The 72,089-nt window shown below is 38.0% G+C and overlaps 1 protein-coding gene across 7 annotated transcripts; it reads left to right on the forward strand.

Moving 5' to 3' along the window:
• The first annotated feature begins 5,030 nt into the window (after positions 1 to 5,030).
• LOC147510541 (separase-like) lies at positions 5,031 to 27,974 on the forward strand. 7 transcript variants are annotated; one of them, XM_086602482.1, is made up of 27 exons: positions 5,032 to 5,862; positions 5,942 to 6,119; positions 6,277 to 6,384; positions 7,180 to 7,314; positions 7,469 to 7,562; positions 7,647 to 7,902; positions 8,047 to 8,155; positions 9,543 to 9,677; positions 10,155 to 10,424; positions 10,514 to 10,651; positions 10,768 to 10,983; positions 11,103 to 11,228; positions 11,359 to 11,493; positions 11,595 to 11,975; positions 12,077 to 12,163; positions 14,544 to 14,777; positions 14,890 to 15,013; positions 15,140 to 15,736; positions 15,891 to 16,116; positions 16,438 to 16,540; positions 16,691 to 16,885; positions 22,109 to 22,164; positions 22,253 to 22,711; positions 23,280 to 23,679; positions 24,216 to 24,455; positions 27,087 to 27,171; positions 27,339 to 27,974. In XM_086602482.1, the coding sequence occupies exons 1-27, from the start codon at positions 5,210 to 5,212 to the stop codon at positions 27,845 to 27,847; spliced, it is 6,249 nt and encodes a 2,082-aa protein (XP_086458608.1). In that variant the 5' UTR covers positions 5,032 to 5,209; the 3' UTR covers positions 27,848 to 27,974. The 7 variants fall into 7 exon arrangements, with proteins under 7 accessions (XP_086458605.1, XP_086458608.1, XP_086458609.1 ...); XM_086602483.1 differs by having other exon boundaries at positions 7,650 to 7,902; XM_086602479.1 differs by having other exon boundaries at positions 5,031 to 5,862; positions 7,469 to 7,902; positions 16,691 to 16,877; positions 22,107 to 22,164.
• The last annotated feature ends 44,115 nt before the right edge of the window (positions 27,975 to 72,089 follow it).

Genomic DNA, 72,089 nt, shown 5'->3' on the forward strand with positions numbered 1-72,089 from the left:
TAAGATATCGAATGCCTGTTGATTAAGTCAAGTTACTGACAACTACATTAATCAACTTCTTATTTTCTTGAGTAGTACTACTCAACCTTATTGTCATGTCGGATTAAATCCACCTGCAGGGTTTACATGATAATCCTTATGAGCTCCTCAAGAGGACATCATCAACCCGACTTCCTGCGGGTCACAGATTCTTTCTATAATCAATAGCACACTTTACATACAATGTCATTACCCAATCCATCGAGTTTGTTGATTCACAAATGAATCTCACTCATTGATGAAGCAATGTACAATGCACATAAGTGCCCGTTATAATATCCAGATTAAGAGGACAAACATCCATAATAACAGAGGTGTTTGTTCTCTTATATAGTCAGTATAAAGAGAAATGACCTCACTTGGTCATGTTCAATACACACAAAGTGTACTAGTGTAATCCTGTAGTCAAGATAGACTAATACCAGATTATACTACAACCGTACCAATGGTTTGTCCAAATCCATCTAGGTTGTGAGCATTTATTTATACTTTATAAGGTACTGATTATATGATTTTATATGTGTCACCACACACCATATCATCTACAACATAAAGTATTAGACGCATGCATATAACTAATAATATATATAATATGCATAACATTTGCCCATATGATTCTCATTCAAAATATAAAGAATTAGAGTTAATACAAAAGTAATGCTTTTAGTATATAACCCTATCACATTGATTGTTCATAGTACGTACAGTATGGACTATGAACATTCATTGTTCATAGCTATCGAACTATGAACAATCACTGTTCATAGCTACTTTCCGGTATGTTTTCATTCACACTCCCTTTCTCCCCACGCATTACAATCAAGAATTCGTTTCTTAATCTCATTACTATCATTAGTACTAATCAGGCAGGTCCTCATCCTACGAGGAGGAACCAGCAGGTATATTCACAATAATTTTAGATTTTTCGAACCCCTAGGATTATCATAAGTGCTAGACTTACTGGTAGATATGACAATGTATATGTCATACTCGAATGTTATGTCACTTTTTATAATATATACGTTTGGTAGTATATCATAAGTGCTAGAATCATAGATAGATGTGACACTATATTTGTCATACTAGAATGTTATGTTACTGTTTATGACATATTCCTCTGTTCGGCACTGTAAGAACGAACAGATCCATTTGTGAACATATCAATGTCACACTAACTGACATATGTCTGCTGATGGTCTTGTCTCATTGTGAGGGACAACCCCAACATCCTAACAATAAGAAACAACAGAATATACAATACTTGTCAATATAGCGTATAGAATATTGTTCTATTTCATTGATTAAACCAAAGAAAATAAGAAAATAACACCATAGATACCGCTACAAAATAATTTAGAAGCCAATCTTGAAATCTTCACCATTGTGTGACAAATAGCACATGCTCCACTTGAACTAACTATTACAAAAATGCTTACAAAAATCTTATTAGAAGATTAGCAACAACTGCTCTAAAGCTTAATAGCATTGTACTCCTCTTTCCTAACATCAACTATCCGTAATACGGAAAAAGACTCTCCCATCGTCACTATAAAACTTTCCAACATTGAATTTCTCCGAAACCTTGCTCCCAACCTCATCCACGGGAAATGCTATAAGTTCAACAGGAGAAAAATAGCCACTCTAATGGTACAATCTAAGTTTAGTTTACTCCCTACTAGAAAAATTATGTCGGTAATAATTGTGTCATACCTTCCAAATCTGGACACCTACACTTTGTGTGCTCCGTATATTGACACTTGTTACATTGCTTGGTCTTTTGAGATATTCCTGCTTCATTACCAACTTCCACTATGCCCACCAAACAAACAACATTACTTTGAACCCCATGAAAATAACAAACAAGATAAATTTTCTTGCATTTATAAAAGGAAAATAACGCGCAAAATTATCACTTACATCCAGGTTCTCTGTTTAACCCGTCATCATCCTCACTTACATCGGAAACTCCTGCAGCACACTTGACATAGTTGCGCTTAGCCCTTGGACCTGTAAAATAGTTCACCACAAGAAAGATATTAACGAATACAAATTAGAATCAACAAACTTTCATAACTATTTATTGTTAACAGACAAGTGAAAATATAGCAACGGTATAAGAAACTTACCCCCATCCTTTGGATGCAAAAGTGTATATGTGGGCCTTGTGTGCCCGACGATACCACAGTGGCCACACTTATTTTTTCTTGTCTCATTCTGACTTTTCAATCTATTAGGTTTATGCAGCCTACCTTTCGATTTTACGTGTGGTGGATCATTAACAAATGGACGATGGGTGGTTTTAGGTGGGGTGAAAGGCATCTCTACCTCGGCGGTGGTGCCTTTAGAAGACAAAATGCCATCCATTGTACCACTTTCTGGTGGAATATAAGGCATTTCAAAGGGAACTTGTGGACTGCCTTCAGAAGCTCTAGAAAAAAATGATAACATGGATTTAAAAGCTTCACTGTTTTTGGCTATTTAAAAGGCCCACAAACATATCTTCTTGAATTTCCCTATAAGCTCATTGTGACGAATAATGGAAGAAGCCTGCGAAGAAAAACTTAGATCATTATTTGGAACGACAGATTTCGCAACTCGTGTCCATCTCCTTAAAAAACAGCTCTGGGTATTTCACGAAGGTCCTTGTGTTTGTAAACTAAAATGATATGTCTACATGGGAATCCAAACGATTGAAATAGCCCACATGAACATCTAGCATCTTGCTATAAAAGGTTGTATTCCACACTCGTCTTTTTTTGCCTGTTTAAATGACGACTGATGGTGTATACACGAATATTGTCACCCACATCACATTTATCTTTTGCAGTGTACATCACTTTCTCCTATAACTGCTTCATAAAAGCAAGAAAAGCAGCTCGAGTATAGATGGATTCTGTCTACTTTGCATATTTAATCAAGTGGCTACCAATGAAAGGCTTCGTCGTTAGAGTCTTTACCTCTTCTTCGTGCTCTTGGTGACGGATATTTGCAACTGCCAATTCCATTTTCCCAAATAGCTCAAACAGCCGCATCCCGGGCTTAACATGATGTCGTATAACAGAGTTAATAGACTCGCAACGTTGGTTGCTTCTGCAACCGCCAAAGAACTCACCATGAAGATACGATTCTGCCTACCTAGCCCGTTTCTTCTGTACCTTCATTACTCATGTGTTATGACTAACTTCATATTTTCCCACTAGCTGTCTCCACCTTTCTTCGAACTCTCCTTGAGAACGTTTCATAAACATAATATAGTTGAACTCTGTTGCAAATCCAGGGATTTTGACATTGGTGATGCAATTTTTCAATATGTGCCAAGAGCACAGCTAGTGTTTTGAATATGGAAGAATATATTTCAAAGCTTTACGAATAGCTATGTCACTATTAGTAATGACTGATTTAGGGTGTTCACCACACATTGCAATATTGCATCAATAAATGATTTCAATGTCCACTTATAAGCGTCGTTGCACTCACTTATGATCAAAGCAAAACCAAAAACTATAATCTGTATTGATTCCAGCAAACACAATGATCGGCATCTAGTACTGATTGCTCCTGTACGTTGAATCAAACAACAACACATCACCAAAGCTACAGTAATCCAGGCGGGAGGTGGAATCCGCCCAAAATAGCTCAGCCAACTGCTCACTCGCATTTAACTCATAGTTGTAATAAAATAAAGGATCTAACTTCACCTTGTCCTCCAAGTTGGCAAGCAGTGTGTTGGCGTCGCCATCAATACATCAACTTTTCATCTCTTTTTCCATTTTGTTATACAAGTTTTTTTTCGTAAAACCAACATTGAGGAAACCTCCAGCTATATGTGCAAAGTGACCCATCACTTGGCATTTACGAACACCGACATCATTTAGGCACGTAACAAATTCCAACACTTCTCGACTCACATTTCTATGTGACCGAAAAAACATTGAACTTGGATGCGGTACAAGTGAATGTGTGTGTTCTCCAATAAATTCTTTCACAGTCCACAACTTTGCTTCAGAATAAAAAACAACAACAATGCGGGCTTTACAATTGAACCTAGTGACCTGTTTGAGTGTTATTTTGAGTGTCATCGATTGGAGTTTATCTGCATGTCGTTCATCTTCGGCTGAACACACAAATCTCTGCTTAATAGCAACTCTATTTTAATAAATTCTATAAACATCCTTACAAACACCGAAGCCGACTGATTTGGCATACTCATTATAAATAGTGTAGGCCTCGTCCGAGGTCTTGAACTGCATTGATAAAAATGTTATTTTGTCTTCTATATAAGCCCTATATGTATCTGACTCTTCAGCATCGCTATCACTACTGTCAATATTTTCATTCTCTATCAGGGAAACAGTTGATTCCACATCCACAGAATTACTTTCATCGCACGCAAAATTTTCGAAACATAGACTTATAAGAAACTCTTCGTCATCATCGATCCTTATTTGATTTGTCATAGGAGCGTCTATCTAAATAAAGAAAACTTTTTTTTTTAGTACAATCGACCTAAATATGAAAAATTCTAATGTACCTTAAAGAGAAGAGGAAAGATTAAATTGACTTCAGTGATTGGATGATAAACTAACCTCAATATTCGAACGTATTCAAGACGTGTAGTATTGTTAGTTGTTGTCACTCTTTTTTGTTCTACTTTCTTGCTATAAACTTTAGAGAGTGAAAGAAGTAAATGATTGACCATGAATTTAAGAAAATGTGAAAGGGGTGAAGATTTGGGCGCGCAATCTAATCTAATTGAGAAGAATAGAAAATACGAGAAATTGGGGACGAATTAAAATATGTGAAATGCCAACGCTACCCCTAGGTGGACACTTTGCCTACTGGTTACGGGTTGGAAAATATGTGGTGAGGAGTCGTGGGTAGCGCACTGAAGAAACCCTCAATTCAAAATTGCATTATGCATGACATAACTTTAGGTGACTTTAAAATAATTTAAGTGACCAACATTATTAGGCATTTAGGCATTAGGCATTAGGCATGGGTAAAATTGTGGAAATGATTTAGATTCAGCGATTCTGACAGAAAACAAACGACCCAATAGGGATGGGAACGGACAATTCCGTTTTTGGCACTGCTGGTTCAAAGTTGAAACATTCGGGGGCGGCAGTATTTAGTTTCCTCGGCTACCAATAGGTCACCCCCGTATATTATTATGGCCTCTGTTAGTGAAGCTTCTATAATTTCAAGGTTAGACAAGTCCGATTACAGAAACCTCCGTCAAGATTTCTTACAATACCTAAAACCCTTGTCAAATTTGGTTACTTTCAATTACGACCACGATTCCACTAATAATAATAATAATGTGAAGAACCAGAAAACTATCCGTCAACTTGCAAACAAGTTTTTGCAATTTTTAAATCGTGCCCTAAAATATTTACCGATTCGACTTAATGAATTGCAAAAATCAGATAGAGAGACTGCATTAGATTTGTTTTGCATGTACAAGGTTTGTTTAGCGTGTTCAAAGTTTTTATCTCCTTATTTGGAAAACAAACCGTTCCAAGTTCATGTCCAGTCTTTGTATTTGGTTCTTTCTTATGAGGCGTGGGGAATGTATGTAGACGCTGAAGTGGAATCATTTCGGATTCTTGAGAGTCTTAGATCGGTTTATTATTCACCTAAGATTGAACAAGACACGTCTTGTTTATTACCGGATGTGAACTTGCATGAGGATCCTGGACTTGCATCGTTGATTGTCAAAGTTGTTCAGACGATTGTTAGTTGTGCGTTCAAGAGCTTGAGAAAGGAAGATGCAGTGTATAAGAGAGTGCTGTCTTTGGTTCATCAGGCTAGGCCGTGGTTCAGGTTCTAATTTTTTTAATATATTTTTTTATTTGGAAGGGCAAAACAAGTTACTAACGCTATTCTTATAACAAATATTTAGGCTTCTTGATTCCAAGACGTTTGATATATTGCACTACTCGCTTGTTACGAATCTTTACAGTTGCACTGTGCGCATATTAGAGGAGGATGCGTGTTTAGACGGAGATTTAGTAGACCTGTTTTGTATGACAACCATTACAGAACATCTCAAGTCATCTGCCAATAATCATTTACTCGTGGTACCACGGATATATATATATATATATATATATATATATATATATATATATATATATATATTTTTTTTTTTTTTTTTTTTTTTTTTTTTTTTTTTTCACTCTCATATTACTCCATGCTTTTTGAGGACCTTGTAACTTTGGAATTTGCTATGTGCAGAGAGCCAGCAACATATGTTTGACAATTATATCTCAACAGAGAAGTAGATCTTCACTTATTGTCCATATTTTAACGTGCGTGTTGGACTTCATCGCATGTGACTGCAAGGTAATATAAATTTTATTGAGCTGTTTAAACTCTCGAAACCAATCAATCTAAAGTTTTAAAGTTGTCCCTATCCAAATGTGCGTGGGGTTTTTTTTTTCCAAGAACAGATTAATTCTTGGACATTGCGATTGATAAATAATTTTTTGTTGAATTTCGTAGTTTTTTTATCGTGCAACATGACTTAGAACACTACTAGTTTGAATAGTGAAGGTTGAAAGAGCCAATGTTTAAACAAATGGTTGAACTACAAAAGCAAAGTATATAAAAACAAACAAGTTTATTTGGTCTAGGGTCCACAGATCGTGCTGACAGTGAGGCTATAGCAGTAGGCCTGAATAGGCTTAAACCTCTTGTACTACCTGTGAGGTTATAGCCTTAAATTGAAATTGGTTGCGAGGCTCTTAAGTGCGCCTCAAGGCCTAAGCGTCATTTATATTCTTAAGCATTGGACAGAGCAAGGAAAAGGAGCCCAATGTACTCTGAGAAGTTCAGTACTAGATTAAAATGGGATAGTATGAGATAGTGATGGTGAAAAATATGCACTTAGTTGATATTAGCATTTGTTATGACTAAACTATTTGATACGCCTATGTCTGCAAAAGGCGATTGATGGCTTGAAGACCTAAATAAGTTGGAAATATTAAAGTTCTTAACTTTTCACAGTTTATAGAGATGCTAGATACTTCCTTTGAATTCTATTAGTAAAGCTTGCAACTTCAGATTCTCTTTCCTTTCTAATTATGGCTTACTAAGAACTTGAAGTGTAACATGTTTTTTTTTTTTTTTTTTGGACAGGTTGGCGTGAAATTCACTGTAAATGAATGTCTTGATGTTGTGCATAATATTGTAAAAAAATGTCGATGTGCTAGCACAGATTCTTGTAGATATGTTGGTCAGAATCTTGTAGAAATAGCAAGTAATTTTCGTGAGGTAAATGATCTTCGTATCACCATTTATTTCCTTTCTTTATGTTTTTTTGAATGTGCGGGAATGAAAACTTTGGACTTAGGATAGGAGCATATTTGCATTTGTGGATGTAATAGCCATGCTGCTTAGTGAATCTAACTGACAAACTTATTAGCAGGTTTCACCTCCTTTCAGTTCAATTCTAGAGCTTTATGCAGCTGGGCTCTGCTATACTGAAAACAGTCTTCAGCCTAGCTGCATTGGATCCGAAGGTTTATTATCTGAGTCATTGATTACGCTTCCTATTCGTGGTGGGGATGATCTTCTATACTTGAACGATGTGCTTCGTTCTTTAGCAGATTATTTTCATGGTGGATCCAATAGCTGTGTATCATGTGAGTGTTCTGTAAGTTGCAAGCATGAGCACGGAAGGGTTTCTTTTCTTTCATACTTAAAGGCTTTGGCATTCTTCTGTCATCCATTTGCGGAATTAGTCACTAGCGCAAGCAATACTCTTCTCCCTGAGAAGAAATTTCCTACATTTTCTCCCAACCTGACTATTATTCTGGATGCATTCCAACAGTATTCTGATGCTTGCCATTCTCATTTCAGGTATCTCCTTGGTCACTTTTCAGTACACTTATTCTTGTTCACAACGCTCATGATATTTTTCTTAATAGCCTTATGTTAACTAATGGTCTCCATGCAAATTTAGTGGCATGAATGCAAATCATCATCTTCTCTCTATGACTGCAGCTGTAGATCTGAAAGGGAGATGGGGAACTTTGATTATACTCAAGGCAAATTGCATCTTGTCGTGATAGCAGCTTTGATTGTATCTCTTTGGACGAATAAAAATGTCAAGGTTGTTCTCATCTCCTGCGATTGGAATGATTCAGTTCATTGTTATATGATTATAGTGATAGTTTTTAGGATATTGTTCTGAACTTCCACTAAAAATGCAAAATCCAATACTTCATCCAAAATGAAAAGCTGCTGTACAACTTTAGACACACAACCCACCTTTTGTCGACCTTCGTTGACTTATCCTCAAAACACCTGGGACCATAACTTGATTGCACTTGTACTTTGAGAGTAAAAACTTATGTGCTAGTAATACACCGTTCATTTCAAGTGTGAAAATAAAATAGCTGATCTTACAGCTGTCATAACACCAAACCACATTACTTGATCCTTTGCAGCCCCCAGCAACTAATTAATTAGTGGAGAAAAATAAGATTAATTGAAGGGTAGCTGTAAGATACTGTAATTAGAAAAGGTGATTTGAAATCTTTGTTTGCAAAACTTGAGAAAATTAGTGTGCACTGACCGAGAAAACTAAAATCTTGCAAGTATTTCTTGAAACAAGTTCCTTCACCTCAGGTCCTCTCTTCTCTTTGTACGAGTTTTGGTTCTTTGGCATAAATGCATTGGTTTTTATAAAAGTTCCTACAAAATTTTGTGTTTTAAATTCTCATGCATCTAGAGAATGCACCTTTTATTGTACACATTATCATTGTTCTGTGACCAAAATTCCATTAAATTTATAAGATTTTACTTATCAGACTCATTTGTAGTATCTAAAATAGTGTTTTCTTAGATGCTTTTCTCCCTTCGATGATCCGATTTTGCTTTGTCAAGCAAACGAAAAAGGACCGATTCTTGGTTTAGATTGTCTGATGTTGGATTCTTATGTCACCATTCCATTCTTTTTAGTTTTCCCTTTCAGGGTTTAGTCTAAGTTCTGGACAAATGTTAAACTACGAAATGTATGTTGCTGTTTTGCAATATTGAGATTCAATTTTTCCTTGAACTAACTAATTAGACCTTAACATTGTGTTACTATTGCGTGAATATCTCGTCCCCGATTTTTCTTCTCTTTTAGGCTTACCATTGGCCAGGTCCAGGGTCTTGGGATCGAATCCCACTTTTACATGGTAAAGGGGGTTTGAAGAGTTAGGGTAAAGGTGGTTTGAAGAGTTTAGGGGAATAAAATTTTAACTTAGAAAAAGAAGATGGTGCCCTTTTTTTTGGCCTTGATGCCAAGGTATTTTAGATTCTGCAAAGTTTTAGTGTTATGTGTTATCCCTCCCCCCCAAACTGTTTTGCATTGGGGTGTATTCATATCTACGAATTTAAAATTTTCATGGGGTCATTTCAACTAATAACTAGTTTAGAGAGAGTATGATGTTAACTGATTTTTTTTCTTTTTTTCTCCTCCCCCCTCCCCACACCACTGCCACCCCAAAAAGAAAATACAGAAAAGTATGGACCACATTGAACTTGTAATGTCAAGCTGGTGGATTCAGTTGAATGATGCGATATATATTAGTGTATTCCTCAGTAATATTGGAGCAGAATTCTACAATCGTAAACAAATGAAAGAGGTACGTTATGATCCTTATATAATTGATCAGCTCTATTGGTGTAGGACTTAATGACAATGAGATTGCATTGGCTCTGCGACGCATATTTATTTCTTCAGCTAGGCAATGCCTGCGTTAAATATCTGCAACAATTGCTGTCAATTTCAAGTGGAGCTTACTACGACATAATGAATATGCTCAAAATGTATCATGATGTACTGTAAACCTAAGATTCCAGATACAACTATGAATGCAGACTTTGGTGATTCCAATTAGGTGCATTTGGCTAGGCTATGAATATGTAGACATTTATTTAACCCATTATGTTCAATTAGATTGGTTCCAGCTTAATACTTCTTGCCTTGATGTGCTTTTAATTAACCCTTTCATATACGAACAACACTAGATGGATGTGAGTTTACTTTTCATATCAAGCACTTAGATGCTCAGAAGTTTGTTTGATCAGGCGGTCTGCTTTTTGATCTTTTTCTTTGGCAGGCTTCAGATATGTTGAATATATGTTGTAGATCTGCATGGACATGTATCAACAATTTGGAGGCAAGAAGTGAAGCTCTGTCTGAAGAAGCAATTAGTCATTATGTTACTAAGACTTGTTCAAGAAGTGGGACTCTTCTCCTTGCTCTCCATGAATGCGGAAGCACAGATTTGATTGAAGTTGTAATTACTACTCTTTCAAACTGTTCAACTGTGGCAAATTTGTTTGAAAATTTGGACGGCCCTACAAACTTGATGAGGCAATGGGTTAAGGTATCTAACCCTTCCTAGCTTGTTTGTTACTCTTTTATTTGTTTCTTTGGGCTTATTACTATTTTGTTTTTTTCCCGTATGAACTGCAGTTCGTGTGTAAAGATTATAAGGATGCTGACACTTGTGATAATGCACCACTTGTTTATCCTCGGTTAAGCAAATATTTGAAAGAAAAGAATTTTTCTACAACAATAACAATGAGAACAACGAGGATCATCTTGGAGCAGGTTTTTTTTTTTTTTTTTATGATGCTTATGTGATGTAATGATTATTAGTTTTGTTGCTTCATCTCTATTGTCAACACCTTTTTCTTTCTATAAAATGCCACTTGAGTGTTGTGCAGGAGCTTCTAGCATATGAACAAATGGAAGAAAATTACATTAATCTATGTCAGACAATGCAACTGAAAATTACAGAAATTCTTTTGGGAGAGGTATACGTCAGAAATGATTTACAAAGATCAAAGGTTCTAATTAAGAAAGGGAGATTGCTTAGGGCTTGTGGAATTGGAGACTTGGAGTGCTGTATTGGTTGTTTGTCGGAGGCTATATCTATACTTGTAAGCTATCTCTTCTTGATCTATATAAAATTTAAACGTATATGGGCTGTTGTGATATTTACCTATTCTACTGTATCCTTTGTTTTATTTGAGTTGACTGTATGGTCCACATGGTGCAGTCAGTGAACCAGCTTGATGTGTCTGTTGAATCGACCTCCAATTGTTCTCAAGTTTCCGATCTATTAGCGGTTGCATATTGCTTGCGTGCACTTTGTACCCAGGAGGTGCCTCAACCAAACTCGAAGGTCATAAACACCCATATAGATATAATCTTATATTACTGGAGGTTTTTACTCTGTTGATCTGTTTCTTTTAAGATGAGATTATAAGTACCCTTTATATCTGAAATACATGAGTGGAATGTGTGCCAAACAGGTAATATTGGAGGATATTCAGTCTGCAGTAGAGCTTTGGATGAGTATTGATAGGTATGAGAACTTTAATCGTGAGTTGGCTACGGACTATAAAATACCACTGCTATGTTGTGTAGCTGATCTTTTGTCAGTGAAGGTTAGCTGTTTTATCAATTAAAGGAGTGTTAGTTTTCGCGTTAGTTGCTCTTTGAATGACAATCTTACGTGATAATGGATCAATTACATGTACAACTGTAGGGTCACTTTCAGTTACAGTCTGACATATACACCTTGATCATCGTATTACTGAAAAGGAAAGGTGTTCCAGTACAGAAGTGCTTTGCCATGCTTTGGACTGATAGACGGCTTAGCCATGCCCTTTGCACTAAATCAATCGATGAAGATGCCATCTTATGTCTTGCAAAACATTTTGGCACTTGTTTTGATCCCAATTCTATTGGTACTTGGGTAACATGCCTAAAGGATTCCCAGCCGCTACTGCTAGTTGGGTTTCGTCAGAAGTTTTCTCTTTATGATTCCATTTTAACCCAACATGGTCATTTTCCTCCTGGAAGTTGTCTGGGTTCTAATGTTACTGTTGGTGAAGTCAAAGAGGTTGCATCAACTCTTAATTCAAATGTATGTATCTTAAGATTAGACTTTATGATTGCTGTGCATTTGAGCTGGACTAGGTAGAGGTTATGGATGTGCTGTCTAACTATGGTGCTCCCTTGTGGTAGGTTCACAAAACAACTTCCAACTTCCTTCTTGGATATCTTTACCATGACTTGTGTGAAAGACTCATATCAAGTGGGCAGCTAGTCGAGGTAACTGATATTATGTTCTTTGTTGTCCTATATTTCATATCAAGCTTTGGTAGGCTAACGCATTATTTCGTTTTATGATGAAAGTCTACCGGTAGCTGTTTGTATGCTCCTGTTTTAGGAGGAGAGACATGCACATTTTACAAGCTCAATCTATCATGTCATCTGGCTGATGTTAGGCATTTCCTTGTTATGACTTATATCCATCTCATTTTCACCGTGGCTATGCATCTCCCTCAAAATTTGATGTAGGTATAGAGAGTTTATGTATTTAGTAATATTGTAATAACCTCTAAGGGCAATTCTGTAATTCAGGTATTTAGATTTATATTAAAGGGAATTATCTCATTAGATAATTCCCCAAGATTCTCACTATTCTACTTGGTATCGGAGCAGAAATAAGAAAGAAAGAGAAAAAAAAAAAAACCGACAACTTGCTTCTACCACCATCTCTTACCACCACCAAAGAATCAAACCATCAACATCTTCCCCCTTTGGGGTTTCTTTATTTCTACAAGGATCAATGTTTGTAACTACATAAAGGTTATGCCTTTATGAAATCAAGTAGCTAATTTCTGTAAAGGTACTACCTTTACACTTTGACTCTGATCATTTATTTGAAATGGATACATTGGGGGAGAGTCATGTTTCAGTACAAGGTCCTCAAGCTACTACCACACCTCAGTCTATAACCTCAGAGAGGCTGAATGGGATCAACTTTAAGACATGGTCTAGATCTGTTGTCCATTATCTAACTAGTAAGGGTGTGGAGGGATTAGTCGATGGGACTTACGCTCGCCCTGCTGTTACAGACGAGAAGAAATACACTCAATGGAAGAAACATAATAGTATGGTTATTGGCTGGTTGTTTAACTCCATGGATACACCAATTGTTCAGATGTTTCTATATCATGATTTTGTTTATGACCTATGGTCCTCTTTGAAAGAGACATACTCCAGTAAGAGTAATGGCTCTCGTGTGTTTCAGCTCTACCGTGAGGTCCATTCCACCTCACAAGGTGATCGATCAGCAGCTGAATATTTTGCACAGTTGCAAACTCGTTGGGAGGAGATTGACCATCATGAGGTCATTGTTGAGTTGACTGGAGAAGCCGCGATGCTTGTTGCGAAGCGTGCCGACAAACAGAAAGTGTTTGCTTTTCTAATGGGTTTGCGTCCTGAGTTTGAGACCCTTGGTGGACAAATCGTTAACACACGACCATTGATTGGTATTATTTGGAATATGCATTAGCCAACGATGGGAGTATCTCATACTCTCCTCTCGACGACCGTTTTGCTTTGGCTATTCGCCCCCAAAATGTTCCATTTCTAGAAGACCTTGCAAGACTTGTTTGTTGACCTTGCAAGTCTTGTTGATTCTTGCGGACTTAGGTTTATCAATTCTTTTACCTTGTCCTATATTATCAACTCCTTGGAGCATTCTTCTCCCAAAGGTTGTTCTATTGCATTCCTGAAGCTTTTTCTTCAACTAACTCGGCTTCAAAGAAAGTATAAATTTTGAATTTGCTGTTGTTGTCCACATGTATCCATCAACTGGACAAGTGTGGTGTAATATCCATCCACGTTGTGTTAAAATATGAAGGGTGCAGGATCGCCAATGTATGTCTTCTTCGTAGATGCGGCAATATCATTTGATTTTAGGAGAAAAGAACTGCCCCAAGGGCTTCTCTAAATGTTTTTTAATAACCGTTCCGTAGAAGTTAAAAGTCTACAGTCTGGAATCCAATATGGCTTTCTTGTGAAACTCAATCTAGTTCCTAAAATATTTCTCTTACGTTCCCTAACTAGATTTACACTGCCTTTTGGCACTAGGCACGCCTGTTTTCGACACTCTTTGAAAGTTGGCGTGCCTATGGCACATGGATGTTATTGGCACTCAACTGCTCTTTTGCTTTTCAAGCTTCATATTGTTTTTTCTCTATCATTTGAAAGATCTCAAATAATCGTTTCCACGGATGAAGTTTATTAAAAAATGATATGTAGATAAACAGCTAGGACTTACATAAATCAACTCTTAAAGCAAGCATTTTTGAGATAAAAGCACAATACCGCCTTATCTGAACTATCTCCTTGAGTCACGTCTCTTGTTTTGCTGTCTAGTTACAGATTTGTTTTTCATGTGGATGCTTTTCATATGCATTACATGTATATATAAACTTGAGTTGGGGATGTTGAAAACTATTGTTATGCTTGTAGCTAGTGTGATGATTACTAGATTAATTGAGTACTATTGCAAGCTTTTTTTATATTCTATTTCTGCCTAAGGATTGGACATTCTTGACTTCTTATGTGTATTTTTGTGTGCATATGTGCATGTGTTGTTGTTGTAACATCCTAAAGCATTAGCCTTGCTTTCCTTCAGGCTCTTTTGTTTGCCAAAAAGGCCCTCCACTTGCGTTCTCTTTTATTAAGAGACAAATTTGTCTGTAGATTTTGGACAGCGCCTCTGAAGACCATTGACTATAATCATGCAGAAGTTGAGGTTCTTGGATCAGTAGCTACTGAAGTTTGGCCAAACGGGCGCTTGTGGAACATAGAACAGTGTAATCTTAGTCAGTGGAGTGTTCTTCGATGCTATCTTGAAAGCATTTTACAGGTCTTTGTTTATCCTTCTTTCAATAACTAACGAATATCTCAAGAAAGTGAATATGGACTTATTTTGTTTGTTTGAATCAAATTTCTTATGTAATCGCTCGTATAATAAATAGGTCGGAGTCATCCACGAAGCACTTGGAAATGCATCTCTAGCTGAATTCCTATTCTTACGTGGGAAAAAAATATCTTTTGAGGAAGAACTACCAATTTTTAGAGTTGCCTTTGCATCTGCCTTAGGTACTGGAATTAAATTTGTGTGCTATGGTTGTTAGCATAATTATTTTTTCAATACCACCCCCCCTCCCCGCCCTGTCGGATAAATATGGATTTCACACCACAAGTTGTTTCCCTCTTTGTTTCTAGGGGATATTTATTGCAAGAAGCAGCTTTGGGATTTGGCCAAAACTGAGCTCACCAGGGGAAGGGAAATCCTGGTGAATAGCAGCACATCTTTAATAAGTTGCAAGCTGTGCAAGTTGACGTTGGGAGTTACCATCGATCATCGATTTGGAGATTTAGCTAGGAAGCATTCGGATGGTACTGGGACTTCACTACTTAACAAAACTTCTAATGCTCTAGGACTTTACAAAAAAGCGCTGAAGAAATTAAAACTTTTTGCATGGAACCTAGAATCTGAACCAAATGTAAGGATGACTCGTTCCAGAAGTCGAACCTCATATAATAGAAACATGAAATTTCCGAATGAGGTGGAATCTAAATGTCTTAAAGTTTCAAGTGAGAATAGTATTTTTGGTTGCCCTAGTTCTCATTGCTGGATGGAGCCAAATATGCCTTCCCGAACTGAAGTTGGATCCACGGAGATGACTGTCTGTAACAGAAAGAACTGTTGGAAATGCCTTCTTCAGAAAGTGATGGAAACTGAAAACACGAAGGATTTTATTAGCATGAAATGTGAATTTCACCGCAGGCGCCTCTGTTTGAGGTTACTCACTGCAATAGGTAATTATATCTGTCTAGTTCATTCATCCTATATGTAGTCAACTGAATATCTGAGATAAACTTTTTAGTATGTTTTTTCTTCTTATTTATTTCATCTAATGTGAAATAACTCAAATAAGGGAGTGAATTTGACTCTTTATCTTTTTGTGGCCAGGGATATGCGTTGGGGAATCTGGCAAAGTTTATGAAATGCATGAAATATTTTGGCAATGCATTATGATGCTGTTTGACCAGAGAACATTCTGTGAAACTTTTTCTGGTTCACATTCTCTCTTCCTGGAAGTCATTGGGAATAAGTGGCAATGCGATCTTTTTGCGACTGAACGTGCAGCTATATTATACAACCTTTCTTGGTTTTCTCTGAAGAACATTCATTCCGGGTATCTTGATATGGACATGCTCTTGATTTGCATGTTTCTGTAGTCCACATGAATTCAGAATGGAATGTATTTTCGTCTAGCTGATTTCCTCATCATATAGGCCATGCCAAAAGGATTCAGACTGTCTGCTGTATTTAACGCGGAGACCAGTTTTGGTGGTGTTAAATATATCAGGACGAGTTATTATTCTTACGAAATAATCCTATTTTGCAATAGCCTGAAGTTGAATAGATTTGTTGCGGCAATAGCCTTAAGTTGAATAAAATCGCTGAGATTATTATTTTCTTCTAATATACATATATTTTTTTTGGGTTTACCCAGGAATACCTGCTGTGACTTATCTCGTATTCAATTACCATCAATCATATCTTGGCTGTTACAGGCCTTTATACTCAGTCGCGAGATCCCCTTATATTTTCAGAAGGTATACTACTTTGTTTGCCTTTTGTCTTGTGCATATGCTGTGACATTGTTTCTGATAATTGTAACAATTTCTATATTGTTAACATCTATCCTGAATATTTGTAGAATGTTCTTGAAATCCATGTGTTTAATTTAGTTTCTAATGCTGCAGGTGTCAAAGTTGCTTGCTACAGTTTTCTTACTATCTACCTCAACTGAGCGTTTTCATTTGCCTCTTTATCCTGGGAATACTCTCTGTGGATGTCATTGGGCTGCATTTTTCCACCAGGCTTCACTTGGCACTTACTTCAATCAGCAATTGTGTGATCCAAATGTATTGAAGTTAGTCAAACCTGTGGATTTTGAGGTGTGTCTACATCTTATTTTCCAAATGTCACTCATTTACTTTTTTAGACGTGCTTGACATGTTTTGATTGGAAAAGGCTTCCTTGTACTGAACTACGAAAGTTATATTATAGTCCATAAGAATTCAAAATTTGTAACTACATACAGAAATCAAAAGTCATGCTCATATCATAAGCCGCAACATGGTACTTGATATGAACCTTCCTTTTATAAGACTAAATTAAACATAGTTGAAGTTAATAAATAAACTTACCCTTTTGAAACACATGATTTGATGTGTTTCGAGAAGTTTGCCTGCCTCCACATAATAATACATCTCTAGTAAGATCTTAATCACAAAGTATTAGCCCTTAATTCAACTTATAAAAGGGTGTTGACCACACCATTAGACACGTGATTCTATCTCTATGCTTTCAAATTTATGCCACAGGATGTTACAAGAGTACCCCATGCCACAATTAGACTGAAGGATATGTAGAAAAGCGTCCATAATCTTCAATCTGGTGTTAAGCGTTAGATTTATCTAGCATTTGGAAGGGGTGCTAGATAAATCTTGCATGCTAGTTTGATATGGTGTTAAACATTTTCTGAAAGAATGCATTAATTGAGTGAATCAATCTAGCCTTATAGCTTGTATAGATTGCGCTCGTAGAAGCACACTTTCTGATCAAGGTCCATCTTGTCATTTGAAGCCACTATTTCGATATATATAGAGAAGAGATCTAAATCTTGGTCCCTTTTCCCTTTTAACCTGCACTAGTTGAGAGAGATGAACCAACACCAAAATATATAACCTTCGAACCAAAATTTCTAAATATACGTACTAGTGGGCATGCACGTGATATTCACGATTATTTATTTATTTTTCCTGAAAAAGTGCTGCATATTTTTTTGGTACAAAACGGAATTAATGTAAATTATCAAGAAGATGACTCCTGTAATCAAATATTGATGCTGTAATTTTGAGATGATCATTATTTTAAATTAGGAAAACAAGTACATAAATTTAAAAATAATAGAATAACAATAAATAGGAAGCCAAAAATCTGGAATCTAAGAAATTAAGAATGTTTAAGAAAATAGTCGAATAGAATAAAGAAAAGCTAAGTCACATTGACACAGATACGCCATAGCTATATAAGTAGGACAAGGGACATAGCTAACTAAAAAGAAAAGGATTTTTTAGTATTACCCCCCTACTAGATGAGCCAATTAGGATTTCCCCCAACTAGATGGGGAAATTAGGGTCTCCCCCCTGAGTACACACAAAAAAAAACACGGTCAACCTCCACCGTGTTTTTTTTTGTGTGTACTCAGGGGGGAGACCCTAATTTCCCCATCTAGTTGGGGGAAATCCTAATTGGCTCATCTAGTAGGGGGGTAATACTAGTTAACCTAAAAGAAAACTATTACTACCTATAGTTACACCACTAATTTTTGGGCTCAAGACCTTACAATGTGCGTCCTTACAAATAATTAACTATGAAAGTGGCATATCATGGAGTTCGAACCATGTTAAAAGATTATATTCTTATTCTTTTAAGGTATATAAAAATAACCCTAGTTTAAAATCGTACACACAACATCCGTCTGTGTCCGACATGTATTATTTTAAGAATATAAAGTGTGCATGTTATTTTTCTAATTAAAAAGAAGCCTATTACTATTCTTATAGTTACACCACTAATTCTTGGGCTCAAAACCTTGCAAAGTGCCTCCTTACAAATAATTAACTATTGAAAGTGGCATATCGTGGAGTTGGAACCTTGTTACTAGAATTAGGTCTAATTAGTATTTTGAGGTTATTTAGTATAAGGGTATTTTTGGGTTATTATTAATTTTAAATTTAGGGTGTTTTATTTGTTTTAGGAGTTATTTTCCTATATAAGGAGTTGTAGGCCTTTGGCCATAGTTAGTTTTTGAGATTGAATTGAATTGGCTTTATTGAGGATTCGTGGAATTCATTTAATTGCAATTGCGATTGTATCAAATTGGTACCAAGAGCTAAAGTTCAAAACTTCTATTACCTTTGAAGGTTTTGGTTAATTGTTCTTATCATTGAAGAAGATAATAGAATTAGTGGAGAAAAAAATTGCTTCCGCAATTCTATCAAAGGTATATCAATTGGTTTATTGTTTCTTTTGAAAAAAAGATTTGATTTTTTTTAGGCCAAAGGTTGATATTCCAGAGTTTACAGGTATCTTAGAGCCTGAGGTTTGCCTTGAGTGGATTGCCACAATAGAGATTGTGTTTGCTTATCAAAATATGTCAGAAGATTGCAAGGTTTCTTGGGTTGCTACTAGGCTTCGCGGTTTTGCTTTGATTTGGTGGATAGAGTTTCTCTAACAACGCCTATGCCAGAATTTGGGTCAAGTCACTACATGGGAGTGCATGAAAGAAGCTTTGGTTACTAAGTTTGTGCCTATGAATTATGCGCAACAATTGTACTGGAAGTTACAAGATTTGAAACAAGATTCTACAACTGTGCAAAAGTATACTGAGTCATTTTATCGTCTACAGTCACGTTGCAACCTGCCAGAGAGTGAAGAAATCTTAGGAGAGATATTCGGTATGATTTAGTCCATGTACAAATTTCCACCTTGGAGGAAGTTTATGCTGTTGCTTGTGAGTCTAAGAAGAAAATGAGTTATATGTCCTTTATGTCATCTTACAAATTCCCAAATCAAAGTTACTTGCTTATAAGAGCAAGGTGCATAGCTGGCTTGTTAAAGCATGGAAAGGTATCCAGAAAGCACAGTAACAACTATGAGATAGGCGCCCTCTCACCTAATACCCGCTACTAATCCCATAGGTCCGAAGAGAATTGTTAAGTGCTACAGTTGTGGTCAAGAAGGTCATGTTCAAGTCAAGTGTCCTAAGAAGCCGGTTTTGACTATTGATATGGAGTCACCTCAACTTGAGACGAATGATGAAGCATACAGAGACACATCTGAGGGAATTCTTACTCCAGCAGATACAGGTTCTCTATGCTTCTGTCACATGTTTCGCCAGTACACGAGTCTGCACGTGGAAATGTTTTCCGACAGAGTGCTACTTTATATAATCCACTGGCTTCTAAGACTTGTCCTGTTCATATGGTTTTGGATGATGGTAGTAGTATTTCTTTGATTTCTTGTCGTATGGTTGTTACACTTGGTTTGATTACTATGGTACATTGTCGACCTAGGAAGGTGCATTCTTTCAGAGTTGGAGATTTTGAGGAACTAGTAGAGACAGTTCAAGTTGGTGTTCGCATGGGAGATTTTAGTGACTATGTTCTTTGTCATGTGAGTAGTCTTGATGCATGTGACTTGGTCTTAGGCACCGCTTGGCAGTATAGTGTCCGAGTTGTTTATTGTGCTTGGGAGTAGACTTATCGTCTTTCCCAGGGTCGACGTGTCTTTACACTGCGTAATCAACCATTGCATAAGATGCCGTCTCATCAGATCATGCCACCTCATTGTCGTAGTGATTGGAGATCTAAGAAGACTTTTAACTCGTCGGAGTCGAGTTCTTCAAGTGGAGTATGATGTGAATTAGGGTTTCACATTGATAATTGAGTCTTATATTAGTTTCTATGTCATTAGGGAGTACTAGAATTGGGTCTAATTAGTATTTTGAGGTTATTTAGTATAAGGGTATTTTAGGGTTATTATTAATTCCGAATTAGAGTGTTTTATTTGTTTTAGATGTTCTTTTCCTATATAAGGAGTTGTAGGCCTTTGGCCATGGTTAGTTTTTGAGATTGAATTGATTTGGTTTTATTGAGGATTCGTGGAATTCGTTTAATTGCAATTGCGATTGCATAATTCCTAGTCTTTGAAGGTATAGAAAAACCCTAGTTTGAAATCGTACGCACAACGTGCGTCTGTGTTTGACACGCATTATTTCAAGAATATAAAGTGTCCATGTTATTTAGACAAAGGAAGAAAAGTGAGGAGAGGAAAGAAATGCCTATAGGCCTATGCAGTTTAAGCGTTGCAGCTATTTGGTCTAGGAGCACATAGTGATTAGTTTTACTAATCCGAATTAATAGGGAACTAATCGAGTGATAATCTCGAATAAGAAAATTTCCCTCCCCTAGGTAACACATACGGCATACCACATATAACACCATAAATCAAAAGAAAGTCAGAGTTTCACCATTTATGAGCTTCTTTTCTTGGTTAAAGACAAACAAAAGTATTGAATGTAGTTTTCGAATGATGAGCAAAGGTTGGGTTCTATTGTGGTCTTTTTGGGTATGCAACTTTATACATGTATTATGTATATCGTGTTTTATCCCAAAAAGAAAAAAAAATGAGTGAGAATAAGAAAAAAAATTAGAAAACACCAGCTGCCAATTAAGCACCGCTTTTTAAGAAATGATTAATTGGAAAGCGCTCCATTAATCGGTATATGTCGTCTAGATTTTTTGCTCAGACTTGGGTACTTTTAACTAATCGGATTGGTCAAGTAACGGAAAACTATTACTTGTCTATTAATTGCCAATTAATAGGCGCTTAAACTGCATAGCTATAGGCGGGTCCCCCTTTATGAACCAAATTGCCAAATGTAGGCCCCTTAAAAAGAAAGGACAATTTTTATTTTTATTTTTATTTATTTTATTTTATTTAAGAGAAATCAATTAATGCATCCCACTCATTCCAAAACTTGAAGCCATTATGGAAGTCAACTAAAGAGCCAGTCCAAGTGACTCATTATCTAGCCAGGAAGCCATTTTCTTGGAAATATTTGTTATAATCCTGAGATACCCCTTATCTGATGTGAGTATGGTGGCTGACTTATCATCTAGCCAGGGAGCCATTTTCTTGGAAATATATGTTAATAATATCTGAGATACCCCTTATCAGATGTGAGCATGGTGGGCTCCGTAAGGTCAATAACTGGAAAAAGAAGTGTAAAACTTGAACATGTGAAGCTGGACTGTTGGAAAACCAATCCCTTAGTAGTTAGTTTTTTCGGTTGACGGGCTGCACTGGGTATTATGTATATTTCGGCAAATAGTTTGACTAGGAAAGTTCGGTGATGGAGGCTTTGACGAACAAATAGTATTACTTGTATAGCCTTATTGTACTTTGTCGTGGGGTTTATTATGTGTTTTGTTTCGCTTTACTTATAAGTCCTGGTATCTTATGATGTATTATGACTATGGAATGAAAAATGGGCTGCTGAAAGCATATATGAAGAATTCACTAATAGGTAATTGAGTTTGCATTTTCAGGGTACACACTGTACTGCCCCCTCTGAGACCTCTACTGAAGTGTTCAACATGCTCAGGTGCTAATTTTCACCCTAGTAGTACAAAAACTTGTGCTCAATCTAGAAGGAAACTTGCTAATGAGATTTAACCCCCATGCTGCTGCAGGTGTGCCCCTGGAAGGATTGATGATCTTGAGAAATTTGTAATCGACTTTTTTCGACTTCTTCCAAGCACTACAGTTATCTGTATAAGTTTACTTGGAGCTGACTATGCTGGTCTGTTCATGGATGTTTTGCCTGGCCATTTCTCTTCTTCTGCATGGATTCTATTGTCACGATTAAATTCTGATAATGAACCTCTCACCATGCTTCTTCCTTCTGATGTGATTCCTGAATATGGCAATCATGATAAAAATTGTAGCACACTGTATGAGGGCACTGACTCAAAGAACATGTGGTTCTGCCCATGGGGTGGCACTACGGTGGATGATATAGCTCCAGGGTTTAAACGGATACTGCAGGAGAGTTACCTGTCATCTTCTTTCTTAGCCCATACACAACATGAAAAGTCACTGTGGTGGACATGGAGAAGGAAACTCAATGATCGACTTGATAACTTTTTGAGGTTTGTACTTGCTTCCAGTCTATGCTAGGTTGTTAGGAGTGAGGCGCAAGGCATTAGGCTGTGCCGCTGCTTTAGGAACGCTTTTGACAACATGCTTTATGCATGAAGGTGCATGTGCATGTGTGCGGGTGCTTGTGATGTGGCGCTTGCACTGCAAAGTTCCTATTGTCGGAGGAAACACGATGATCTTGTTTGTGAGATTGACCGTTGTACTGCTTCCCAGTCTGTGAGCAAGTAGTCTGACTATAAATGTGTTTATGGCTTACATACTGAAGAAAGTTGTTAGTGTAGGACATAACACATAATCATCTTGTTTGTGATATTTAGTTTTGGACTGCTTGTCCGTCTGTACGTGCATGGCAGTGGTCATGATGTGGGTAGTGGTACTCATAAAGGAAAGTCGTAAATGTGACATCTCATAGTCGACAAATATGCCATCACATTTGTGGTTCCATGGTAATTAAGTGCATTGAGCTGGTGTGGTGTGCAATATGGCTTTGTTTGGATCCTCATGCTTTGTTAGTTTATAAAATTGAGTTTTTAGATACATTATGTTTCTTTGGTGCAGATCTCTCGAACAGTCATGGCTGGGTCCCTGGAAATGTTTGCTTCTCGGTGAACTGCTACACTCCACATGTTTGGATACAGCGCTTATAAAGATGACCACTTTCCTGAAGTGTAATTTTGAGTTGAATGCAAATCAAAATCTTCTGAGAGTTATCCTTGGAGGTTCGAGCTGTATATCTGAAATCGAGGAATGCATTTGTCAGATGCTTGTACCCAAGTGCTGCATTACTCGTTCGGAATCTTGTCCAAATAAGAAATTGAACATCTCATCTTTTACTTGTGCCCAAGCTAAAAGCCTTTCTGGATTTCTCCATCAACTGATATCAGAAGCAACTTATAAACTTGAAGCTGAATGCATTGAAAGACGGCCAGTAATAATGGTTCTAGATTCTGATGTGCAGGTAATTTGTTGAATTATCATTTTGACTTTCTTTGCGGTGTTAGGACTAGTATTGTTCAGTTTGCGATATTTATAAGCTTGTGAATATAGTAGCAAGTGTTTAACGGAGAAGGAGATTTCCATTTCATTTAGTGGCCGTGTCTAGAATAGCTAAACGGAGAAGGAGATTTCCATTTCATGCATTACTTTTTTGTAGTAAGGTGTATTGGATGTGGATCTTTTATGTGCTAAGCACTTTACTGGGGCAATATTAGCTGATACCTAGAGTGGTTTAGTAGGAATGACATAGCCACTAAACAATAAAACAGAACGTAAAATTATGCTTGTAATTCGCAAAGTTCCAGAGGTAACTTTGTTCTTGTTCTTTCGTCTATACGGACTTCTGAAGGTTTAAAACCTAGTTGATCATCTGTTTGGATGGCCCAAACTTTACTATCATGCCCTTACGGAGAACAGTGAAATAATTCTTGTCTTCAGTTACACTTTTGTTCTATTGTCCTACTGATTTGTTCTCTTTTGTTGAAATTACTAAAACAGATGCTACCATGGGAGAATCTACCGGTGTTGAGAAAAGAAGAAGTATATCGGATGCCTTCAGTTGGTAGCATCTCTGCATTAATAAATTTAACCTTCTATTATCAAGGACAGTTTGGGGGACATGATGCAACTTTCCCATCAATAGATCCATTAGATGCATTCTATCTACTGCATCCAACTGACAACTCTAACTGCAGAAAGGGCGAGTTTGAGGACTGGCTTAGAGATAAGAAACTCAAGGTATTTCCATTTATAGTTCTCTTCTTAATTTTTAAGAACATATATGAGATGTATATAGGATAAAGACCTTTAAACTAGGATGTAGGCCTGTGCATACGCACTGGCTCTTTTGAAAACTTGCTTAATGATCATAATTATACGTGTAGAAAATTTATAATAAATTGTTTTAATTGGGGGAAAGGATTTCCATTTAGTTGCTAACTTGTTTTAATTTCCGAACAAATTATTTTAATTAAGTTTTAAAAACCCATTTTTTAAGTGGGGGGATATTCCGTTTTAATAGTCGACTTAATTTAGACGTGTGATTCCCGTTTTAATAGGAGAAGTAATTCCGTTTTTATTAAAAGTGCTAGATTTTTCCTTTTCAACAGGGGAGGAATTCTTGTTATTATAGGTTAAAGATTCCAGTTTTAATTAGAAGTGTTAGAATTTCCTTTTTCAATATGAAAGAAATTCTTGTTTTAATAGGAGATGACGTGGAATTTTAAGAGAGTTAAAAAAATACCCCTTGTAGGAGCTTTAATATTAATATACTATAAAGTAAATCCATGCATACGCATCATGATTCTTGTTTTCGTCGCTAACCCCCTTTAATTTATTAACAAATTGTTTTAATTAAGTGTTAAAAACCCGTTTTAATATCTCAGCAAATTGTTTAAATTAAGTTTTAAGGAGAGAGATTTCATTTTAATTTACCATTTTTAATAGGAAAAACATTCCTGTTTTAATTGGAAGTGCTAGATCTTTCTTTTTCAATAGAGGAGAAATTCCCATTGTAATAGGAGAATGATTTCCGTTTTAATTAGAAGTGCTAGAATTTTTTTTTCAATAGGAGAGAAATTCTCATTTTAATAGGAGTTGATGACGTGGAATTTTAAGAGAGCTAGAAAAATACCCTTATCGGAGCTTTAATATTAATATATTGATATCAAACTTCGTCAGTTGTACTAGTATATTTTTTTATCAGTAAAATTCACTTTGTATATATGTAATAATGATGATATATATTACAGTGTTTTCGGTCCAAATAGCAAGGAGCTACTCGACCAATTTCACACACTCCCAATACCTTTTACAAAAGTGCGTTCATCTCACTATCCCATCCCAAATTGCACATGAAAGCAACAAATCTTACACCCTTAAACAATGATGTAGCACAAACCCAATAAAAAAGAAGCTTTTTGATCTCCACTGCTTACCATTCTCTTTTTGTTCAAATATTCTCATGTTTCTTTCTTTCCATAGTGTCCATACAATGGCATTTGGAAGGTGATCCGCTAACCATTTGCCTTTGTTAGAGAGTGGACCGGTAATGATACTATTCCCCAGTGCCTCCTTAATATTAGATGATGGCACCCAAGTAACATTGAAAGATGCAAATAATAAAGCCCAAATTCCAAAAGTGATTGGGCAATTAAGAAGAAGGTGGTCCACATCTTCCTTGACTACTTTGCAATACATGTGTATTTTAATGCCGTGAACTGTTCCCTGTCATAATGATTGCCCTAACAAAACTACAAAAGATCATCTCAACCTAACATTTTAATCCAATGGCCATAGTTAGGACATTAAACTATTAGTGGGTGTTTGGATCTCATTTTTTCAAAAAATCATTTTTTCTTAAATTTTTTTTTTGAATAAACATGTTTGGTTGGGATTTTTCTTAGAAACTTTTTTTATAAAACAGGCAGATTTCACGATATTTCTTTTGATATTTCTTGAAATATCGAGGCATTGTGTACTACGCACCTGGGCAGTCCATTTGCCTTGAGCGACAACCCACAATGACAACCAAAACGTGAAAAAACAGGTTTTTTGTCTTGAAAAACACCTTTTAGGTGTTTATTAAAAAGCAATTTTTTCGGACCAATAAACATTTTTTGGTGTAAAAAACTACTTTCTTGAAAAATGGAGACAAAACATGTTTATTTTTTCAAAAAACGATTTTTCTCTAATAAAGTTAAGATTATTTTTAAGAACAATATGAAGAAGTAGTTGCTAAACAATCCAAAAGAAAGATTCAAATGTGACTGGGAGGTTGGAGGTCCCAACTATGTTGTCTCCCTTGAAGTCAACCTAACATTAGCTGCGCCCGACTTACAATTAAGAGAAAACCTCTGGTGGTGTATATTTAATAGATAGCAGGCCTATCATGTCACCATAAGGCTTTGTCCTTAGAAGGCAAAGTCCCTGCTTTCACACATAGATTCACTCTAAAATTTGCTTCTTGCCTGGTATTGTAAATGTTGTTCCATGTGTAGTTGTTCTTGACCCTCCAAAATTGGATATATCTGTGTATGATCTTATTGAGAGATTGGGCCTGCAGCAATTGAGTCGTCTGGTGTTTGTTTTCTTTCCATCCTTCTCAATAATTTATGCACTGATGGAGCATGCACTGATTTAGTGACGACCTTAGCAACCATCTCAATGGCCCGTGCTAAATGACTTATAGGTTGTTTGTATGTGGGTATCATTTCACCACAATTGATTAGCTATATGAAGATAGTTGTCAGTTGAAGCTCGCCCGTTTGTTGAATTAGTAATAATAGCTATTGTTGTCTAGATTTTATCTTCAAATCAAACAAGTTGGATTTCTTTGACTGATGAGAATACTATTGGCTTATGGCACAGGGGAAAGCTGAAACTTCTTCAGTGGAAGAGTTGGTTTTAGCCTTAAAAAGCCATGATCTCTTCCTGTACTTTGGACATGGAAATGGTATATGAATTTTAAATTTCATTGTATCCACTCTATTCATGGTTATTATAGTAAATGAACTGGCGGGGCATTTATGCTGCTTGCAATGTCTTTAAAGACTCTTCTAAGCTCCCTATTTTTTTGTTCTGGTACTAATAAGATTTATTTACCTTTTTATGGGGTTTCAGGGACACAATTTTTACCCAAAGATGAGATTGAGAAAATTAGTAGTTGTGCTGCTACTCTTCTGATGGGCTGCAGCAGTGGGTCTCTTCCTTTTGTAGGCTGTTACAATCCTCATGGCATTGTTTTGTCCTATTTGCTAGCCGGTTCTCCTGCCATCATTGCGAATTTATGGGAAGTTACTGACAAGGACATTGAGAGATTTGGTAAGACTGTTCTTAGTGCTTGTTTGAAAGAAAGATCTACTTTGTCACATGAATGTAGAACATTGGTGGATGAATTAGAATCAGTGAGCATTGGAAGCAGTGAGGTGAGTGCCACTAGGATAGCGTCAAAAGGAACTAAGCTTAGGAATGATAATATTAACAGCAGATGCAAGGAGACTACTGGCCGTAGATCAAGTATTGCGTCTTTCATGAGTCAAGCTCGAGAGGCTTGTGTATTCCCCTTCTTAATCGGGGCATCTCCAGTCTGTTATGGTGTTCCCACGGGCATTAGGAAAAAGGATTTATAATAGCAGATATTTATTGTATAGAGATTCATCGAGTACTATGCAGCTGATACATATTTGTAGTTCAAAAACACAATATGTACCAGGACATTAGATTCAGAAGTATAAAACTGTGCTGCTTCTCTTCTAATGGGCTGAGCGGTGTCCATACATTGTAGGGGTTTATAGGGGAGTGATACTCTCCTTCAGGAATATCAAGCACGTGCTCAGCATGGTGGAAATACCACACCGATCTATGACTTATTTTTCCGACCTATGTCACTAGATCGCATCCACAAGCCAAGAGATCGCTAACAGTTCGTATCATTACACAGATCGTTCGATATCATGACTCAGCTTACCTTCTAGACCACTGCCGCCAGCTACTGACCACTGCCGCAAGCTACCAACCCATGTTACTAATCCCCATCATTACAGCAGACCTACTATCACAGTTCTCATACAATTCAGCAATCTCTACCCTATATTTGTACTGATCTTTACACATGTTGGGTGAAGATTCACTTTCACCATCTATAAATATCTCCCATATGAACTATGCCAGACTTGATTCTTCTCTCCCCTCAGAATCGAGAGCAAGATACGTAGGCAGTTCGCTCATCAACGAACTCGGTCTTTCCCAAATTCAATTCTATTCTCCTTCCTCCCTTGTATGTAAAGGAAGACTAAAATGCACCTTTACATTGGCGCCATCTGTGGTCTCGATTTCTTGAGAAACCACTTAAACAATCTTAAAACCAAAAAGCAAAGTTCTCAAGCCCACGAAACATGGCAAGCCTCGAATCTCAAATCCAAGGTTTAGCTGATCAGTTAGGAATGATGAATGAGAAAATTATCCTGCTCAGGCAGGAGAATGTTACGCTACGCGCTTAAGTGGACACGCAAAATCCACCAGGTACCTTACCAGAATATGGCATCAACGAAGTTAATCAACAGATTAACGAACTGTCACAACGGATCGACCAAAGCGTAGTCAAGAAGGACGCCGCCCAGATCGTCCAAAAAATGTTGAAGACATACCGCTCGTCCCCGTTCACTTCTGAGGTACTTAGCAGAGCATCTCCTCCAGATTTCGTACAATTATGTTTTCCAATGTATGATGGCAACACGTGTCCTGGTCAGCACGTAGCTCGTTACATCCAAAGTCTCGCCCTCTATAGTGCACCAGAGTTTGATCATCTTCATTGTCGTTTGTTTCCTGCCAGCCTCAAAGATGGCGCACTCGATTGGTTCTTTTCACTCGAGCCAGACTCGATAAAGACCTTCGAGCAACTCACCGATCTGTTTGCTAGTCAGTACGTCCATAACAGACGTAAAAAAATTGATCTTGATTCACTATTCCAGCTATCATTTGGTGAAGATGAAACCATTCGCCAGTTTTTAGGACGGTTCAAAGCAGAACTGTTATACATCGAAAGTGGTCTTAAAGAATCTTTTCCCACACTAGCATTCTCCAACGCTTGTCGAGTCGCATACCACCTCCTCTCGTGTCACGATGAAGGAACGCCCGAACGCGTTATCCGAGCTATATCATTTCGAGTGGACAAGTCTGATGAAGTTCACGGGAAAAGCCTGAAACTTCACGGCTTAACAGAGGAATAGGAAGTAACAGCGATCTCCGACGATGCCCCACCTACCAAAAAGCGGTCCAGATCGCAGGAGCAAAAGCCGGGGAACAGGACAAACAACGACCGAGAGTTCGCTGTCCTCACACGGTCTCCTAGCTACATACTGGATAAGATCAAGCGAGTTGCGTATTACCGACCTGACGTGCGGCAACTGGTAGATCGACCTGACAAGCCTTACTGCGCTTTCCACCGAGCAAAATGTCACGAAACTGACGCATGCTGGGGACTAAAGCATTACCTCCAGGACCTTATTGAAGCAGGCCATATCAAGCAATACACCAACATTGCTGATGGCGATCTGCGCCACAAACTTATGGCTCGAAGGGTGCGCAGTAGATCTCCACCTCGCAATGATCGTCACAATGTCCAGGCTCGCCCCTATAGCAGAGGGCATCCCAGAGATCGTTCCCAGAGATCGTTCAATCGCGATAATGAAATAACTATTCATATGATCACTTTCCCAGATTACTCAGTTAGTTCGTCTAGAAAGAAAAGAAGGCGCGTGGGTGCCCTACAAGAGGTCTACCACTTTTCTTCACACGTGGCACCTGCCCCGCGAAGTTTAGGTCGCAACACAGGGGATATCACTTTCACAGAGGCCGACCTCAACAAGGTTTGCCTCCCGCATAATGACGCGCTCGTAGTACACGTCAAAATCAGCGACTGGACAGTCAAGCGTGTTCTGATTGACCCTGGTAGTTCATGCGACATTTTGTTCTACCATACAATCCAGGAGATGAACTTGCCCAAGTCAGTCTTCATAGATCCGATTGCTCCTCTTTATGGGTTCAATGGCTCCAGAGCCGATCCAATTGGTGATATCATACTCCCAGTTTCTGTGGGATCGTGAGAAGATAAAGTCAGCTTCAATACGCGTTTCAGCGTTCTTGACGTCAAGTCGTCCTACAATGCCATCTTAGGACGACGTTGGATTCATCAAATGCAGGCTATACCGTCAACACTTCATCAAGTTCTCCGCTTTCCAGGCCCTAGGGGCATGATGAAGCTTCGAAACAACCAGCTTGAGGCCTATCATTGTAACCAAATCCTCTCAACGAATAAGACCACTGACTCACTTGTCCGCTGACACCTTAACGAGCCCGATAGCTACTAATAATGGCCAAAGACTTGGTCATCGTCGGTCAGTGCCAACGCCGCAAACCAACAGAGCTAAGGGCTCCAAAGAAGAAGGTCTATTCACCTATCCAGATCCCAAAGGTCGCTAAAGCAGTTGTTGACCCACCAGTCAGGAATCCAGAAGTCGCTCCAACAGTCGCAGATCCACATATCAAAACCCCAAAGATCGCCCCACCATGTCTCACACAACCAATACAGCTTTAGAAGATCACTTCAACTGATGTTGTCACGACCACAAAAGTCTTACCAGACCCTGTTGTCATAACCACAGAAGACACTCCAGTTCCTGCGGCCACTCCCATTAGTCATCCGATCGACAAAGAAACTACAGAACGCAGTCCCCCAGAGGATGCTCAACCACCACAAGCCACAATACAAACTGAAGAAAGGCAGAAAGTGAATTTAGGAACAGAAGACGATCCTAAATTCGTCTATGTAGGGGCTAACCTTGATCCTACACTCAAAGCCCAACTTGTAAACTTTCTAGGGTTAACTAGTATTACCCCACCCACTAGATGAGCCAATTAGATTCTTTCACACCCCTTAGATGGGAAATTAGGGTCTCCCCCCTAAATACACACAAAAAAATTTCGGTCAACCCACTTTGACTTTTTTTTTTTTGTGTATTTAGGGGGGAGACCCTAATTTCCCATCTAGTGGGGGGGAAATCATAATTGGCTCATCTAGTGGGGTAATACTAGTTAACCCAACTTTCTATCCATGAATAAAGATGTTTTCACTTGGTCGTATATTGATGTACCGGGTATAGATCCTAAAGTTGTGTGTCATAGGTTAAATGTCAACCCTAACGCTCGACCAGTTCGACAGCGACCTAGGAGACTATCATTGCGTTTTCAAAAAGCAATCAATGACGAGGTCGACAAACTCAAACAAGTAGGTTTCATCCGAAAGGTCGATTACCCTGAATGGATCGCTAACATAGTCGCAGTTCCAAAGAAGAATGACACAGTTCGCCTTTGCGTTGACTTCACCAATATCAACCAAGAAATACCTAAGGACAACTTTCCTTTACCTAGAATCGACCGACTTGTGGACCAGACTTGCGGCCACGAACTCCTATCCTTTATGGATGCATACAGTGGATACAACCAAATCACACTCGCTGAAGAAGACCAAGAGAAAACGTCATTCAAAACCGAACAAGAAATTTACTACTACAACGTTCTCCCGTTCGGCCTCAAGAACGCGGGAGCGACTTATCAACGACTGGTAACTGACATGTTCCAGGACATGTTAGGAGATACTATGGAAGTCTATATAGATGACATGGTCGTCAAAAGCAAGAAAGCAGGTGACCACCTCACTCACCTTGAGCAAGCCTTCTCCAGATTACGCCGAACTCGAATGAAGCTGAATCCAGAAAAGTGCCTTTTTGGAGCGTCCTTAGGGAAGTTTCTGGGGTACCAGGTTTCACAGCGTGGGATCGAAGCTAACTCAGACCAAATCCGAGCGTTCTTGGACATGCCCGACCCACAGACAAAGAAGAATCTGATACGTATCGCCGGGAATGGTTCTTTTGACTCAACCGATTCATATCCGCAGTTCTCATGGAACGATCAATGTCACCAAGCATTCTCCACCCTCAAAGAGTATCTCACAACACCTCCCGTTCTAGCCAAACCAACAGACAGAGAAACGCTGGGGCATTATCTAGCAATATCAGACTTTGCTATTAGTTCGGTTCTCTTCAAAAAGGATAACAACTTAGAGAAACCAATCTACTTCACAAGTAAGATGCTAACTCCAGTTGAAAAGAACTACCCTCTTGAGGTGTATAAGCCCAGAACAAGGTCAGTTAATTTTTGCAGAAATTCATGAAGGAGAGTGTGGAAACTATGCCGGAGGTCGCTCTTTGGCCCACAAAGCGATCTCCCAAGGATACTTTTGGCCTCGAATGCAGATCGATGCTAAAGCATATGTATTGAAGTGCATCAAATGCCAGACCTTTGGCCACAACATCATCCAACCAGCTCGCGAGTTGATCAACATTGTGAGCCCTTGGCCATTTCACATGTGGGGAATGGACATCATGGGACCTTTCATCCCACAAAAAAGTACCGGTTTTCACTTTGTCTTGGCTGGAACTGATTACTTCACTAAGTGGGTCGAAACAATTCCTTTAGCTCATGTTAAGGAATTACACGTCATAAACTTTATCTGGACCCACATCATTACCAGATTCGGTTTACCACACACATTGGTGATGGACAATGGTTCCCAATTTAAGGAAAAAACGGTCAAGGAGTTTCTGGCCAAATGGAAGATCATCCATGCATTCTCCACTCCTTAGTACGCTCAAAGCAATGGCCAAGCTGAGGCTAGCAACAAAGCAATCTTAGAAAATTTGAAGAAAAAGATCGAAAAGAATAGGAGTCAATGGCCAAATCAGTTAGAGAACATTCTGTACAGCTCGCTCCAGCACTGGCGAGTCACCATTCTCCCTGTGCTATGGCACAGAAGCTGTCATTCCCACCGAGTTGACAGTCACTACGACTCGATTAGAACTCGTCGAATCTGGACACAATGACTCCGTCCTAGCTCGTGAGATCGACTTGCTGGAAGAACGGCGCGACTTAACCGCCATCAGAATGGCATCTTACCATCAAACTCTGAAGAAGTCCTACAACAAGCAAGTACATCCTCGCTCTTTTCAACCTGGTGATCTAGTTCTGAAAAAGACTCAAGATGACTCCAAGCTAGCACCAACATGGGAAGGACCATACATAGTAGAGCGAGTCGTTGGCAACGGAGCGTACTGAATCAAGACCCAAGAAGGGAAACCATTGCCACGCCCTTGGAATACTTATTTGTTAAAGAAATTTTATCAATAAAAATACATATGTTGTACATTCCATGGTTTTTATTTTTCAGGTTTAGGTTACTTGTGTTTGTACTCCAACCTACTCCGTCCACTCTCATCAACAAAACACCGACCATTGCACTAAAAGCATCACTAGTTACGCACATTCCTAACACTCTTGAGAGCTTCAACGCTCTCAATGAGCAATATGCGTTCAGAAGTTTGCACGCTCTCCGTGAGCATAACGCTTTGTTGAGCTAACAGGCTCCATAGCCTCTCCAAATCTCACTAGTTGAGGACCTATACTTCTAGGATCAACTCAGTGAGAACGCTCTCAGTGAGCAATACACTTTTAGGAGCTTGCACGCTCCATAGCCTCTCCAAGTCTCACTAGTTGAGGACCTATATTTCTAGAATCAACTCAGTGAGAACGCTCTCAGTGAGCAATACGCTTTCAGAAGCTTGCACGCTCCATAGCCTCTCCAAGTCTCACTAGTTGAGGACCTATATTTCTAGGATCAACTCAATGAGCAATACATTTTCAAAAGCTTGCACGCTCTCCGTAAGCAGAACGCTTTCTTGAGCTAACAGACTCCATAGCCTCTCCAAGTCTCACTAGTTGAGGACCTATATTTCTAGGATCAACTCAGTGAGAACGCTCTCAGTGAGCAATACGCTTTCAGAAGCTTGCACGCTCCATAGCCTCTCCAAGTCTCACTAGTTGAGGACCTATATTTCTAGGATCAACTCAGTGAGCAATACGCTTTCAGAAGCTTGCACGCTCTCCGTAAGCAGAACGCTTTCTTGAGCTAACAGACTTCATAGCCTCTCCAAGTCTCACTAGTTGATGACCTATATTTCTAGGATTTTAACTTCGGTGAGAACGCCTCCGATGAAAAGCTTTCGTAAGCTTGCACGCTCTTGAGCAAATAGGCTCCATAGCCTCTCCAATTCTCACTAGTTGAGGACCTATACTCCTAGGATCAACTAAATGATAACGCTCTCAGTGAGCAATACGCTTTCATAAGCTTGCACGCTCTCAGTGAGCAATACGCTTTCATAAGCCCGCACACTCTCCGCGAAGCAGAACGCTCTCTTGAGCAATACTTAACGAGCAAAACTCTTTCTTAAGCTAAATCTCAGGCTCCCTAGCCACTATACACCACAAGCATCATAAATGAAACACTAGCTACAAGCAATCAGGCATAAGAAAAAACATGCATTCCATAGACATTCATCAATAAAATTGCCTGCCTAAGGCCAGGAAACCATTTCGCGAATGTACTGATTTGCTGGGTCTACCCAGGAAATCCAGATTGGTATTTCTTTCAAGTGTTGCAAAATATCGAACTGCCACTTTCATGGAAACCAGCTTGTTGGGTAACTGTATCAAAAGGCGAACTGCTCATGCAAACCTGAGAAACCAGTTCTATTGTTTAACTCTCTTATAAAGAGGATAACTAACAGAATAGCCAAAAATTCCTCTTCACTTACAAGAAAACAAATCCAACATCACAGTCAAGCATCACCAATAACATGTTTATCAGTAGGAGCGGCGATGGTAGAAGGGATATTACTTACATCGCGCGCAACGACAAGTGCATCAGTTTCTTCAAATTTCATGATCTTGTTTTCCAGCGGTTCCATCGCATGATTCAGCCGGCCGCGGCATAATCTTCACAAGTTCGATCATATTCTTTCTGCGCTTTACGTGCCACCACTTGACATCGCCATGCTTTCGATCCGCGGGACGCCACCGGTTGTTCCAGCAGTCCATCATTGACTTAACCAAGATGCCTTTCTTTTCCATCGTGTCCTGATGTTTTTTCCTCAGGGCCTTCATCTTTTTCTTATCAGCTTCCTAGGCAGTACGTATCCTAACCAGCTCAGCCACGCCACCATCGCCGCTACCAGGACGCTGCATAGCTCGCTTCAATCTATCATACCCCGCTAAAAACTGCAAGGAGAACGCTACTGTTAATAGTCCTCATTCATATCCCAACAAATCGGTACAAGTAGAAAGCTCACCAAACAACAAGCCGCGTCTGTGGTCTTCAGGGTCGTTTCCAAACTTTCATTCTCCAGCTCGCCTTTATCACCATCTAGCACTATTCCTTCCAGGAGGCAGCTTGCTATAGAGGCCAAATGGAAGATGCAATCAGAACGCTTCACCATGCGCTTCTTCCCCGTCTTCCCAATGTAAAAGAAGTCGCTCCCCACATCACCAGAACGCTGGGACGAATTGCTAGCCGCCGCATTGTGACTTCGCTCCAGGTTGCCATGTTCTTCCTGGTTCAGGTTGCTTCCCCCTCCACGACTGGGAGACCTGAACACGACACCTCCAAGTCGCCTACGTCCCTCCACCTTCGCACACTTGCCTTTCCTAGAACCAGAATCATCAGTTTTGCGCTTACAATGGTTCCCATGAGGATGGGGTTTAAATTCCATCTCCTCCATCACAAGGGGAGATGTTTCCCTCGTCCCCTCATCACCGCCACCAGCATCTCCACGTCGCCTGGCCATACTCGAGTCTACAAACAAAGCTAAAAGATCAGTGAACTACTACAAGAACAAAGCATTCTTCTCCAATGACAAAATAAGTCAAGAAGAGCATGTACCTCAACAGATCAATAAAGGTGAGAGAGCAAGAAATTTGGAGCAGAACAGCTTCGAGAGGAAGCAGCGCAAATACCTTTGAACTTCCCCTAACAGCTCTACTTATGCCCAAGTAACGTACCTTCCCAAGGCACGTCATAATGGTATCGAGACGCCAAACGGCAGGCCATGTGGCAGCCATCATTTCATATCTCTCGACCGGTCATATTCCTACACGTGCCATGCATGTACTGTAGCCCAGGTGACTCCAAAGTATAGAATGCTTCATGCGTCCTAAAGATATGTGCAACCTACAATGCTAAAACCGAATAACAAGCATGACGTGTCAACAAGCTCACAAGTCGTTTAACCTGCCTCACTCTTACCACGGGTCGCAACAACAGTCACACATTTACAAAGCACAGTCAGACACATTGTACGCAAAGCATCGAGTATTTGAACAAGATAAAGTGACATGCATTCCATACAAGCAAAAGAGCGAACTGATGACCACAATTAAGCCGCAGTTCGCAGGCTAATCGAGCTGCTGAGTTTACTCAGGAAATCCAGCTCAGTTAGCCACTAGTTATCACTACTTGAACTCCCCAACACATTCGAGGAGGCCAAGTCGTTCATCATTGTCACAAACAAAAAGAAAGACGAACTGCCCAGATTACCCCAGGAAACCAGCTCTATTGTTTTAAGCCAAAGGCCACATACAAAAACAAACTTAAACCACCATCTTTAAACGGCGTTATCAAAGCTTTTCAAGATGAGTGCATCCAGCACTGTGGAGGAACTAGGGTCGCCGATAGTTGCCACAGCTGCATCAGTAACGGTCACATCCAGGTCGCCCGAAGCCTGAGGCTGATCCGCCAATACACCAGTAGCAGAAGGAGGCACAACCTCAGGAACATTACTAGCATCTTCGAGTGGTTCAGTCCTACGAACACCCAAAGCCCCACGTTCATGTTCCTCCTGCAAATCCTCGTATTTCTTCTCCAGCTCCTCTACTTCAGCACGAATGACAAAATAGGCCTCCTTCGCCTGCACCATGGCAGTTTTGCATCTGTCAGCAAAGGCATTCGCCGCGGCTAACTTTTTCTTCAGGTCGTCCACCTCATGCCTCAGCTCGACCGACTCATTGACAGCTGACGTCTTCTCCAAAGTCAATGAAGTGAGCTGCGTCTTCAGAACGTCCAATTCTTTCTTCTCAGACTGTTCCACTTCTCGAAGAGTCGAGAGCTCGTCCCTTAGAGACTCAACCTCAGTCTTTTCTATCTCAGCGAACTGAGCGGCCGTCTTCAATTTCTGGAACCCAACAATAAGTTGCGGCAATAAGCACAGTGCACCACGTTAGCATCAAGTAATAACATGAGGCAGAACAAGGCAGACAAATCATAATACAGGAGCTACTTACTAGGCACAACGCCTTATCCATTCCCCTTAAGTTCAACTCCAGCTCCTTGGAATCCAAGTCCTTCCTATCACCATCTAGCGTCATTCCCTCCAGCAAACAAGCAGCTATAGGAGCGGATTTGTAGCTACAATCCGACCTCTTCACAAAGCGTTTTTTGTCAGACACCTCATCTACATACATTAAGTTGCGCTCCAAATCATCTTTCCCACCACTGGAGTGATCTTTGCCAGTCTCTTTAACAGTAGCCTTCCCCTTCATCTTCCCGAAAGTGTCTCCAGCGACCTCCGTGGTCTCTTCACCCAACACGCTGAAGTCAGGTAGTGGCCTAGACCTCGAGCTGCGAGTCGCCCTCCCCCCGGTTCGCCCGTTACCACCAGTTCCAGAACTACCCCCAAGTGCGACTTCAACTACCCTTGCGACCTTGGCAGGTCGGGCCTCAGGATCGTCGTCCTTCCTCTTCGGCAGGCGACTTCGCTCAGGAATCTCAAAGGTGATTTCATCTAGGTCGAAGGGTGCGTTCTCTTGACCCCTCTCAACTCCAGCCCCTGAGGTACCAGCACCTCTGGAAGGTCGCTGTGGCCCAGCACGACTTCGGTTCTTATCTTCCCTCGTCACCAAGTCGCTCTTACGCTTTTCCATTACAGATTTTCTAGATGCTCCACCGATCACCTCTCCACGAGCTCTCTTCTTCTGAACCCTCCTCTTCTCCCTAATCGCAGGCCCTCCACGTTCCACAAACAAATGTGCAACTTCAGGCAGTTTTGCCTGTTTCTGAGCTCAAGTCAACCTCGCGAACTTCTCGATCACCTGCCGATCAGTCTCCCTTTCTATTACGAGTTCTGCACAGACAACAAAGAAATATTTTCAGTACAAAATCAACAGATGTGTCATCAGAGCAATCAAACAATATACTGGTATTCACCAGTAAGTTCACATATCCTATTTTCCACCAACCAAGAGAAACTTCGCGAACCTCATTAGATCGCATATCGTCTGAGTCAGACATCTCTCTCTTGTCACTCACAACTCTAACCGCAAGCAACAAAGCGAACGACCTAACAACTTAATAACAAGAAGCAAGAACGAAGCAGAGAGCAGAAGATCAACAATGGCAGAAAACTAACCTGAAGACTCTTGGGGTAGTGAGATTTTTTCTACAAAGCGAAGCAACAAAATGGCGATTCAGATAGCCAGCGTTGTTTTTGTATAACAGCCCCTCCAGTTCCCAAAGTGTTATGATTACATCCTAGCCCTAGCCGCACACGACTTCCAACAAGCTGTCTTGTCTTTTCAAATCCAAAAAAATGGGGCGACACGTTTTCTCTGCAACTGCTCAGATTTGCTCACGTGCCGTACACGTGCCAAATGTTATCACACATCCGATCACCAGATAGCACAAATCGATCTTCATAGTTCATTGGGTATTTCCACTTCCACTAGTTTGTCTCTTTATGCATGCTCCACATGCGCTACTATGTTCTCTCAGCAGATCGCTTCACCGAGTGGCACGACCTACTGAGAGGAGGCTGTGTAAGGGAGTGATATTCTCTTTCAAGAATATCAAGCACGTGCTTAGCATGGTGGAAATACCACACCGACCTCTGACTTACTTTGCCGACCTATGTCACTAGATCGCATCCACAAGCCAAGAGATTGCTAACAGTTCGTATCATTACACAGATCGTTCTATATCATGACTCAGCTCACCTTCTAGAAGCAATCATGTATAAAACTACACGTACGCAAATCACTGCCGCCAGCTACTGACCACTGCCACAAGCTACTAACCCATGCTACTAATCCCCATCATTACAGCAGACCTACTAGCACAATTCTCACACAATTCAGCAATCTCCACCCTACATTTGTACTGATCTTTACACGTGTTCGGTAAAGATTCACTTTCACCATCTATAAATACCTCCCATATAAACTACGCCAGACCTGATTCTTCTCTCCCCCTAGAATCGAGAGCAAGATACGTAGGCAATTCGCTCATCAACGAACTCGGTCTTTCCCAAATTCAATCCCATTCTCCTTCCTCCCTTGTATGTAAAAGAAAACTAAAACGCACCTTTACAGGGTTGTCAACAGAGTTCTATTGTTTCCTGTTTGTTATTTGTTTCTCCTGCCATCATTGCCATCTGTGGGCTGTTAGTTATGTTGCAGGTGCGTCATGTGTATTTTGGTGATCCTATAGACCTATAGGCATCAGTAAAAAGTATTGCTTCGCAACTGCATGAATGTATTCAGTGTTGTAGATTTTTTTTTCTGGGTCCCCAATCAGGCTCCCTTTTAAGGTTTGATGGTCCGTCAACTTTAACTAGGAATCACAGTACAAAGTACCACGATATTTTGAGAATGTCTTGTAATATCTCGGAAAATCAGCTGACCAAAACGAAATTAAGGGAAAATTTGCCCGAGTAAAGGGAACTACTCCTGCTACTATTTCTTGTGGTATATCACGGCATTCACTTTTAATTGTCGTGGGATAATAGTATACTTAAAATATCACGAGACAATTGTTTGCATGCTTTCTTAAGACCTCTTCTCTACAAACCTGAAGCTGGCACAAGCAAAGATAGACCAACTTAGTGAACGAGGGAGAAGAAGCTACGTTGGAAATCAGAGGGAAGTTAGAGATATCAGATATTATTAATCTTCTCCTTAAATCTCTTTTTCATCTCTGAGCATAGGAGTGTAAAAAAAAACCGTTGAGCCATCATCCGGTAGGGTACCCAGTCTTCACCCACCACCCAAACCTGCACCGACCCGAAAACAGGCCCGCCCCGCCCCGCCACCATTTCTACACGGTCGGGTTATGGGTGTAGGTTTTATACTCAAACCCGACCCATCAAGCCGCCCGACCTGCACCGTGTCAAAAGTCATTGACCCAACCCTGTTGACCCGCACAATTTTAAGACTAACTCTAATATTTTTGTATTTTGTTTATATTTTCTTTTAACTTTTGTAGGAATTTGGGAGATATGAACACAAACTTATGAGTTCAACATCAATTTCAAATATTCAAGTTTGAACATTGGGCAAATATCAAAAGTTTAAATTCAACTTTCGAATTTTTGAGAAGATGAATCATTTATCCTTGTATTAATTTCGATTTTTTTTAGTTTATATTTTATTGTTTTGTACCATAGATTCTTGCTCCCATCTTCATTTTATCCTACTATGGAAAATAATCAATTTACAAATGGTAAATCACGAGAAAGAAGTTTCAGATTTACAGATATAGTTTTGGGTTCGAGTTCAAGTTTTTTTCTATTTTTGTTTATTTTTTATTGATTGATTCAATTTTTTTTTCTCTATGTTGTGAATTGGAAATATATTACTTGCAGAATTAGAAAGTTTTTTTTAGGTGAAATTGGGTTAAAATGATAATTTCCACCCGACCCGGATGACCCGCCCAAAACCCACCCCGTAAGCTGACCCAACATGCCGGGTGATGGTACTAAGACATGACACTTCAACCCGCCCCGCCCTGCCCCGTTGGGGACCACTGTATTTGTATCCCCTAGACCCGCCCCGCCCCGACCCATCACTATTTGACCCGCAGTTGACTCGGCCCGACCTGTATTACACCCCTATCTGAGCATCACTAATGGAGATGTTTAAACCACTTTTAGTAAATTTACACAATTATATATAAAAAAGGCTTCTACTTATGGAAATGAATGTATAAAATAATTTTTAATTTAAATGTATGTAATGATTGTTTAAAAATGATTATAGCTTTATACATTTTTTAACAATTTTTATCAGTACTACTACCCCACTAGCTCAAAACAAATGTTGACCGGTCCATCTATTGCTATATTTGAATTGAATCAAGCACCCCATTATAAAGGATAAATTCCTAAATAAGGCAAGAAATGTTACCACTCTTCTCAATCTAGACAAAATTAGCAATTTTGATATTTTTAATGAAAATTTAACACTTATATCCATTGTCATGTCGAGACAATCTCGTCTCCAACAGAAAAAACAATTCACTCTCCTCTCTCTTTGCCCCCTTTGATGTGACATTCTCTCTTGCTTGTGGGACACGGTTTTGTGTAGATATGTGTGGTGTTTTAGGACTGTTAGATCTCAACAAATAAGAAATAAAACCCCTCTATATTCTCCAACACTCTTTCTTCTATTTCTCTAACACTATACAGTCCTTTAAAGCTCTCTTTTTAAATTTTGTTTTTGTTTTAGGTTGAAATTGTAGGAGTTGAAGAACATGAAAAGCAAATGCAAATGGTAGGAGTATTTTCCATTATTGAAGAAGAAATGAAGTAAAAAGTTGGTGGAGAAAGGAAAAAGAAGTACAATTTACAATTTTGTCCAGAAACAAGCTCCACTTATTAGGAATGAGTTCGATCTTAACTAAAATTTTGTCTACAAACAACAATAAACCACTTTCTGCTCAAAGATAGTGGACATATGATTGTGAATTTTAATAATTTGATTGTTAATGTTAATGAATAAAGAACACCTTGTAATTGTAGGAGTGTATTCATCTGTTTCAGTTCCATGTTTATGATTAAGATTGTCTACCAATTTTAGCTTTGTTGTTTATGATTCAGTTGCTTTATTTTCACACTACATGTTTTGAAGCATCAACAACAAAAACAAAACGTACAAGTTATTTCGCTCTAAAAACACAGTTAGATCATAACAACAAAGATATATTGATTGAATGCATGTACAAGTAAACTTGTATTAGAATGAATGCAAAACACTTGATTTATTGAATGCATGTAGATGTGAGCTTACATTAGAATGAATGCAAAACACTTTATTGATTGAATGCATCTAAAAGTGAGCTTGCATTAGAATGAATGCAAAACACTTGATTGATTGAATGCATCTATATGTGAGCTTGTATTAGAATGAATGCAAAACACTTGATTGATTGAATGCATGTTCCTGTGAGTTTGCATTACAATGAATGCAAAACCCTTGATTGATTGAATGAATGCACCTGGAAGTGAGCTTGCATTAGAATGAATTCAAAACACTTGATTGATTGAATAATTGCATCTATAAGTGAGCTTGTATTAGAATGCAAAACACTTCATTGATTAAATGAATGCATCTACAAGTCAGCTTGCGTTTGAATGAATGCAAAACACTTGATTGATTGAAAGAATGTACCTAGAAGTGAGTTTGCATTAGAATGAATGCAAAACACTTGTTGATTGAATGAATGCATTTACAAGTGTGCTTACATTAGAACGAATACAAAACACTAGATTGATTGAATGCAATTACATGTGTGCTTGCAATCTTCACATTAGAATGAATGCAAAACACTTGATTGATTAAATGAATGCATGTACAAGTCAGCTTGCATTTGAACGAATGCAAAATACATGATTGATTGAATATAAGTACATGTGTGCTTGCATTAGAATGAATACAAAACACTTGATTGATTGAATGCATCTACATGTAGAGTTGACAAAAAAAAATATACTTTCAAAACCATTATGCTTAGATCATTGTTGTGACTTGCATTGTTTGGAAAGATGGTATATAGCCTGATATGTCATCCCTCTTAGTATGCCAAACCGTACCTCAACCACAATATGCTATGAAATGAACTCATATACATGCTCAATAGTATTTATGATACTCAGTGCTCTAAGAGAGTCATCTAATTCTCAATTGTCCCTTTTTAGCTACACCTACTAATCCAACCCCAACAGTATTTACTAGTTCCTATTGGTAAAACCTCCCTTTATGATACTTGGGTTGTCATAAAATGCAATAAGAACCTCGCAATACCATGGTATGCTTGGCAACAATTTCAATGCGTCTAGGAACAGAAATCAATCAAATTGCCATCACGCCATCTGAAGCTTCATCTTCTACAACTTAAAGTTTTGAATTCCATTCAATTCTGATTTGAGAATATATTCATCTAAAGAGATATAAAGCGATATCGGCAAAGGCGGAAAAACTATTGATGATGCACAAGCAGGAGTACTTGAAGAAGTCAACAATGTTGAATGGCTTCTAGGTGCTGACAATCTCAACATTCAACCATTCAAACTTCCTATTGTTGGTATGTACCAACTCTCTTTATTTTTCCTTTTAGTCCAACTATATAATCTTCTATTTCATCCAACCTTTTTTTTATCATGATCATGTATACTTAACGTAGTCATGCATTTTTGACATTTATTTTACTTTATCTGATTTCAAGTCCTAATGATGTTAAGATCAAAATAAAAGCTATAGGTGGAAATGATGTTCTATACCAACTAAAGGTAACAATCGTACTTCTTTTAGATTTGATCTTGCAATTTATGTTAATGGATACATGCTAAATACTTCTTCCAGGGAAATTTATATTGTCTTTCACTAATCCAAAATATAATTAAGATTATGTATGTAGCATATGAGGTGTCAAGATTGTTTAGTGGAAGAGGCAACGATCATTGGTCATGAGTGTGATTTTGAAGAAGTTGGCAGTGCCGATAGCATTTTGAAGTTGCTGATTGTGGAAGTAAGTTTCAAAGAGTATTGAAGTTGAGGTTCATCATAAATTTTTTAGAATATGGATTGATGGGAGTTGTGAAGGAGAAAAGTTAGTATTCTTAACTAGAACTCATGACTTGTTTTGAATGACTCAAACTTTGTATTGAAAATTCCTAAACTTAAATGAAACAACTTTGATTGATGAATGAAAAACTTTGATTGAAGATAGAAATATAAACTTGAAAAGAAATAACTTTGATTGAAGATTGAAACATAAACTTGAAAAGAAAAAGATTGAATTGAAAAACAAAAAAAAAAAAAAAAACAAGACTTGAATGTAAATGACTTGAAAATAAATCCTACTCTACTCCTACATGACACTAAAATAAGTCTAGGTGCATTATGATCAGCTCCCAAATGTGCGTTTTATTACCCTTACATTACTGCATTACAGACCTTCTTACGCATAATGAAAAGATAACTTATAACTTTTATTGCCTTTTTCAGGTTACGAAGCATTTCAGACTACTTATCATAAAAGTTATATCTTAGCACCAAAAGGAGCCTTATTAACGCTTATTATGAAGACTCAAAGCTGCTATTAAAAAGTGTTGAAAAAGTCAATGTCAAAGTCAAATGTCAAAGGTCAGGGACTCAAAACCAGATAATTGAAAGTAACGTCCTTAACACAGAAAACTAGAGATGGATGACCTTAATACAAAAGAAGACTTGCTCAAAACCTAGCTTGATCAAGAAGATATGAAAAATCAAAAGCATAAAGAAAAAACATAAAGTAACTAGTGAGGTGTCTTGATTGTAGAGGGAGAGGGCAAATTAGTCTTTTGTAAAAGTAGGGGGTATAAGAACCTAAAAGTAGGAGTAGAGAATGCACCTAGACTTATTCTAGTATCATGTAGGAGTAGAGTAGGATTTATTTTCAAGTTATTTACATTCAAGTTTTGTTTTTACTTTTTGTTCTTCAATTCAATCTTTTTCTTTTCATGTTTATGTTTCAATCTTCAATTAAAGTTTCTTCTTTTCAAGTTTATGTTTCAATCTTCACTCAAAGTTTTTCTTTTCATCAATCAAGTTGTTTCATTTAAGTTGTTCATTCAATACAAGTTGAGTCATTAAAAACAAGTCCTAAAGCTAAGAATACTACCTTTTTTCCTTCACAACTCCCACCAATCCATCTTCCAAACAATTTATGGTGAACATTTTCAATACTCTTTTGAAACCTAACTTACCATTAGCTCAAATTCAAATGGCGCCGCCGTCATGGATTAAAAGAACATGGATTCTTGGTTGATTTCTAAGAAGGGAAACACCATTCTATCCCTTTCATTTCTTGCTCTTTAAATTTTTCGTCAATTTATTTTGTTATTTTTCAATGATGATCTGTTTCATTTCAAATCCAAGTTCAAGGTTTAACTATTGGAGAGGAGTTGAAGCTTTTGCCGGAAGCCGACGTAACTTCGCCGGACCGGTGGGGATCACCGTCCACCGGCCCGCTACGATCACTTTGTCATCCGGGCCGGCGCTACGACCACCCTTGACCACCTCTAGGCACTTGAAGTTGTAGTAGTGGTGGTTTCAAAAAAGTTTTGATTGAGGTTCACCATAAATTATTTGGAGCTTGAATGGTTGGGAGTTTTAGAAGGAAGGAAGATAGATTCGATCTTTTAGTTTTAGAACTTGTATTGGTTAACTCTATTGTATTGAATAAGCTTGAAAAGACTAAGTTGTTTAAATGGTAGGAAACACAAACTTGAAAGAAATGAAATGATTGATTGAAAGAAAGAAGGAAAAAATAGCCAGAAAGGTACATGAACTTACCCCGAAATTTCAATTGAGGTAACATACTTTTTTTTCCGTCGATTAGGGTAATGTACTTAAGTAATTCGTCAATAAGGGTAACCCGTTATCATTCCATCCAAATTTACCGTTATCTTTTATTAATAAATATTTATATGTAGGAACACTGGAGATAATTTCATAAAGGTAAATAGTTATGATTGTGTGTATATTTTTTATGAAATGGTTTCAACTCTTATGAAATGGTTTGCAAATAGTTATGAATTGTGTTTGTATATTGTTTATTTAGTTGCCAGGGCAAAAAAGAGGAATATGGGCTCCAAACTATGTATGTGGAGTACTTGATACAACTCCTAGGTCATCAACTGCTGGAAGTTCAAGTGCACCACCTCCAAGTTGGGCAAGCTCAAGTGGTGCAGTGCAATATGGGACTCATGAATCCAATTGTCCATTGAACTCAACTAATGTTGCTACTATAAGAGCAACACCTATAGTTACAACTTCAAAAGCACCTCCTGCACTTGCACCACATACAAAGTAAATAAATACATTGGGAGTCAAGACTAGGGGAGGCAAGACAAAAGATGGTGGCCAAAGAAAACCATGGAAGTAGAAAAAGATGAAGATGGTGTTATGTGTCATGTGTCTTTTGGTTATGTGTTACATGTCTTTTGGTTGGTTGTGTTATGTTTAAGAACAATGTCTGGAGGTATTGAGGACAAGTGTTTTGGTTTATGTTAGTTGAATTTGAAGACCATAGTTAATTTGATGTTAATTGATGCAATTTGTTTTTAATATTACTTTGTCAGTTTACTTTTAAGGCTTTGGCTTATACTGACATACCCCCCCCCCCTCCCCCCAAACAGTGGCCGTCATTTGACTATTCAAGTATCGTGAATTGTCCAAATTTCAAAAATGTTTTTTGTCAATGATGATATATTATATGTATCATCCTGACATACAAACTATTATATTGTATGTATCATCCTTATATCATTCCATCTTCAGGATGATACACACAAAGTATCATCCTGTTGGGCATCGTTATGTCTTGGTTTGCACCATTGTTATTGGAATTTCTGGTCATGATGATACATACAAAGTATCATCCCATCTTTAGGATGATACACACAAAGTATCATCCTGTTGGACACCGTTAAGTCTTGGTTCACACCATTGTTATAGGAATTTCTTGTCAGGGTGATACATACAAAGTATCATCCTGTTGGACACCATTTTGTCTTGGTTCGCACCATTGTTACTGGAATTTGTAGTCAGGATGATACATACAATATAATAGCGTGTATGTCAGGATGATACATATAATATATCATCGGCCCGTAAGTCAAATGATGGCCATTGTTAGTTGATTATTTCTGACTATCAATTTGTTGATCTGTAAATAATTAAACAATTAAAAGATTTAAAAAATATTTATTAATAGAAGATAACGGTAAATTTGGACGGAAAGATAACGGGTTACCCTTATTGACGAATTACTTAAGTGCGTTACCCTAATCGGCGAAAAAAAAAGTATGTTACCTCAATTGAAATTTCAGGATAAGTTCATGTATCTTTTTGGCTATTTTTTCAAAGAAAGAACAACAAATAAAGAAATGATTGATTGAATGAAGAACAAAAAGTAAATAACATGATTGAAAATGAAGAAAAAGTAAATGACTTGAATGAAAAATAATAAGAAAACAAATCCTACATGACACTAGAGTAAGTCTAGGTGCATTCTCTCATCCTACTTTTGAGTTCTTATACCCCTACTTTTATAAAAGACTGATTTGCCCTCTCCCATTATATTTGAGACACCTCACCAAGTTTGCTTTATGCTTTTTCCTTTTCCTTTTTTGATTTCTTCTTGATCAAGATAGGTTTTATAGAAAGCCTTCTTTTGTGTCAAGGACATCTATTCGATGGTCTTCTGAGTTAAGGACTTGACTTTCAGCTCTCTGGTTTGGAGTCCTTGACCTTTGATTTTGACTTTGACTTTTTTAGCACTTTTTCATAGCAGCTTTGAGTCTTCATAATAAGCGTAAATAAGTATCCTTTTGGTGCTAAGACGCATCTTTGAGGATAAGTGGTATGAATTGCTCTATAACCTGAAAAATGTAATAAAAGCTATGAGTTGTCTTTTCATTATGCGTAAGAAGGGCTGTAATACAGTAATGTAAGGGTAATAAAACACACATATGGGAGCTGATCACTACTCCCAAATAGCATTTTGCTTGTCCTCAAGCAAAGATGAGAGAAAAACTAAGATCACAAATGAGTGATTTATTATTAATTATACTAATCTCGTTTTGCGGAGTGCAATTGCATTGACCATATGCAACAAGGCCTTAAACTACTAGGAATTCCCTAGTGGATGAGCTTTAAGCCTCGTGAGAATTTTCTAGTAAAGGTACTCACAAACTTTTTCTTTCTAGTACAAAGGGTCTTGTTTCCTTATTTATTCTCATAAGTCTATACATCTCATTAGCGGGGAATAAGGACAAGCTCCTTTGAACTTAGAATAATATATGTACAGTAATTTAATCATCTAAAGATAAATGTGCAAAACATGAGCAATGAAATGCAAAAGCAGAATCGTTTCCGAAACTTTTGGAGAGCATCCTTAAGATGGGTTCTCACAGGGGTGTGTTGCAATCACAACTCTCTGATAGATTCACTCAAGTTTCATTCTCTCAAATGCAGCGGGCATTTATATTCCTCACATACACAAATGACGTCCAAAAGAACCACCATCCTATTCCTAATTGAGCTAGAGGTCTTTTATTAGGAGTTACAGGGCTAGGGTGATGGTTTAGAAAGAAAAAGGAAGGGGAAAACAAAAACCTGATAAGTTGAGAAATTGGGTATTCAATCAATCAATGTTCTTTTTGTTGTTCTTTGTTCCAATCTTTCATTTCAATAATTTCTTTTAATGTTTGTGTCATTTTAATCTTCAAAACAACCTAAGTTTTTAATGTTCTTCATTCAACTAGAAACTAAACAAGTCCTAAACTAAGAGTCTACTTTCCTTTCTTCAACTCCCAACATTCAAACTCTAAACAATCTATGGTTAACCATATCAAAATCTTTGAGAAACTTCTCACTACTCAACTTCAAATGGCTCCGCCGTCATGGATTGAAGGAGCAAGAGTGCTTGGTTGAGCATCTAAGGAGCAAGCACCATTCTCACCTTTCCATTTCTTATTTTTCTAATTTTCGTTGTTTTATTTCGTTGTTTTTCATTACTGACTTACTTTTCTACAAATCTAAGTTCAAGATCAACATACTGGAGAGGTGTTGAAGTTGTGGCAGAAAACCAACACACTTTGGACGGAATCCAATGTGCGACCGCGAGTCCACGTCAACACACCCTCGTCTAATTTTTTTTCAGTTCCAGTTGTTTTGAGATGTGTGTTTGAACTCCAAACCCGGATTTTGTAATAAAGTAGTATAAATCAATGGAACTTGTTTGTAATAGTTAGAGATAAAAAGAAAAACAAAAAAATATAGAAAATATGAGTTTGATTGATTGTTTGGATGAACTTGGGTGAACACTAGGTTGAAGTTCTAAACTTACCAAGAGATTGGAGTTTTCATTGCCTTGAGAAGTTCAAGTGTGCAAGGCGAGCCGTGAATCGTACGCTCGCACACATTGAATCAACTTGGTAATCAACACTCTAACTAAATTTAACTCTAGTTAATCTAGATAATCTATCATATCTTAACTAGTTAATATATTATATTAGTATAGTATTAGTTCAGTTTTATGTTTTGGGCCTTTGAAGGCAAAGTTGTTTAATTATCAAAAACCCAACTTGTGGGCTTTTTAAGTGGACCTTTATTGTAACTTAAAATAGGGAAAAGCTCGAAAGGTTGGGCCTGATTCTCAGATCACGAACCAACTGACGTCGCCTTCTCCTCAAGCAGCGTGTAAGCACGACTTGAGAGGTAAATTCTAAACCTCCTCGAAGCCCATGTAAGAGGATACCTTGTGTATTCAAGCATGCTTACGTGATTGTTTGAAATTTAATTTCCGCACTGCAATTTACATTCACGAATAAGGCTGAACCCGAGCCACATAACAACCATTGGGAAGTTATTCCCCAATGTAGATAAATTGGATGATGCTTGATTCTTGAAGCCTTAGACCAAAAAAATAAATTAAAATCAATCAACTAGAGCCCAAAGTAGTCACACTCCTCCAGAAAAGGACAAAAATATAGCTAGGAGGATTTAGAGTAATCAGTTACTAGATTCCGGTAGACCAACTACCTTCCTCACTTCCTTCCCCCAGATTCATTGTGAGTGAGATTCTTGGTAGCACACCACTTGGTGCAGTGAATGCCTACTCTTCTGAGACGTATAGTAGAGACATCATAGTCTCGTGATCAGGTCCCAAATGTGCATTTTATTATCCTTATATTACTACATTACAACATTTTTTACATTTAATAAAAAGACAACTCATAGCTTTTATTACCTTTTTCAAGTTACAGAGAATTTCATACCACTTATCATAAAAGCTGCATCTTAGCACCAAAAGGAGCCTTAATCACGCTTATTATGAAGACCAGAAGCTACTATGTAAATGTACTAAAAAAAGTTAAAGTCAAATGTCAAAGTCAAAAGTCACAATCAAAGGTCAAAGCCCTTAACTCAGAAGGCCAGAGATAGAGGCCCTTATCTCAAAATATGGCATTCTCCAAAACCTATCTTAGTCAAGAAGAAATCAAAAAGGAAAAGGAAAAACAAAAGCAGAAAGTGAAATGTGAGGTGTCTCATTTGTAATGGAGAAGGGTAAATCAGTAAAAGGCATAAAGTAGGGGTATATAATCTAAAAGTTAGGGAGAGAGAATGCACCTAGACTTAATCTAGTGTCATGTAGGATTTAACTTCTAGTCATTTATTTTTCAAGTCTTTTTACTTTATTATTATTCATTTTCTTTTCATTTTAATCTTGTTATTTTGCTTATTTCAATCAATCAATCAATCAATCAATCTTATTTTGTTGTTCTTTGTTTCAATCTTCATTTCAATACTTTCTTTCAGTGTTTTGAATCATTTCCATTTTAAACAACTTAAGTTTCAATGTTTTTCATTCATAAACTTGAAAACTAGACAAGTTCTAAACTAAGAGTCAACCTTCTTCCTTCAAACTCCCAACATTCAAACTCTAAACAATCTAGGATGAACCACATTCAAATCAACTTTGAAGATACTCTAAACAATACTACTTCAAATGGCACCGCCATCATGGACTGAAAGAGCAAGAGTGCTTGGTTGAGCATCTAAGGAGGAAACACCATTCTCACCTTTCCATTACTATTTTTTTTTTAAAAATTGTTGTTTTATTTTGCTGTTTTTTCATTACTGACCTATTTTTTTGCAAATCGGGGTTCGGGATCAACATACTAAAGAGGAGTTGAAGCTAGAGAAGAAAACTAACAAAAGTTCACTGGAACCAGACGGACGACCGCGCAGGCACCTCCACATACGCATGTCCAATTTTTTCCAGTTCCAGTTGATTTTTGATGTATAGTTGCACTCCGAACCCAGATTTTGTAATAAAGTAGGATAAACCAGTTGAACTTGTTTGTAATAGTTAAAGATAAAAAAGAAAAATGGAAAAAAATTAGGAAAAATGGTTTTTGATTGATTTTTGTGGATGAACATGAGTTGAACTTGGTTAAAGTTGTATACTTACCAAGAGATTGGAGTTTTCATTGCCTTGGGAAGTTCGAGTATGCGAGGCAAGTCGTGAATCATCGCTCGCACACTTTGAATCAACTTGGTAATCAACACTCTGAGTCTATTTAACTCTAGTTAATCTAAATAATCAATCTAAACTAGTTAATCTATTAAATTAGTATAGTATTAGTTTAGTTTTAAGTTTTGGGCCCTTGAAGGCAAAGTTGTTTAATTATAAAAAAAACCCAACTTGTGGGCTTTTTAAATGGACCTTTATTGTAACTTAAAACACGATAAAGCTCGAAAGGTTGGGCCTGATTCTTAGATCACGCGCCAACCAACGTTGTCTTCTCCTCAAGCAACGTGTAAGCACAGCTTGAGAGGTAAATTCTAAACCTCCTCGAAGCCCAAGTAAAAGGATACCTTTTGTATCCAAGCATGCTTAAGTGATTGTTTTAAATTTAATTTCCACACCGTAATTTACATTAACGCATAAGGCTGAACCCGAGCCACACAACAACCATTGGAAATTTATTCCCCAATGTAGGAAAAATGGACGTTGCTAGATTCTTGAAGCCCTAGACCAAAAAAAATGAATTAAAATTAATCAACTAGAGCCCAAGTAGTCATGCTCCTCTAGAAAAGGACAAAAATATAGCCACGAGGATTTAGAGTAATCAGTTACCAGATTCCGGTGGACCAACTACCTTCCTCACTCCCCTCCCCCAGATTCATCGTGAGTGAGATTCTTGGTAGCACACCACTTAGTGAAGTGGCTACCTACTCTTCTGAGACATGTAGTAGAGCCATCCTAGTCTCGCACCCAATTGTTCCCTTGAACAGGGCATAGTAAATTATAGACCAAAGCAAAGTTTTCAAAACTCCTTACTTGCAAAAACGAATTTCGATTGCTTGAGCATACTTTGCATCATTTGCGCATGTTAGGATAGTTTTGGGATCTTGCTAAAAGTGCATGATACTATGTTCAGACACTACAGGTATTATCAAGAATAAAACTTACTCACGTAGGAGAGCACGTCGTCCTAGACAATCTCCTGTTTCTAGTCCTCCATCTACTAAGATGGCCAACGAAGTAGTGCAAGCTGTAGAGCCTCTCTCCAACTTCTACACACCGTTGCAAGATGAGCCTACATCTTGTATACAACTCACACCGCTCACGAGCAATTTTTGCATTCCACCGAACGTGTTCAATCTTCTACCCATCTTCCACGGGTTAGAACACGAGTTACTATACCGTACGATCATTTACGCAGGATACATGAAGTATGTAATACTTTTCACCATCCGGGCATCACCGATGATTAGGTTAAGCTACGAGTGTTTCCTTTCACTCTAGCTGGTAATAGTCACTCTTGGCTTCTTTCGCAGAAGGCTGATTCTTTCGATACATGGGAAAAGGTTGTGTTCTCCTTCATGAAGAAGTATTTTCCTCCGAAGAAAACAAAAGAGATAATAAACAAGTGAGACATTTTCCGAAGTGAGACATTTTTCGAAGCATGGGATAGATTTTCTGACCTACTCTATTCATGTTCTCACCATATACTAGAAAAATCCACTTTGGTCCAATGTTTCTTCAAAGGTCTTCTCCCATAACACAAAGTAACCTTCGACATCATGAGTAATGGTAATTTTTTGGATAGAGGTGCAACCGAAGCCTTAACCTTTCTTGAAAACCAACCTGAAAAGAATACCTATTGGGGCGACATAAACAATTCCAGAACAACCCAACCCAGTACATTTAAGGCTAGTGGTATTTTTGAGGTGAAATTAGATCCAGAAATCAAAACTTTAATCGAAACCCTCACAAGAAAGATAGATGCCCTTACAACCAAACAAAAAGACCAAACCCCTCATTCTGTCATGAACATAAATACCTCACCATGCAATTTCTGTCTAAGCCTAAATCATATAGATGCCACATGTCCCTTGATCACAAACCTATCATCACTTCACCCAGAAGAAGTATGTGCTTTCAATGTACTAAATGCACCATGGAGACAACGTTCAAACTTCGCATAAACCAACATTCCACAAAATAAACCACCTCCAGGTTTGAACAAACTAACAAATACATTCACACAAGGACAAGGACAAGGTACTTATAATAATCAGAACAGAGCATTGGTTCCATCCCATTTCACCTATCAACAACCAAAGAGACCTAGTTCCTATTACACCATCAACTAGTGTCCAAACAGATAAGCCCACATAAATAATGCTATCTGTCATGCAATAACAAACCCAAATCCTAGCATCTATCCATACAACAATCTCTGAATTTGTAACCCCAAGAGAAAACCCAGAAAGGTGTGTTCCCAGCATAAGTTATTCCAAACACTAAACCAACAAACACAGCCTTTGAAGCAACAACTGACATAAACGAAGCTAAAGTGCTAAAAACTCTTTCTTAATCATCCTATCTACTAGGATTAATTCCTCTTTTCCGATGTATTCCTTTCCCATTCCATTTCATCTTTTGCTTTAAGAGAATACATTATTAAGGTAACCGGACCCTCCATTTGAAGTGTGTGTTTGTAAGTGCCAGAGCCTTAGTCCATGTATATCTCACATATTCTTTGTAAAACACTTTTTACTCATCGTTTGAGTAAGTGTGAACCTGTGGAGCGAGTATACAATTTTTTTTTCTTTATTTTACATTTCTTTTTCAAAAATAGTTGTTTTCTTTGTTCTGTTAATGATAGATTCTCGATATATCAATAGTTAAGTGATTTTTCAAAAACAAAATGGGTAATGGATTTTACACAGACCAACCCCTAGAACAACATAATCTAGGGGTGGTTTGAGATCAGTTTTGCTTACTAAGGGTTGCCTATATCACCTAAAGCTTCAAATTTTATCATCCCTAGTAACAACCTACATCTCTATAGTCATTATTACTAGTATGTAGGATTATTACAACCAAATCTCTCGATTTAATCATGACAATCCCTAGTTTAATTTACTATATGCTTATTTTGGAAGTCATACAATAAACTAAACCCATTGAAACACATACACAATTAAATAATTCTATTTAATAATATGTTCCTCATTAGGTTTCATAATCACTCCCTCTAATGGGGGGGGGATTAGCCTAATATCATTGGATTAATTAAACTAAGACAAGAAGAAGAAGACATAATAATGTAAAGACAATAATTGAAATTAACTAAACAATAGAATAAAGACATAATGTAAATAAGAATTGAATAAATATTAAGCTTTTATTGATGGGGAATTAATGGAGGCTACACTACAAACTAATTAATTAACTAAACCTAAACTAAACTAAAGATGGAGAGAGAGAGAACCCTAAATTACAAATAAACTAATGGGGAGGAAGCCAAGTTTTGTTTAGCCTTAACCCTCTTTATATAGGAGAGGTTTAGGGTTATATTTTCATGCATGGGCCTGAAAGAGGGACTTTGGGCCTCTAAAGTGAGCCCAAAGTTCATTAGATTAAGTCTAAAGAGGCCACAATTGTTAGAAATTACTTCCGTTCCCTTGTAGTCTACTTTTACATCTCTGATTGGGGCAAGACCGGGTCCATTAGAAATCTGATTCCAAGCCGGTCATTTTGACATAAAGTAGGGCCAATTCCGAGGCTTAAGTCTAAAGATATAGCCTATTAAAGTTATATTGACTTTTATGTTTTCTTTCTACCCGGATTGACTTTGACTTCCCAGCTTTGACTGGGCTTGAAAAATGCTTTTCTCCATGATTCTTGGGATTTAAACGTAGAACTTCTTCAGCAATCATCTTGACTTGTTTTCCATGCAAAAGTTCTGCTTTTAGTCACCTAATCAACTTCAAGTCCTGAAATGCACAAAAACACGTAAATAGTACTAATTCTCATTTATTATAAACATAATTGGCCTAAGTAGAATAATATTAAGGGGTTTAAAATACACTTTTGGGTGCTTATCACACCACCCCCAAACAGCATTTTGCTTGTCCTCAAGTAAAGATGAGAAATAAAAACAGATAAGTGGCCAAAAATGTGGTCCTAACTAATCTCGTTTCACGAAGTGCGATTGAATTAACCATATGCAATAAGGCCTTAAACCATTAGAAATGTCCTAGTGGACGAGTAATAGCCTCGTGAGAGTTTTCCAAAGAAGGTACTCACAAACTTCATTTATACTATAACAACTAAGAGATAAAAGTAAAATTTCCTAATTAATAATCTCTGATATCTATACATCTCAATAACAATTTAATAAGAACAATACTTTTGAAACCTAAGCTAATACACGCATAATAATCAAATCATCTAAAGATACACATGCATGTTATGAACTATGTTATGAAATACAACGGCATGTCCGTTTCTGAAACTTTTGGAATAACGTTCTTAAGTAGGTCCTCACAATTTGTCAAGACAAAAATACTCTGATTTTTCCACTCAAGTTAGCTCACTCCAATATGCAGTGGGCACACATTTCCTCATAATCTCAATGACGTCCAAAGGAGCCGAGGTTGATCAATCACATCTACCACTGACTATCACACCAAATTAATCCTAATTGAGTTAGAGGTCTTTATTAGGTAATACGGGGCTGAGGTGATGGTTTAAGAAGAAACGGAATGGATATTCAAATAAACAAGTCTAAGATAATAGGGTCTTCAATTATATGCAACTAGAGAAAACCGTGTTCTTACTTTACTTCTACACTTAGTTTCCATCCTTAGCCTTTTTGTTTTGGCTTTTTGACTCTTTTTATTTATTTTTTTTTTTTTTTTTTTTTTTTTTTTTTTTTTGAGTTTTTCTTTTTCTTTTCTTTGCTTTGGATGAAAACTTCTTTTCTTTTTCTTTTCTGAAGCAACTAACTAATTTTGGTTTTCCATAGGTCTTTCTCTTTATTCTTTTTACTCATCCTATTCTCAGACTCATTCAAAGATGGGTAAACTTATTTTTATTTTTATTGGTTTAAAAGATGGGTAAAGGATTTGTGGTTGCAAAAAGACTAATGAAAGGTTCAGTGTGGCGACTGGCGGATAATTATTTATAGGTGTGAATTTTTAGCTATATCGATCTAAAGAGGGCCTAAATTCTCACTTAGGATATGGTATGGTGATCAAGCATGGATGTGTGATTTCTCTACTCAGATTATATGTCTCTTTTATGCTATCACTCAGATACTCACTCATATGAGGCTTCTAGGCTAGAATCTCACAGGATATGTGAAATTAAGTAGTCTAACTTAGGTCTCAAAAAAATATTGCCAAGTACACTTATACGTACTCATGCAAGATGTTAATGAAAAAATGCAATGACTATTACCTATGTATTAACCTAAGTTTCTAAGAACTATGCTTAATTTTATTGCTACTTGAGATTTATTGACTAATTTCATCATGGAAAAGGAAATAATACAATTATCCTAAGTGCATAGTATAAACTATTTTTATGCTTTTTTCTATTTTTATACGATAAATAATACGTAATATACAACCTAATATGCACTTAAACATGTACAGCGTATTTCTATACCACCCCCAAACAAAATCATTCTTTGTCCCCAAAGTATGGAATGAAAATAAAGGATAGAGAGTACCATAGAAACGTGCTTGTAAATGGGAGCACCTGTAAAGGAAAGTTAAACGATACAAATATAAAGAAATAAATTGCAGATACAACTCCTATATGAGTTCCATCCATTATGGAGATAACAGTAAATAAAAATCGCTTGGGACATAAGCGGAAACTAACATGAAATTATAAATATTACCATATATAGTTGAGGTAATAAGGCATTATCCTCCATTTACTCATCACTTGTGAATTGAGGCTCCTTTAAATCTTGGATATCTATGACTACTTTCCATGCCTTCATTCTATTTTCATCTACCCTAGCCAACCTATTTAGTGCAATTTGGTCCAACGGGGTATATGGGGCTACTAGGTGAGGTTGTAGGCGCCAGCCAGGCCAAACCATAGCACGTAAAGAACGGACTATAGCATTGGTCGTGCGCATTGTATCAACCTTGACCCAATCGGTGAAACGTGTACAGATTTCTAGGAAAAAGAAGGACATTATTCGTGTGACTGTGACTCGCATAAGAAGGTAATAATGCCTTACAGTCTGTGCTCTTGCAAGACCATCCACTATGGTTTTGGATATATTATAATACCAATGCCCTTCTGCTAAAGCAAAGAAAGCGTTGCATGCACGAGAATCCGTAGATTTGAAGTGCCAATCTCCTAGGACATTAAGCTTAAGGAAAAACATAGCATGGCCCGTATTAAGGGCCATGCTTCCTAAGGATACATTAAGTTGGCTTTAGTGTTTTACTTGAAATATACCGGCACCATATGTCTCGTGGAAGTTTACCCAATCATAATGGTTGTCATTATTATCTATATAATTAATCTGGGTATGTGGGGCAGCGGTTGGAATTTCTAAGGCACATGCAATTAAGTACTTAGTCAGTAAACAAGGTTTGTCATCTAATGTCACTATGAGTCCATCTTCTCTAGGGGAGCGTGTATAGAATTCAATATGCTCATAAAAATATGTAGTAAGTGCAGGAAAATAAATTTGATTAGGTCATACCAGTAGGGTTTCCTATTGGTGCTCCATAATCATATCATCAAAGTATGCACCGTACTTATCATTGAGAAAAAAGTCCTCAAAAGACTATTCCGTTATGATTTTTGAAGTAGACATAGTAAACAAGTAATGAACTTAAGTACTGGAAGTGTTAGAAGAAGAACCTGGAAATCTGAGCCCAGATATACTTTTATAGGGCGCGAGTAAGAATGTTGATACCAAAGTTATACGAGGGCGATGCGCGCTAAGTTTGTTCGTGTGTAAGGCGCATGCACGCTCTGAGATGCAGCGATGTGTTTAGGGTTTCCAGTTATGAAACTACATGCTTAGAGATTGTTTTTATAGTGTTTGGTTGCTAAGTCTAAGGCCGGATGGTTGCTAAATAAAAAGATATGAAAAAACATATTTTTAGAATAGTTTCCTACACATGAATTCTATTTTAGTTTTTGGAATTTCACATATTTGCTGGAGTGTGAAGTCAAAAAATAGATCATGGAAACCGAAATCAATATATTTCTTATTGTTGATCAAGTTGTATGGACTCCGTCAAGTTCTGAAGAGTTTTCTATCTCTTCAGCATATGCCTCTCTAAAAAATGTCCGTAGTAAAGTGAAGTGGTACAAGATAGTCTGGGGTAAGCTCGTGATCCCAAAACATGCCTTCACTATGTGGCAGCTATTTTCAGGAGCCCTTCCCACACATAATAGATTACGAATGAAGAAGGTGATTGGGCAATCAAGATGTTATTTATGTGACTCGCAAGAGGAAAGCTCAGCCCATTTATTTATTTTTTTATTGTTCTATTTCGAAATTAGTCTGGCAAGGCATGAAGAAAGCAATAGGGCTAACAAAAGTGGTTTGCAGATCGAATTCGATGTCAGTTGAAGTGATAAAGGCGTTGACTAGTGATGCTGTCCAAGCCATTTGGAATGAAAGAAATTGGAGACTCAAGAAACAACGTTTCAGAACTGCCGATGTAGTCAGTACCCGAGTACTCAATAGTATGAAGATATACTTAGGGAAGATGCTAGAAATATATAGTTAAAGAGGATGGATTATTGAGAGCTCTCTTGTCCGAACTGGGTGTTAGAGCTAAGTTAAAAAACAATGAAGAAAAATGGGTGCGATGGGAGAAGTCAGTCACAGCAATTCCCACTCTTAACTCTAACGGATCTTTTCAAGGTGGGAGAGCCGGATTTGGAAGAGCTTTACGAGACTGCAATGGAGATGTTATTATCACGCACAGTGGAAGCTCCAATAGACTATCTATGCTGTACCAAGAACTTCTTAGGGTACAAAAAGGGCTTGAAGGTGCGATAGATATGAACGTAAATAGACTCCAAGTTCAATCCGACTCTATGAGACTGATCCAAATAATTAAGAAGAAAGAGGTACCTCCATGGTATTGCAGGAATCTAGTAGCACAAATATGGGCCGATACTTTGAAGTTTGAAGAAATCTCATTTAAGCATGTATTTAGAGAAGGAAATCAAGTAGCTGATTATCTATCTAAACTGAGCAAGTCCTAATGTAATGAAATTTTGTACCATATCCCCCTAATGGACCAAAAAATGTATGAATTGGTTAAAGGGGATAAAAAAGGAAAAATGTACTTGTGTGCTTGATTTGATTAATAAAAGGTTGGGGTCTCCTTAACCCCTAGCCATTTCAAAAAAAAAAAAAAATTCCGAAATTCCCTGAAATTTTGATATTCCACGAAATTTAATGTTCCTAATTAATCTCTCCCCTTTTTTTTAGTTTAGTTTAATTTAGGTTAAGTAGTTTAGTTTGTAGTCACTATTAAACCCCATCAATAAAGCTTAGTTTATTCAATTTTTTACTTTATTATGTCTTTACTTTATTGTATTAGTTTAATTAATCCGATGACACAAAGCTAAAAACTCCATTAGAGGGGGTAAATGAAGCCACGTGAGGATGATTAATTAGTAGTTTTGTTATTGTTTTACAATAGAGTTTCAAGTTTGATTCTTATGATTGTTTAGAGATAAAAATCATAAGAGTTAACCTAAAGTTTAGAGCCACCATCAAAGAGATTTATGGTGGAGCAAAACTCTCATTCTAGTGAATCCATGATCAGAGATGACTTGGTATTCACTAGGGATCAACAAGCAATTCGATAACCAACCGAATGGTCGATCGAATTGCATGGTGGATTAACCTTCTCTATATCTTTTATCATCTTTTAAATCACTGTTTTAGCATATTTATTTACTGTTTTCATAGTCTAAAATATTACTCTCTCATTAGTGAATTAGTTTAGTTAGTCTAAATTTGTATTAAGTACGTGCAAGCAAGAGTGGAGAACACGATTATTCTCTATATTCTATGAATTTAAGAGTATAATATATTGATTAATAACATGATTTTAGTACTGTTTTAACTACTATTTTTACACTATCAAATTGTAGTTATCAGTTTTCAAAACTAGAGGATATAAAAATGAAAATTATACGCCCCGAAGTAACCAAAAAAATACTGGATTCACTTATAATTTTTTTTTCTTGTCAAAACCTCTATGTGTTTAAAGATATCTTTTGCTTGAGAAAAAAAAAAGACGAGGCGTCTCTAAATGAGAATTAATCAAATAGAGTAACTCAAAGTGATATTATTCTCTGTTTAATTCTATCTTTTGCCTCCACCTCTCTATTTTGTCTTGAGAATCTGACGTTAAAAGACTCAAACTTGTACAAATTTTCAAAATTTTCTTTTCTTAAAAACCTTTCCCTTTTCGTTTAGATCTTTTTCCCTTCTCAATCTCTCTCTTTTCAAAAACTTTTAAAAATGTCTTCTGTAGCGAACAAAAACCCTCCACTTAGCAAGACTAGATGGATAAGTTCAATGATCGTGTCCAAGCACTTTCTAGAGAACTGTAGCTGAAGATATTGACACTTATGCCAAAAATCATTCCTGATTTAGATAAGAGTTCATACGCACGCAAGAGACGAACTATGAGAGAAGGTTGGTGCTAGAACTGTCAAACACCAACTTGCCCCGGTCTTTAACCTCATAATAATTCTGTTTATAAAGTATACACGTGTTATCCTCCAGTGCATTACGCTCGATCTAAGAGAGTAATCCAACCATCTGGTTAGGATTGACTCAAGTTTCCAAAAACTTCTAATTTTTGGGGATCCGACTTAAAACGACCCACCTTTTTAAATTCAAACAAACTTATTCAAAATCCAAAAAAAAATAATTAAAATTTTCCTTCTGTTATATGTACATATTTCCCTACAGTTCCTTTTCATTTCTTTCCATCATCTATTTTCATCCATCGTTGGATGTGAGTGTACCCTATATTGTTACGTTGCATTTTCGATGCTGATCATTTTGTTACCTCATGGGTCAAGATCGGACGAGTAACAAAGTGCGGATCGGCTCTTGAAGTTGGCAAAACACTGAGGGCAAGATCGGAGTTTCCTAATTTCATTTGGGTGTGGGCCAAAATTTCATTTTCATTAAAAAGGCATGTGCCACCAATCTACTTAGCCCAAGCGATAGCCCATATTCCCCTTCTTCCTCACAAAAATCCCCAACCCTAGCCGCCCACACCAGCTCGCGACCGCCCTATTCTAGCTCACGACTGCCCGTTCGCCCATACACACCACCACCCAATTTTTTCACAGCCTGCTCCATTTTCAACCCTCATTCTAACTCAAAACCCCAATTTTATCAATCCCTACTCTAAATGGCTCGAGTTCTCAAAATCGTGCCAGAGCAAAAATTTCAAAATCTCTTCAATTCCGATCTATTTGAAGTGCACTTCAAGGCTGAGATTAGAAGAAGAGGATGGGAACCCTTGGTTTTGTTAGAAGGTGAAGCCTATTCTCCCTTTCTTACTCTTTCATTTTATAACTGCATGCTTAGAGGGGAGGATGACCGCATCACGGTTGTCAAGGATGGTCGCTCGCTTGAGCTCACCAAGGAGGTGGTGAGTGGAGTTCTGGGGATTCTTCTGAAGGCTTATGTTCAGACGGAACAGTCCCCAGACAACAAGACCATCGATGTGATGATGGTAGAGACACTTCTCAAGGGTGTGAAAAACAACAAGTTTCACTGCGCGTTTCAGAGTTTGCTGCGAAGGAATCAGTTGACAGTATCTCAGTGGACAACCTGCAACCTGCTAGGCTCAGCTAAGCCATCTGATATCGGTAAGGCGATGCTCCATATTCTATGGATTCTTCAAAAGCAGAAGAACAGCTTCTACATCATCACCTTCGTTTGGGAGCAACTCTATAAACCCAAGAAGTCCACCGCTCCTCTACCGATCTTTGGGTCACCGGGATCATGCAAAGATCAGGTTCGAGGCCACAGACGCCCTAGTGGAGGTCAAGGACAGTACCACAGGTCCTATCTATGCCCAATGCGTCCAGAAATTATGGCTTCCACCTACTGCTAGAGCCGCCGAGCAAGCATGCCCGACTGAGAAGGTGGATTACTTTGCTAAAAATGCCACTCGACAGTTCACTCAGCCCATGGACAGAATTCACTTCCTCCATGGAGGTCAGAGGATTCTGCATGCATATCTCCACCAGCTCAGGGAAACTCAGGGGAACATCATAGCGAAACAGCATAACCTCAGAGAGGAGCAACGGTCCTTCTAGCAGGAGCAGTGACGTTTTCAGCATAGTGTCACTAGAACACTGCAGAGCATTAAAGACGCGCTCCCGCATAGTGATATACATGCTAGGATCCGACGTCATCAAGGAGAAGGATCTTATATATAGACGTCATGATGAGTCACGCACGGATTCTGACTAGACAACTCCCTAGTGCCCGTATAGATAGTTTATAGTCTATGTTTTATGTTTTATTGTTGTTTTATTTTTCTTTATTATGATGTTTATTATATGTTTAATATTATGCTCATTTTATTTGTTTTCTTGTGGAATTCGGTATATGAGTAGAAGGTAAAACAAATACACCGTGCCAAAATTTTATATTTTTCTTTCATACATTTTGTAGGGGATTTTCCGAGTATCCCCTGATCTTCCTCTGTGCCTTGTGATCTAGAAGTTGTTACTTGGTAGAGAAGGGATGAGATGATTCTAAGTTCAGGGTTGAACCGCTTGGTGGGCTGCCTGCGTATCTCTTCGTTTATTTAGGAGAATCAAACCCCTATTTTGCGTAGTTCCTAAGAGCGAATTCCTTCCTATATAAACCATTGCTTTGAGAGTCCTAGGGTTAGGGCTGTCCTTACCGCTTGTGAGTTCCCTTCCATCTTTGGACTCTACCTTCTTATTAGAAATCTACTCCTTATGGAAGTCTGAATCTAGACCATATCTTATTAGAAGTAGGTTTCCTTGTTGATCATAATGTTCCATCATAGATGGGAAGATTATATCTAAAGAGTAACTCTTAAAGATATGTCATCATGATTCCTTCCTTATCATTGAAGATCGCCCTCTTCAGTTTCCTTTTGTTCAAAAACTGTCCATTTTAGTTCCTAACGACTTGGAGAACTGTTATGCTTAGAGGCGGTAAGTCATGTGCCTGGCATATGCTGTAGGAACCGTTATTTCAGAATGACTATTTCTACAAACCGCGAATACCACGCGCAGCGGAATTAATGGGTGTCAACGATTTGTGATTGGAAAACATACCTTTGAATCCAATTTAGATAACTCTGAGAATCCAAGCTTTATCAAATCCGAAATCAACAATCAACCCCTTGATCTTCTGTTGTATTCCTTTAGAATAGATTGGACGTTGTGTGGACAATGATCTACCAATCCCTTTCTTTCTCTCAAGATCAAAAATGAATTCAGATCTACTTTTCTTACCTCTTTTTCAGAACCAGTGAATAGTGAATTTTGGCCAGAGAGAAAGAGTATTCTATTTATAGGCTACAACAGGGACCATGAGGAGAAATTAGGCTTGGGCTTTCTGACGGGCTTGGGCTTCCCATGTTCGCCCCGAACACACGGCCCAAGTCCGTCAACAAATGGCTTATTCCACTAAAGGCCATTGTTGCACTACCGCCCTAATCCCAAATTACGTGTCAGCGTTTATGGGCTCCATATTATATGCTCGTTGATATCCCCGTGTTTAAGATATCAAATGTCCATTGATTAAGTCAAGTTACTGACAACTACATTAATCAACTTTTTATGTCCTTGAGTAGTATCACTCAACCTCATTGTCATGTCAGAATAAATCCACCTGCAGGGTTTACATGACAATCTTTTTGAGCTCCTCAAGAGGACATCATCAACCCGACTTCTTGCGGGACACATATTCCTTCTATAATCAACAGCACACCTTACATACAATGTCATTACCCAATCCATCGAGTTTGTTGATTCACCAATGAATCTCACTCATTGATGATTTAAAGTAATGTATTACAAGTAAAGTGCCCGTTATTATATCCGGATTAGGAGGACAAGCATCCATAATAATAGAGGCGTTTGTTCTCTTATATAGTCAGTATAAGGAGAAACAACCTCACTTGGTCCTGTTTAATACACACAAAGTGTACTAGTGTAATCTTATAGTCAAGATAGACTAATACCAGATTATACTACAACCGTACCAATGGTTTGTCCAAATACATCTAGGTTGTGAACGATTACTTATATTTTATAAAGTACTGATGATATGATCTTCTGTGTGTCCACACCATATCATCTACAACATAAAGTATTAGACACATGCATATAACTAATAACATATATAATATGCATAACATTTGCCCATATGATTCTCATTCAAAATATAAAGAATTAGAATTAATACAAAAGTAATGCTTTTAGTATATAACCCTATCAATCTCCCACTTATACTCAAAGCATTGCTTTTTAGTATACTACTAACAAATCTCTCACTTATACTTAAAGCTATGCTGCCAAACATCTGATTCCCATCCCCTCAACATGCCTGTTAAAAGACTTAGCCGGTAAGCTCTTTGTAAAGGGGTTAGCCAGGTTATCTTCTGATGCTATCTTGGTAACAGTAACATCTCCTCTCTTTACGATTTGATCGTGATCGGGGGTACTACTACCAATGTGTTTACTTGCTTTATGGGCTCGTGGATCCTTCGAGTTAGATACCGCACCAGTGTTATCACAATAAAGTGTGATACTCTTAGGTAAACCAGGTACCACTGTCAAGTCCAATAAGAAGTTCCGGAGCCAAACTGCCTCTTTGGCTGCCTCAATGGCTGCCACATATTCAGCTTCCATGGTGGAGTCAGACATGCATTTCTGCTTGACACTCCTTCATACTATGGCTCCACCTCCCAAGGTAAACACACAACCTGAGGTAGACTTACTCTTGTCCCTATCTGACTGAAAATCATAATCTGTATACCCTAAGGGAACCAAACTATCTGCATGGTATACTAACATATAATCCTTAGTCCTTTTCAGGTACTTCAGAATATGTTTTACCGCAGTCTAGTGCCCTTGTCCCGGATTCTTCTGATATCTGCTAACCATGCCTACGACAAAGCAGATGCCTGGCCTCGTGCATAGCATGGCGTACATTAAGCTTCCTACAGCCGAAGCATAAGGAACCGCTTTCATGTCCTCTATCTCTTTTGCTGTTTTGGGACACATATCCTTTGATAGAGGAACTCCATGCCTGAAAGGCAAGAAACCTTTCTTGGAGTTTTGCATGCTAAAACGAGTCAACACAGTATCAATATAGGTAGCCTGGGATAAGCACAACATCCTTTTCTTGCGATCTCTTATAATTTTGATCCCAAGGACGTGACCCGCTTCTCCCAAGTCCTTCATATCAAATTGCTTTGATAACCATACCCTTATGTTTGACAACACTTTCACATTATTTCCAATGAGTAAGATGTCATCTACATAAAGCACAAGAAATACCACTACGTTTCCATCAAATTTCTTGTACACACAAGATTCGTCTGGGATTTGATCGAATCCATAAGATTGGATTACCTCATCAAAACGAATATTCCAAGATCTAGAAGCTTGTTTAAGTCCATAAATGGATCTTTTAAGCTTACAAGCAAGATGCTCTTGACCTTTTTCAATGAATCCTTCTAGTTGCTTCATATAGATGGTTTCCTCAAGACTTCCATTAAGGAAAGCTGTCTTGACATCCATTTTCCAAATTTCATAATCGAAATGATGAGCTACAATAGATAAAAGAATCCGGATAGACTTAAGCATGGCTACTGGTGAAAAGGTCTCCTCATAATCGATACCTTCTCTCTGAGTAAAGCCATTTGCCACCAGCCTTGCTTTAAAGGTTTCAACCTTACCGTCTACCCCTCTTTTTCTTTTATAGACCCACTTGCATCCAATGGTTTTAACACCATTGGGTGGCTCTACAAGCTCCCAGACCTTATTAGAATCCATAGATTCTATCTCAGAAACCATTGACTTTTGCCAAGATTCTACATCTTTATCTTGGAGTGCTTCATTGTAGGTCCAGGGATCAGGATCTTGGTTATCAGTGGTTATGTCAGAAGACATTCCCAAACCAATCCATCTTTCAAGTTGTCTAACAACCCTCCCACTACGACGAAGCACCTCTTGTTCTTGTATGTCATTAGTGACACGTTGTGGTACCATTTCTTGTACAATTGGTACTGAAGTAGTTGGTGTCTCTTCTCTTAATTCTTCTAGAATAATACTACTTGGGGTTTTATGGTTCATTACATAGTCTTCTTCTAAGTATCGAGCATTGGTGCTAACAATGATCTTCTTATCCTTAGGACTATAAAATAAACCACCCTTCGTTCCTCTAGGATAGCCTACAAACAAGCGTACTTCTGTACGAGATCCCAACTTATCAGCATCTACCACGATCCGAATGTGTTTCATACTAGGCTCACGCCCAGTCCACAATTCTATTGGGGTCTTATGTACTGATTTAGAAGGTACCAGGTTCAGAATGTAAGTTGCCGTTTCCAAGGCATATCCCCAAAACGAAATTGGTAAATCTGAATAACTCATCATCGATCTAACCATTTCCATAAAAGTCCTATTTCTCCTCTCTGCTACACCATTCTGTTGGGGAGTCCTAGGTGCAGACATTTGGGATGTAATCCCAACCTCTGATAAATAATCCCTAAACTCTCCTAAGAGGTATTCACCACCACGATCTGATCGTAGTGACTTGATACATTTTTCATGACGTTTCTCCGTCTCAGCCTTGTACATTTTGAATTTTTCAAAACACTCAGACTTACGACGCATCAAATAAATGTACCCATATCTTGAATAATCGTCAATGAAAGTGACAAAGTATTCAAAACCACCTCTAGCCTGGACAGTCATGGGTCCACATAAATCAGAATGAACCAGTTCCAACACATCTTTGGCTCTATACCCCTTGGCCGTGAAAGGCCTTTTTGTCATCTTACCTTCCAAGCAGGATTCACAGATAGGAAAAGTTTCCACTTTCAATGAACCCAAAGGTCCATCGGCTACCAATCTCTGAATCCTCCTCAAGTTGATATGACCTAACCATAGATGCCAGAGATGTGTTTGGTTCATTTGAGAAGGTTCCTTTCTCTTATTTGAATTAGAAGATGTGTTATTAATTTCCATTTGATGCACTGTGGGTGGAATAGGATTAATGATGTATAAATTGCTTTCTAATGTACCAGAACAGATAAAATGTTTACTTTTCTTAATGACTACCTTGTCATTAAAAGAAACAGAATATCCATCCTTAATTGCCATAGAAACTGAAATTAAATTCTTTCTAAAATTAGGCACATAAAGGCAATTCTTTAACACCATAGTCTTATTTCTTCCAAAAGATGAACAAACATCTCCCACTACAACAGCCACTACTTTCGTAGCATCCCCCAAAGATATGGTAATCTCTCCAGCACTTAGTTTTCTGGTTTCCTAGAACCCTTGCATCAAAATGCACACATGGTCAAGGGCTCAGATCTCACACACCGTATTGGTAGATAACACCGCTAAACATGTTTCAACAACTAGTGCATGAGACATACCTCCATTATTCTCTGGTTTGAGAAGAGGACCATCTCCCTTCCAGTCTATGTTATTAGGGACAATAAGTTTGTTTTCCTTAAGAATAGTTGCTAGTGGGTTGAAAGTAACCATTTTGAAAACCTGAGAATCACATAAAATAACTATTATGTAGGGCAAAAACGTCTTGAGTTAATAACAAAAATTAATTAATTAATCAACCCATCACTTGTACCCTCCACATCGATAAGTAGTAAGCCACGATAGTGTGGACGTTTACCATTCTTCATTCGTGGAAATACTTATGGAGTTAACTTAAAAATCAATTAATTAACCCGTCAGCACCCTACACACCGAGATGTAGTAAGCCATGATAGTGTGGACCTTTACCCTATCTATATTCGTGTAGAGAGGTTTTTCCTATTAGTTCTACTTCTCGTCAACTTAACAGCACACAACTCGTTAAAGTGGACACATGCCATCTAGACAAGTAAAACTAAATTGCTGACTTACTTTGGTCCTACAAATAATAGCAGTGACTCCGATGGGGAGGATACCATTACTTGCATCTAAGTGTATACCATTACTCAACTTCTTAGTCCATTATTCGTAATGAATCCCTTTAGATGGAGAAGTGAATCCATACATTAATAACTTCATATAGTTGTCCTTTAGAAGTATGTTCTGATAATCCATAATTAGACTCATCCGATATGGAAGAAGGCACTATAACCGACTCGCAAGTATAATTACATTACCAACAAACCAGTAATGGAGACCGTGGGATTTATACGAAACAAATTCCTGCTCCCACTTAGTTATTTAGAACTAAAGATCTTTCTGTTTACTGGTCAAGTCTATGTCCATGTTATCTATTATTCATGTGGGCCTAGTTTTTAACAAACATCCACAAATAAAAACATGCATATAGAATAAGTAATTATGAACAATAAAATGGAAAACAAATTCCCAACTGTTATGGCCCATATTCATTGCTTCATCATGTTCGCTGAACTCTTTTAGTTGCCTTCGCAGAATCCGTGGGTTTTTGACTTGCCCGTCGTCATGGGGTTCAAAATACGATTTTTTTTTTTTTTTTAGAAATCGTGACCTGTTTCCTTCTTTGGAAACCTCACTAAATCAATTCATAGACCCCCGAACAACAAACAAAAATCATCTCATCTTAGAGAAAAAAAAATTCTCTTTCTGCCGTATAGGGCGCGACCCGCGCTCCACTTTTGCCTTCATAGGGCGACGACTGCTTCTTTCCAGTGCTTCAAATAGCGACCGCACTCCACCAAGGCTCCAAAGGGAAAAAAAAAATTCAGATCTTGATTTCGATCAATCCAAATCTTGATCTTTTGATCTTTACAATAGATTACATCAATGATAAAAACAATAACACGATACATACCATGATTTAAATTACATCCATTGATAATCAAAACTTGTAAAAACGATCAATTTTTCATAAAATCAAAAACGGTCCATTTCTTTTTAGAAATCATTCTGACCATAACAGTTAGTCTAGATGCCTGCAAAACCATATTAGAATAGTTCTATATCTACCAACATCTACATGCTCTGATACCAATTGTAGGAACCGTTATTTCAGAATGACTATTTCTACAAACCGCGAACACCACGCACAGCGGAATTAATGGGTGTCCACGATTTGTGATTGGAAAACATACCTTTGAATCCGATTTAGATAACTCTGAGAATCCAAGCTTTATCAAATCCGAAATCAACAATCAACCCCTTGATCTTCTGTCGTATTCCTTTATAATAGATTGTACGTTGTGTGGACAACGATCTACTAATCCCCTTCTTTCTCTCAAGATCAGAAACGAATTCAGATCTACTTTTCTTGCCTCTTTTTCAGAACTAGTGAATAGTGAATTTCGGCCAGAGAGAAAGAGTATTCTATTTATAGGCTACAACAGGGATCATGAGGAGAAATTAGGGTTAGGCCTTCTGACGGGCTTGGGCTTCCCATGTTCGCCCCGAACACACGGCCCAAGTCCGTCAACAAATGGCTTATTCCACCAAAGGCCATTGTTGCACTACCGCCCTAATCCCAAATTACGTGTCAGTGTTTATGGGGTCCATATTATATGCTCGTTGATCTCTCCGTGTTTAAGATATCGAATGTCCGTTAATTAAGTCAAGTTACTAACAACTACATTAATCAACTTCTTATGTCCTTGAGTAGTACCACTCAACCTCATTGTCATGTCGGAATAAATCCACCTGCAGGGTTTACATGACAATCTTTTTGAGCTCTTCAAGAGGACATCATCAACCCGACTTCTTGCGGGACACAGATTCCTTCTATAATCAACATCACACCTTACATACAATGTCATTACCCAATCCATCGAGTTTGTTGATTCACCAATGAATCTCACTCATTGATGATTTAAAGTAATGTACAATGCACGTAAGTGCCCGTTATTATATCCGAATTAGGAGGACAAGCATCCATAATAACATAGGCGTTTGTTCTCTTATATAGTCAGTATAAGGAGAAAAAACCTCACTTGGTCTTGTTCAATACACACAAAGTGTACTAGTGTAATCCTATAGTCAAGATAGACTAATACCAGATTATACTACAACCGTACCAATGGTTTGTCCAAATCCATCTAGGTTGTGAACGATTACTTATACTTTATAAGGTACTGATGATATGATCTTCTATGTGTCCACACCATATCATCTACAACATAAAGTATTAGACACATGCATATAACTAATAACATATATAATATGCATAACATTTGCCCATATGATTCTCATTCAAAATATAAAGAATTAGAGTTAATACAAAAAGAATGCTTTTAGTATATAACCCTATCATATGCCTACTAAACACTTGTGCTAAACACGAGATCACTTATTCACAGAACTAATCTAATGGTCCTCATCTCATTCTGGACATCTATAGTCCTGGGTTATTTCCCACACACGTGTCATCCATCCAATGACGGGAAATCCCCCTCTCATGCCATCTAGCACGTGGGCGCTTGAAGCAACACTGCTTTTGGCGTGAGAATCTTTTTGCTAAACAGTTGTTGGAATTGATTACGTACTCAACTAATTAAGGCTTTGAAAAGACGGCTTGAACAGACACGCCGTTTCCCGAAAAAAGTAATGATGGCAGTTCTATCCCGAAAGACGCAATGCTTGGGCTAATCATAACCGTCCATCTTATCTATATAAAGGATTTGGTGAGGGAACCCTCATTATCTCTTTCGTTACCTTTTCCCTGTATACTAAACCCTTTGATCTCCCGTTTAGGGTTTAACCAAAACTTGAAACTTTCTCTATTTTCTGATCATGAATCCCAACTAGTCACTTATAAACTTCAGAGATCTTTCCTCCCTGGAACTGATCCGAGAGAAATTCCACATCCCTGATGATATTGGCCTGGAGTGGGGGAGATTGTTTGATGAGTTGGCCTACAAGGAAGTAGCACTCATCACAATCAGTCAACTCAGGGTCGGACTCACACTTCCCCTCCACCCATTGTTAAGAGAATGTCTGATTCACTTCAATCTTGCTCTTGGTAAATCGGCACCCCTGTTCTACAGAACCGTCATGTACTCTGCCATACTAGCCAAGAAATATGGGTTCGTTCTGAATCATTGGGTGTTTGGATATTTCTATGAGGTCTGCCGCATTCGAGACCAATCTTACTACTACCTCATGACCAGAGACAAGAACTCTCCAATTGTCTTTTTCGAGGGGAAGTAGAGTGACGAGGGTTAGGCTGATCACCACCTTCGTGTGTTGGGTGATGCGTGGGACGTTCATCCTTTTGATGCTGATGGTGAGCCTGTGGGAATTCCTGTTCCCAGAAAACACACTCATGCTCCAACCAGTAAGTTTTTTTTCTCATGAATTTTGTAATTATTATAAGATTCTTTCGACTGAGTTTCTTTGCTATTATTCCTTAGATAACTCTTCCCCCTGGAATCAACTAACTGCAACTGATGCTGCTACGGTGGACTTCATCAAGAAGATCCTCAAGGAACAAAGGATGCCTTGGGTGATAGTTCATGATCCCACCTATCTTTTTGAATATTTCAACATGTCTGCTGAAGAATTGCTGCAACTTGCCCACGACT

Source organism: Coptis chinensis, chromosome 3, assembly GCF_015680905.1.
Source record: "Coptis chinensis isolate HL-2020 chromosome 3, ASM1568090v1, whole genome shotgun sequence".
NCBI classification, from domain to species: Eukaryota; Viridiplantae; Streptophyta; class Magnoliopsida; order Ranunculales; family Ranunculaceae; genus Coptis; species Coptis chinensis.

Bases quoted from the DNA above. Each gene is read 5' to 3' on its own strand.
- LOC147510541 (XM_086602478.1), top strand. From the start codon at position 5,210: ATGGCCTCTGTTAGTGAAGCTTCTATAATTTCAAGGTTAGACAAGTCC. The intron at 16,541-16,690 runs GTATACTACTTT...CTAATGCTGCAG, and splicing joins TCCCCTTATATTTTCAGAAG to GTGTCAAAGTTGCTTGCTAC. The intron at 23,680-24,215 runs GTAATTTGTTGA...TTACTAAAACAG, and splicing joins TTCTAGATTCTGATGTGCAG to ATGCTACCATGGGAGAATCT.